Genomic DNA, 65,895 nt, shown 5'->3' with positions numbered 1-65,895 from the left:
AGCCGTAAACTGCCCTCATTTGGTCAAATTTATCTACTGAGTTCATATATTTATTGTAATCAGTCAGCGCTATTGGGCAATGTATGTTTTCTACACTGCCGTCTTTCGCTTTCCTTTTGACCTCAGTTTTGTCATCTGGGTTGTGATCATTTGAAAGAAGGTAAACTGTTCTTTTATCGCGCCATTTAAATGCTGAAAGTCCTGTAGAACTCACGTACCAGTAACAGTCACCTCTGTGCATTGCTTTATCTTCCAGAAATTGGGGCATATTTTTTCTGGTATGTCTAAGAACCAGTACCACAGGCATATAACTTTTCTTGATACAGCTGATTCATTAGGGCTACATTTGTAAAAAAGTTATCAAAGAAAATTTTATGATACCTGTGTTTTAAATTTTGTGTCATCTGAAGCACTACTTTGGTACCCAAACATTTTTCTGCAACAGGACCAGTTTTGCCACAATATATTTTAAAATCCCAGCAATATCCAGTGCTGTCAGCTATCATCCACACTTTGTAGCCTCTCTTTACTGGCTTTTCAGGCATGTATTGTTTGATCGTAGATCGGCCTTTAAACTTTATCATAGCCTCGTCCACTGATAAAAATTCGCGAGGATGTAGACAGGCTTGAAAATTGGATTTCAACATTTCTAAAAATGGTCTTACCTTATATAACTCATCAAAATTATCGGAATTTCGGTTGGGCATGAACTTGTTGTCATTAAGATGTACATTACTTAGGAGCCAACCAAAGCGATGGACAGTTATTAGTCTACTAATATAGGGATCATGTAAAATTGGATCTGTTCTCCAGTAATCCCGATATGACGGCAGCTTTTTGATACCCATTAGTAAGTTTATGCCAATAAATGTACGCATTCCACACTATCGGTGGGCTTATAACTTTTGCCGGAATTGTGACAAGTTTGCTCTGCGTAGAGGTTTGTTTGAAACACCATATGTTCGACAATTTTGTCTGAAATCAGAAGTTTCAAAATATTATATGGTGTCACCCTATCTAGTTCCTTTATGACTTGGGCTAGTCCTGAATATTCCTGAATATTCAGTCCATAAATTGGACAGGTGGAACCGTTTTATTATTCTTACTCCACTGTATTTTGAATAATGTTTTTAATTCGCTCAGTGGAATAAGGTCTTCGGGGTCCCATTCCTCCGGTTCTTCATCAGATGATATTACCATATTATCCGGTTCTGATAAATTATTTGTGATTTCTGGCTCGTCTACATCATTTCCATTACAACTATCATTATCCGAGTCGATATCTGATTGAATGCCTACAAATTCACTGTCCGAATTTTCAATATTCTCAATTTCTTTATAAAGATCCTTTTCGGTCAAATCAATAAGCTTAAAAGGTAATGGTTCTGGAAATCGGTCACTTGCCATAATTTGCTCCTACCTAAAAAAAAACTTTACTTGTATAGTGGGACAAAATTTAACCCATAGTTAAAAATACAGAATATAGAAGTAAGTAACTCAATAATTTCAAGTTATTTAGTATAAAACAGTTATATAGCGATATCTGCACTTTATACGCTTAATCTCTAAGGCTTATATGATTATATAGTCAGACGGTTTAATAAATAAACCGACGTACATTACTGGGAAAAAACAATTGTAGGTAAGTTAAATTTTACTCCAACATACATGTAGAGTTGTATAATAGGTGGGTTAAATGTTGTCCCTATGTACTTCAAAGAGTTAATAGCAAGTATATAGCCACAAAAACATACATGATCCCCACTGGAACATGGTGAACTTTGACTTTTTCATCATAATGATTTTTAAAATGTCATCTTACCACTTAATAATTGGTTCGGGCATACTGTCTATTTCGCACATCAATTGTCATTATTTGCCGAGTGCTACTTTCACATGTAAATTCTTTTGCTTTTTTAATGCATAGTACAGGCCACAATCAACGCAAATTCTTCGCCAATTTTTATTCTGCAAAAAAAATTAAACACCACGTAGTCCAGGCCAAGGCACCTTTCCCCCATACGTAGCTCACCGTGGTTTCTCGGCGACCTCCCCTCCTCCCTATGCACAATGGCTATGTGGTTTATGGACAGCCCCTAAAGTAGGGCTGGGTTCTTTAATAAAAATTGTTACGTTTTTTATTTAAAAAAAAACTACAGTAATATTTAAAAGTTAAAATAAAACACTAATATTCTTCCTGCTGATCTAGTTTTGAAGTTATAGAGTTTATCATTTATATGGCAACTCATTTTGTTATTAATATAATATATAACTAACAAGCATACAAATTTCTGACAGATGGAACGTTCGTTTGAATATTAAAGATATAATGAATTTTTTTTTACATTTTGTGCTAGATACTTTTTTTTAAGAATCTTTATAAGCACTAATCTATACTATTTTATAATATCTAAAATTCGATTCTCTCAGTACGGTGTATAAAAATGTTAATAACTTTTCATTTAAAACCTTACATTTTGTTTAAACAAGCAATCTGTTATTTCCTATCAAGAAAGCATTATTAAAATTCAAAGATTTCTGAGAAAATAATGTAAAATCAGATTGTGAATACTTATGGTTACATTTGACGCTACGGATGGTACAAAAAGATCAGAATTTATGTATAAGAACTGTAGCATTACACGACGTCAATCTGTTTCTCATAAGCTCAAAGATTATCTCGCAATGTATAGTGGCAGAGTGTACTGCTCTTAACCTTCTGTTATACAGGGTGTCCCAAAAGTGATGGATCAAACAGGAGATAGAGGGAGTCATTTACAATCAAAATCACCCCCTATATTGTTATGCAATTGAATGACCTAGATGAAAAAGGGCCCATCTTTGAAAAAGTGGATTTTTCAGGAAATGCAAAAAATTGTATTTCGGATAAAGAAAGTAAAAATGTAATATATGAAATTGACCTATGTATTTGTGACATATTTCAAAATGTTTTTACACCAAATTTTTTTCTGAAAATATATGTCTACAGGATATACAGGGTTACAAAAATTCTAAAAATGGGCCCTTTTTCTTCCAAGTGATAATCTATTGAAGATTACAAAATAACTACTAGAAAATAAAATGAAAAACAGGAAATGAAAAATATTTATTTGAAAATCTAATTACGTTTTTTTATACAGAAATATGTTTTCCATGAGCTAAGGGTCTTCCTGATCATCCTCGTGTGTACATGTAGCACCTGACAAGGTATCATAAAATGCGATAGCATTTTCATCTTTCAAAAACTTGCAAAGCTCCTTGATGTTTTGTAGTTTTAGGGCATTTATTGGTATATCAGCAGAATAAGCAAGCTTTTCGAATATAGGGACACGTTCAACGCCAGGTTTCAGAAGACGAAATACATCGGGACACACACCATTCAAAGAAAACCTGCCAAACATGAAGTACTTTGATTCAGCTTTAAAGTCAAAGAACTTGTATTTGGTTATTTGAAACTTTAACTTATTTGTGGTGAAGGTTTTTTTAAAAAACGGTTCAGACAATCCGGCTACAAAGTCCTTTACCATATTGCTTTTAAGCTCAACAACGGTAAATTTGGTACTTATGATGCTGTTCCAATTTGAAGGCGATTCAACTACTTCCCTTTTTCTTTCTATTTTTTCTATAACAGCAAAATGCCTGTCACAAGGCAGGAAACTGTGACTCGTTGTGGAAAAAAATGCTGAACATTTTTAAACTTTCCATTAAGTACCAATGACTGCCAAAATTTTAGCATGTTTTGGTTATGATTCTGGCCCCTGCAATCGTCAGTAAATATATATAACTTTTTAACAGTGCTAGGTAAGAATGCTTCTATGTAATGGTTAAGTACAGAGAGAACTTCGTTACAGCCCCGCTTTGCAATATTTTTAGGCCAAGTATACATAATGCTCTTTGCTTTTTTGCCAGAGTAAATGGACATACAGTACAACCAAAGTTGTCTTTTATAAAAGACATCACTAGTACACATATGTGGACAGGGAATATTTTGTTTAAAGTCGAAGCAGAGAACTTCTGTATCTTCATTTTCTTTAGCTTTCATCAAACATTCTTGCATCTTTGTATAAAATAGCTTTGCTTTTTTCTTATGTAACTTAAGATCTATTTCATAACCTCTTCTTAATGCGCCATTTTTTTCGCAGGAAATTTTGGCCTCTATTTCTGAACACGTAGTACAAACATCTGAACGAGGGCGACCAAACGTGTAGTTGTAGTTGTGACGAAAATACTGTAGATAAAAAGAATATTTCACTTCACATTTCAATTTTTGGAAATTCAGATCATTTTGTTTGGCGTCGAGTAGGACTTCTGGGTAATGTTTTTCCAGAAACATTTCATACATTTTCAAAACACTCAGCTGTGGTGACAGATACCTTCTTCGCTCACCGCTTGGTCCATAGTGCACAATATAATATGGAAAACTTAGTATATGTGCATCAATATTTTGAACAACAATACCAGATAATTTGTTTTTTCGGTTAGTGTGCTTGCCACGATTATCGGTTGGCACAGCGGCTAAAGTCTTGCATGCTCCAATATTTCGCACCCTCTTGACTCCAATTCCATGCAAACTGGCAAAGCCTTCACGACATACAGATAACACCCTTTCACCGACATGCACTTTTTACGAAAAATTAAACTTCTTCTTGAACACTCCCTTTATTTTTCGGTTTACTGACGATACTGTAATAAGAGGTTGTAAGTGAACATTTTGGGCCCCATGATCTCCAATCTCATTAAAATTTTTCAATATACGAGCCATCTCTTCTTTTGAGAATGATGTAAGACATTTTCGTTTACATCTACACAAAAATAAGATATATTTTAAACTATATACAACATTCTTTACAATCCTAACTTACCTGCATTTTTGACCTGTTTGTCTAGCAGCTTTTCTTCCTGATTTACCAATGTACTCCTCCCCTTTTGCCTTTAACTTTTTATTTTTGACACTTTTCCACTCTTCAATTTTCCTCTTTCTTTTCAATTTTATAACACTTGCTTCCTCATTTTCTAAGACATCCATGATTATATGAATCAAGAAACAAAAATCCAAAAACCACACTGATATTTTATTGTTATTATTATGATTTGAAGGTTATGTTTACAAATATCAACACAAATTATGGGTATTTAACTTGGCGAAAGAAAGGCCCAAATGTAGCAGATGGGCCCTTATTCTTCTCAGCAGAGAAAAACAGCTGATTCAATCCATTTTAGAGTACGTTTAGTGGGCCTTTCTTCTACTCGGTATATGCCAACTTTGACAAGGAATCAGAATTCATAAAAAACGGGTTTTCGACAAACTGCACAGATGGGCCCTTTTTCGTCTAGGCTATTCAATTGTGAATAGGTTAAAAGTTATAGCCATATATGTGTATTTTTTTAATTCCAGCACCTTTGTCAAATAAAAGCTTTTAAAAAAATTATACAGTTGATTAAACAATCTGTTTTTTTTTTTATTGTACCTAGAAATGATGTGCCTCTCCAACAAAAATATGTTTCTTAAACATTACTTTTTAAGAGCACTAGAAAAACAATTTTTTTGGACTTTTTACAACTTTAAAAATAAGTACTTAACTTTGATGCCATTTTTTTGCGAAGAAAATATAAGACATGCGAGTGACCCTGAACCTTAAAAACTTCTTTAAATCATACTGATTCCAGCAAAGTACAACTTGAATAGATTATTAAAATTTCTTATTGTCTAATTAAATTTTTATTTTTTTAAGAAATAAGCAATAAAAATATTCCATGGCTAAATCAATATTTTGCTTTATTATTTTGCGAAAAAATAATAAAATTAAGATAGTAAAGTGTCTCAAAAATGTTTACAAATACATAAGTATGTCGACTCCTAATACTGACCAATTTATCTGCGGTTATTTTGAAGAATGTTGATTTGTCGTGTTTTTTGTCGTAAACAAAATTTAAAAATAATTTAAAATAGGTAGTGTTGTGTTGTCCAGGTACTGGCTAAGTACATACAATTTTGTATTATTTATACAAATGAACACATAATGCCTTATACCGTCCGTGAGTATGAAGAAATGCATTATGTTTATGGTTTTTGTAATGGAAACGCTCGAGCGGCTGAAAGGGAATATCGTGAACGATATCCTGACTGCAGGGTGTTTCAACGAGTGCATAACGCATACGTGGAGGGGCAGATTCCTGGAAATCCTCGCAGAATAGGAAGGAAACCTGATGAAAATGCTGAGGCAGAAGATGACATCATTGAAATGGCATTAGAGGAACCTTCAACTAGTGTTCGCCGCATATCAAGACGGTCTGGTATTCCGAGAACAACAGTACACCGCATTCTACGAAGAAACCAGTTGCATCCCTATCATGAACAACGGGTTCAAGATCTATTACCGGGTGATTATGACAAGAGGGTGGAATTTTGTAGAGAAATGCTTCATCACAATAGGCAGGATCCACAATTTTTTAACAAAATTTTATGGTCAGACGAATCTAGTTTTCAGAGGGCGGGAATATTTAATATTCACAATTTACACCACTGGGCATATTTTAACCCCAGAATTGTTAGAAATGACCGCTTTCAACATCAATTTAGTGTGAACATGTGGAGTGGCATTCTTAACGGTTCATTAATTGGGCCGTTTGAACTACCAGCCAGATTAAATGGTGAAATCTATAGGAGATTTTTGGAAGAAAACTTACCTGTTTTACTTCAGGATATTCCATTAAATATTCGTCAATCAATGTGGCTGCAGCACGATGGAGCGCCCGCCCATTACAGCCTTCAGGTGAGATAGTTTTTAAATGAGACCTACCTTGGTCGTTGGATTGGACGGGGAGGTACAATTCGTTGGCCACCGCGCTCCCCCGACCTCAATGCAATTGATTTTTTTCTATGGGGGTACTTTAAGGAGTTGGTATACGCCAGGGAAAATCGTAATGAGGAAGAGCTACGCCACCAAATAATTACAGCAACTAGATTAATTACCCAAAATGAACGTTCATTCAAAATGATTAAGAGAAATTTTATACGCCGATGGAGGTTATGCATTAGATTTCGCGGCAGACATTTTGAACACTTATTGTAAATGATAGCAAAACTATCATGTAAAACAATAAACCATTTTCTAACGTTTTTTGTACCTTATTGCAATCCACCAACCCAACAAAACACAATTATTTATTTTAAAAAATTGGTAAATATTGATTTAGCCATAAAATTCTTTTTTGCCTCTTTTTTGAAAAACTCAAAAATTAATTAGCCAATAAGAAATAATGTATTTAAGTCATGCCTTGCTGGAATCGGTATGAAACGTAGAAGTTTTTAAGCTACAGGGTCACTCTTATGTCTTACATTTTTGAGAAAAAAATGGCATCAAAGTTAAGGGTACTTATTTTTAAAGTTGTAAAAAGTCCAAAAAGAAATTTTTTTAGCTCTTTCGAAAAGTAAAATTTAAAAAAATATTTTTATTAGAAAGGTACATCACTTCTAGGTAAAAACAAACAAAAAAACGCATTGTTTAATCCACTGTATAATTTTTTTATAAGCTTTTATTTGACAGTGTGCTTGAATTTAAAAAATACATAAAAATGGCTATAACTTTTAAACTATTCCCAATTGCATAACAACATAGGGGGTGATTTTGATTGAACATGACTCCCTCTATCCTCTGTTTGAGTTTGATCCATCACTTTTGGGACACCCTGTATAGTATTATTATATACTAAATTATGTTAATTGTACCAATTTACATAATTTTGTAAAAATACCTAATGCCTTAAAAAAATAGTTTGCCGCACTAATATAAACAGGTTGGCGAATAGAAGACTAAACACATGCTTTATAAATAGCAACTGTTTCCTGAAGACCAGTGACGAAGAATAGAATTTTTTGAAAATATGATGAAAAAGGCAAATGAAAATGAAAATTTCTTAGAAAATACTTTGTTTATAGACGAGTCTTCTTTTCCATTGCATGGTAAACACAATCCTTCCATTGTTCGTTACTGGTTTCAAGAAAACGAACACAGAAGTTTTGTCAATAAATGACTCTTATTTGTAGGGTTATCTTCAGGAGCTATTTATAAACATCATAATAGCAGGCCAACGAATTTAGAGGAGTTGAGAAACAAAATTGTTGAATCTGCCAATGCCATTTTACCTCAAATTCTTTTGGAAGTAAGACACAGCTTTTATGATAAGCTAACCTTTTGTTTAGCTAAAAAAGGAGGCCTTTTGAGCTTTTTATTTAAAGAATTATTTATTAGGTTTAATATATTCTTTGAGTTTGATTTTCTGGTTTTTTATAATGTTAACTTTATATGTGTAGTGATCCATTTGCCAATCTGTATATCTTAAATATACGTATAGAGATTCTTACCATTAACAATGGCAATAAAGAACTTTTTAAAAGAGGTATAAACTCTTTTAATAGTAAGTTACTAATAAATTTCAGTTTACTGATTAGTTGCCTTAAGTGTATTTTAAAACAAAGATTAAGTATCAATTTCTTTATTTAAAAGGTTTTTTTTTTAAATTATAATTTTATGCTTTTTTTGAAACAATAAAAATGCTTTTTTTATATATTTTAAAACTAAAAGCATTATAAGAATTATAAACAGAACAAAAATATCTTAAGTAATTGCGTATTGTTGCTTTATAAAAGAATAAATACATACATTTTAGAGCCATAAAAAAGGTATATAATAAAAAATTAAGGCGTTTTTCTCTACCAAACCTTATATAATTTTAGAATTATTGCTAAAAAAACTAAAACTACCTGGCTTTCATTTTTTGCCAAGTACTAAATTTTTGATAAGCCGCATTTAGGAGCTGATTAAGATGTTTTGTCAGTTGCTGCGAAAGAGGAGTCAATTCTCTAATTAATTTTGCCTAAGAAAAAAAATATGATAAATTAACACACACATTACTCTAAATTGCAACAAGTTTTATAATATTATAGTTTATGACTTACCTCAAAGGGTTTTAGCTTCACAGTTTGAAACCTTTGCAAAGCTTCATTCATTTTTATAAGGTGCTGTTCCCCATTCGGAGTGGTTGGCGGAAATGCTTTCCAAAAATGACTCAAAAGCTCGCACAGAGCTAAATATAGATTCCTCAAGTCTTTTTCTATATGTGGCGGTACTAGTTCTAGATAATAAGAAAATATTTAGTTAAAACTACTCCTTAAGGGCCAAGATTTCCTCTTCAGGTAGCTAAAAAAAGGATGGTTACATTTAAACCTTCCTGGAATTCTTAGTGTGCTTACTTCCAATGGTAACCCGAATGAACTTAATCGTAATTTAGTTACTTATCAATGAGTGATTGGTGCTCAAAATTCTATCATTATTAGGTAGCGAGATAATTATAGCCGAAGACCATTATTAATGGGACACCAAGTACGTCGTTATTAAGAAATAAAGTGTTAAAAAGGAAAATAAATTTTAAAAAAAAAATTAAAAGAAAAATATTCGGTCGAGTTACCTTATACTTGTATGGGTAACTGGGGACTCGAACTGCAATAAATTCGCTAGTTCTCTTGGAAAAAATATTTTCGAAAAACGCAAAAACCAGTCTGTTGCTGCTTTTAAAAGACGACTATAAAAAATAATTAACCCCTACTTTCTTTAGGTTTCTTGACTTAAATTGAAAAGAACTGTTTAGAGTTATGAAAATTACAAGCAAAATATCAAAATTGAGTGCTATTCAGAACACATCTACATGTAAGAAGAATACCCAAACAAAAGCAGCCATCGAGGATACAAAACTGGATATTCTACTGAGTTATGAAGAATCGCGTATTAGTCCCGCAAGATAATAAGGACGATCCTGATCGTAGATTAGAATTTTGTGAAATCATGACGAATTAGGTTGATAATGGTTAACTGGACTGGGTGTTATATTCAGACGAAGCCACTTTTACTATTAATGGAGAGATACGTACAGTTTGACCATCGGATCTGTGTCTACGAAAAGAATGCGGGTGAAATTTTGAAGCGTTGTCACGTCTTAATGTGCAAAAATGAAATAGTATTGAATAAAAAGTAAATATAAAAAATTAATCATAAAAAAGATAATAAATAATGTAATGCAGTTTAAACCATATTTTTTAGTTCTATTTGCTAATGTTTTGCATATTATAAAATCCAATATTGACTAACATTTATCCGAAATTCCTAATAAAACTTACAAAGCCGGCAACGTCGTGCTTTCGCGGAAGCATCTCGCTGTTTGGGGACAGGTGATTGGTTGATGACATCGCGGCCATTAATTTATTATTTTTATGCAGCTCTCTGTCTTTCTCTATCTTATTGGATCGCATCCTACCAGGTTTTGTGTAATTTTTGGGAATAATATCGATTTCTTGCGGATTCAGTGGCGGCGGCGTATGTTAATACTTTTGAGCTATTAAACTGTTTTTATTGTTGTATTTTTAGGTACCTACTTAATTTCTGACCTATGACTTTTGAGTAGTGTAGCATAGTTTAGTTTATTTGCTATTATTGTTGTTGCTGTTTTGTTGTTGTTTTGTGTTATTTGTTTCTTTGTTGTTAAAGTTCATAATTTTTAACAGTTTTTGTGTTATTTACGTTAAAATGAATCACTTTATTCATAGCCAGGCAAGGGAAGTGATTGCGAATGTTTATAGGTAAGTAAAATGATAATAAGAGAATTATAAAGCCTAAGCACAGTTATGAAAAAAAAACATTAAAATAAAATCATAATTTATGCGACACTAAATTTCAAAAATTATGTACCTAATGTAATAAATAAAAATCATATTCAATGAGCCAGAGCCTTCCAAGCTCGATTGCTTTACAAACAAAAAAGATTTAAAGTTAATGTTGGTTATTTTGAATATAAAATGTCTATAAATATAAGTAATATGAATCGGAACGACGACTAAAAAAAATCGAATATCAGGATTATATACTTCTTGTACAAATTTTTAGGGTTTGCGATGAAGAAGCTACTAATAACTTTGTTAATCTACCAGTAAAGCGCAAACTTGAAAGAGTATCTCAATATACTGGCGTAAGCATTTCAATGGTGAAAAAAATTCACAAAGAAGATATAGAAAGAATGCTGACGGACCCCAACAAAATGCTTTCTAGTCCCGGCAAAAGAAGACCGCGAATGACGAAGGTGGAACAAGACGACAACTTTCATTTTCAAATAGTTAAACACCTAATAAATCGATTTTATATGGGTTTAAAGTTGTGCCTACTACCAGAAAGCTGTTGCAAAAATTGCCAGAAGAAGAAAATTTTCAAAAAATAACATCTTTAAGGTATAAATACCTAAGAGAAATAAAAAAACACTGAGCCGAAGGTCGCAATATTGTCTATTTAGATGAAACTTGGATAGATAATGACCTAACGTTTAAAAAATGCTGGCAGAGTGAGACTCTTACTGGAGTGGTTAGCAATATATCTTCAACAGGTACAAATTGATTATACTTATTTAAATAATAATTTAAATTATACATATTATGTAGTAAATTCAATGTTTAAACAGCATAATTCGGATTATCTGCCGTGCTCTTTCCCTCGCGATATCTAGGCATCGAGTACGGCACTCTTATTTTAAGTGAATAAACTAAGTAGGTGTATTACAAATTTTGTGTTTTCTTTACTTTACTTTTATCTCAAACTTCCCTAATCTTGTCTGTCATTTTTTTATTACATATTTACAAATAAAATATTTTAGAAGACCTTAATTTCCAAATCAATATCTTACCTACAAATACCTATTTTAAAATTAAAACCAAACCATATTTTTTAATATTTAATACATTCAAATCTGTGTAATCGGTTTATAAAATTTCGCACGTCACTGGCCATTTCATGAATGAAATGAGGCGGGTCTAGTCTATAACCACGTTCCCCGCACCGATACCGCTTAGCTACAGATTGGTTGGGCAGACTTTAGGTTGATGCTGATGCCGTTTTAAAGTTTCAGACAAGATCTTATGTGGTCTTTGTAAATATCTATCGCATATTCCGACTACTATTTTAAAGCAAATATAAAGTGGGTGGTCAAGCAGCATACATAGCATCAGGCGAAAACTAATGACTGGGCTAGAATCAATGGAGATCGAATTACTGGCCCCACATTTTTTGATAACGATTTAACTGGTGACAGATATCTTAAATTTTTAGAAAATACATTGGTACCAAAATTATCAAGACTATTTCCTACAAAATGAAAATTTTGATGGAAAAATCTACTTTCAGCAGAAGGTGCTGGTAGTAGTGCACGAGCATTTTTTAATATTTTTTTGGCAATATTTGGATTGGGTTTGAAGTTACATTAAAGTTAAAGTCCCAGAAATATTGAATAACTAAAACACAAACGAAATTCAATTAATTACGCTATTAACAGAATTTTATCATCTTTCACAAAGCCAAGCTTTCTTAAAAAGTATATGGTTTTCATTTTGAACAGTTGCCTAAGAAATTAATAATCTTTTAAAAATTAAATAGTAACAGTACCTGATGTACTTTTAATTTAAAAAAGAAATTTTGTTTTCATAAATTAATGACAAAAAAACACAGTCAATGGTCAATTTATTTAAAAAAAAAAGTAAACCGTCAATTGTATTTTTAAAAGCTTGCCATAAGTAGCTTCATTCCAAATAATGAAGTAGGGTTAGATTTCACCCTTCCGAAGAGGATAATTTTTTTAATACATTTTTAAAGACTGAAAAAAGTCTTAGTCTTTTCGTTTTGCTTGCTTGCTTGCTAGGTTATTGGCTCTGCTACTAGGCAATCTGCCAGCACGATTTGGAGATTCGGGAAAACCGTCGGGTATGTACCCTGTTTTCCGAATCGATAACTTTCACAAAATTTAATACTTAAATGCACGTTATAGAAAACGGCAAGAGGTAGGAAAGGGTTTAGAAAAGGAATATGAAGGATAGGAAAGGAAAATGAACGGCCACGTGTTGACTGGGTGAAGGATGACGCGGAAGTGTAGTCCTTTCGTTTTTCTCAAATATTTATAATATAATTTAGGGTTATAACCGAGAAAAATACCTACAAATAAGTTAAGTTGTTATATTTAAGTTAAAATCAAAAATCGTTATTGTGCAGTTTGAATCTTGGCCCTGGAATAAAATTTCCTTTTTACGATCCAATCTAATTTAGATTGTATTTGGTATATTTTTGGGTTTGGCTATACCTGAAGTAAAAGTCTACTGTAGTATATTTAATTTCACAAAATTAATTTGTTTCTTCAGCTGATTTAAAATAAGCTGGTAGAAGAGTTTGAAAAAGAGAATCGCACGATAAGTACGATTAGAAGGTATCATTCTAAAAATTTGTTTTAATTTGAACAGGGGCAATTTTTGCTGATGATTTGTCTTATAGACAACTGATTTTAGGTATCTCCAAAGAAAAAACTCCAACGGTATTAAATCAGTTGATCGGGCCGGCAGGTCTATTGGGCCTAAAGTAATATCTAGAAAATCTCCTACAGGACGAGCGTAGTGAGGAGGTGCTCCATCTTGTTGAAAGACTTGCTGATCTTCGACTAAATCTGGGTCATTTTCTGAAATCTCTGTGATCTGGGGATTAATAGCATTTTCAAGTAAATTTAAATAAATTTCACCACTTAAATTGTCCCGTATGACAAAAGGTCCAACAATGTGATTGCCTAGAATTCCCGCTCTCACTTTTAGTTTTAAAGGAACTGATACTTGTAGGGACGAAGCTTATGTGATGTTAAAATTCGGGAAATGCTGATTTGGGATACACCCGAAACTGTAGTTATTTCTCTGTCGGAGTTAGGCCATAGAAACATAACCAAGAACTGCAACTTCAACGTTTTCATTTCATACAGGTTTTACTCTTTCACTTTTTTTGTGGCCAACTGATCCAGTTTGTGTAAATTTTCTGCACAATTCTAAGACACTGTTATGGGTCAAATAATATACAGGATAAATTTGATGAAATGAATATCTAATGTAAAAAAAAAACAATTTCAATTCTTTATTGTAACGTGAACGTAATTTTGGCTATTGTGTTTACGACTTATTATTGTTTGTAAAGTAAATCCTCAGTAAATTCTACAAAATATTTGCTCAAAAAATGTGCTTAAATTGAATTTATTATTTAAATTTCTATTTTATAAGATTAAATTAAGGTATCAGTTGTTTATATATTTATAATTTTGAAAGGTAACTTTTTTATTTGACAAGCCGGCATTTGACCAGAATGACAGTAGAGGCCTCAAACATAGCAGTTGTACTCAGGGTAAAAAGACCTTCAAAATGGGGTATCAGACGAAAATTGGCACAAAATGTCCTTTTAAAACAGCCAAGCTAGCTACTTACTTTACCGAGCTTTTTTTTTCGAAGGAAAGGCAGTTATTTGGGGTGGATAGTTTTAGTTAGGAGACGATATATGTATTAATTGCAGTAGCAATTTTATTTTTTTAATTTCGCATTACACTTATTACACACTACCAATTGGTACACATAAATAGTATTTTTTAAAGAATTGTAGGTGCATCGATGTTATGACCGGACTACCTAAATGTCCCCTGTTCAGTTTGTTTAACTTGTGACTTAGTCTTTAAATTTAAAATTGTCCTGAAGAAGCAAATAAATTTTGAGAAATGTCGGAAAAACCACACTGGGCTTTTTATTTGATCGTTCCGTTAACCCAACAATATACCAATTATTAATATATTGTAAATAAAATGTAACTTACGTGCAAGAGACTGTTCTTGGAATCCCCTCATAAGGGCACCACCTGGAGACAGATCTCCCAAGGCCATAATGGCAGCTGAAGGCGTCACTAGATTAAAGTTCGGCGCATGCGGTCTAGCTTGCCATTGTCTCGCTTCTTGTAAGACGCTGCGCGTCAAATGCGCAGACTCGTTGGAATTTATATGTTCACCTCCTGCGTCTGGCATTGGACCGTGAAGATATCTCTCAACCTGAATAAAACCTCTATATGATATTGTATTCTTAGTAGTCCCTAGAGTAGTCAAAAACAAAGAATTACCGAAAGCATAGTCAAAATGGTTTTGGCTTTGGCCCAGCATAATTGGGAAAAAATTGGATTTTTAATTAAATAAATATATCGTAATATATGCCTAAAGTTTCGACTTTAGTTTAGCCGTTACTTAACGCATTCCAAATATCAACTAAATTCACGATCCGTTTGCTTTAATAAAAATGAATATGCATAATAACTATAAAAATAAGCAAAAGTTACTTTAGAATACTGTTTATTATCTTAAATATCGTATTAAGCAACGGCTTTTATAATTAAACATTTCCGTCGGTTTTATATCAATAACTCATAATAATGCAAACAATGACAAAAAAGAGGAAAATTTCTAAATAGGATTCAAGTTATAAACATAAAGATGCTAAAGACTAATTTAAATGAGTAATAAATATTTACGGAAAGAGGGATTTTCCACAGACGATGGTAGTTGTTTACTATAGCTTTCAAAAATATTTTTAAAAAATCATATGGTTTTTCTATTCTTACACTTGTGAAGTAGAAAAGAATAATGAAATATGCAAAATTAAAAAAAATCAATAAAAGACAGTTTTACAGTTAACATCCTACAGAGAAACCGCGCTAATCCGATGATCTCTGTAATCCGAACGGCCGACTTCGGTCTCATGATTTCGTTAGTTGATGATGATGATGATGATACCGAGACTCTGGGGAACGATAACTCAAAAAGCTCGTTTTTTCCATGAAAGAATGTTAGCATTTAAATACTTTAATACTGGCTGGGTTGGTCAACCGATTTAAGAAACGTCATGCTTTCAGACAATTGAATATTGTAGGTGAAAACTGTCAAGTGATGAAGCAGCTATAGAACCCCTAGGAAGAGACTACAGTATATAATTGATAATAAAGCCTTGTGCAAACGCTTCTGGATGGCATAAACTTAAAACCAAACGTGAAAAAAGCCAAAGGCAAAGAAGCCACGTGTGTTTGGTTCTACCATGGTTCCAGTTATTTATAGAGGCCAAAAAATGCATGATTGATAAATGTTCCTTTAATTTATTCCTGGTGTAGGACAGTACCTTCCAGTTAACAATTGAGAAGAAAAAGCTTTGTTTTTATTGAACCATGCCCCAAGTCATCCTTTAAAGTGAAGATGGTCAGATTTTTGTTGTTTTTTGCCTCCGCATTGTACTGCATTAATTCAGCCTATCGATCAGAATATCATTCAAAAAAATCTATTATCGCAAAAAATAATTGAACCAGATTGTATATCAAAGTGAAATGAGAAATGATATTACAAATAGGTCAAATACTTAAAAATATTAACTTACCAAATGGAATGTTTGATTTATTATCTTATTCAAACAATATTTCTGAGGATTTAATTAAGAAGTATGAAGATGGAATAAGCAGAGGGAAGTCGATATTGCCCGAAGTTTGCTTACTCAAAACTGAAGATTCTGATACAGATCTGAATAGTTATAGAATATCAGTATTTAGATACTGAAGATGAGATCCCCCTGAGTGCATTATTAAACCAAATTACTAGAGATATTTTTAATGAACCAACTGCCCAAGGTTGGGCAAAATGACGATGAGAAAGAAAATGACGAGGAAGAAAATGCATCGGTAGTTCAAACAATTAACCATACTGAAGCACTACAAGCAGTTAAAAATAGTAAGCATCCCATGAGCGGGTAAAAATAGCATAAATCCCCAAGATAATATGCTGCTGCGAAGACAATAAATAGATAGTACCTGTTAAAAATCCAGCTTAAGTTAAATTGGGTTCTTTGAATCAACTATATTTTTTATATAGCCCGAAATAAAAATGCAAGCTTTCTCTGATTCCGTTTTTATTACTAATTTAACGATGTATCAACTTATATTTTTTTTAGTGTCAAATAAAATTTTAAAAATGCATCTTTCCTATATATTTTTGTAAGTGGATGTTGCAAACAGATACTTTGAAATTGTTTATTGTTAAATAAGTATAGGCTGGATGGCCATTATAGCCGTTAAGCAACGTTTAGTAAGCTGACGTGGTACATTTTATGCCTCAAAAATACCCGTGAAAAGATTTTATTTTTCCTTTTAAAATAATACTCTATAGTCACTATGGTCTTTAATTATAAAGCACTTATTACTGAGCTCAACAAAATCATGTATAGAATTGTAGGAACCAAAATACTGGTACTATTTATTTACATAATTCATTGAAACGCAGAAAAAATACCATAATTATTTGCAAAAATATTTCCGATGATTTAACTCTGGGACAGGTCAATATCTTGTTATCACAAGACAGTGCCTCTGCACATAAGTTCGGGAGTATCTACTGCAGCAATATCCTGGAAATTGACTTCGAGCCTCCAGTGAAGTGTTGTGATCAGCCTGATTACTGGATTTCACTCCTTCTGACTTATTCATGCGATATTTTGTTAAAAAATAATTATACCAACATTTTTTTTTGAATCTGAGCAGCAGTTACGAGAATGAGTAGCGGCTGAATTTAGCAGTATTACACCAGAGATATTAAGTTATGTTCTGAGTTCTACCTTTAGAAGAGCATACATATGTTTAGAAAATAACAAAAAAAGTCTGCTCGACAAGTGACTATCCGTAGTTGGACGAAACCACCGGGCATGAGACAGGCTAAAGCATATATAGAGGGGTCCTCCTCTACACGTGTCATCTCGATACCATAAGTATTGCGGACAACCCAGAATGCCGACATTAGCTATGTTTACATCGCGTGTACCAAATATTTAATACTTGTATCAAATGACGTCATGGGGATTATTTTTTTGGTGCAAATGGCAGCGCACTAAAATTTGATACCTCAGTTTAATGCTTCCCAAAGAGGGTAGATTAATTTTTTTTTCAGTGTAAACACCTAGGACCTATTTTAATGTACGAAAATGACAAGTTTGACATTTTATTGGATATCAATAACACTTTTAAAGATTTAGAGGTTATATCTTATAGTTCTTCATCTAAACTGATAAACTCTCTTTAACTGATATTTTGATCCTAAAGATAATCCTGCGCTAATTTAACCCTCAACGTCAATCCTTGTAAACAGGGCTGTACTAAATAAAAATAGTCTATCATTTGATCAATAGACCTAATAGATCCGCGCGTTGCAAACGTAGCTATTAAGTCTTTCAAGCCAGGTCATTTGATGAGGTCTATTAGGTTTATTAAGAGACCTATGTGTATAATAGCCAACAAAATTTCAACGACATGTACCGGGTGGCCAACTAAGAATGGACGTCGGCGATATCTCAGGCCCTAATAGTCGTAGGCCCTTGAAAAAAAAAATTTTGTAATAAAAGTGGCGAAAAAAAAATGCTGGAAATTATTTTGAAGTTCATTGGTCAACCGCTAGAGGGCGCGACAGCTTCTTTAAATCTTAAAATTGCATTTTTGCCAAAAAACCTCTAATAACGTACACCTGAAAATATTATATTAATATTCTAGGAAGATTTCCTCACAAAAAAGTTTCTACAAAAATTTCTGTCAGTTGTCAAATAAAGTGGTGGGGGGCGTTTTTAGCTTGAATAAAGAAAACAGCTGAAAATCAGCTATGACTGAACCGATTTTTTTTAAACATATTTTTTTTATGTCTATTGTTGCCTTATTTTTTCAACCAAAAAAAAATTTCAAATTACTTTTCCTAAAATCCGCTAGAGGGCGTTGACTTGTGACTAACCCTTTCGGTCGTATTATTTCAAAAAACTCAAATGCAACTATATATTTTTTTTACGTCGTTAAAAGCGGGGAAGAAAACCAAAGAAACTGGTGAAAACGGCACTTCGATATCATTTCTTAAACAAAAGTTATAAAAAAAAAGTGTCCATTCGAAAATTAAAATGACAAAAATGGCGATAAACTCCTATTTGCTTAGATAAACTGAATAAACTCCTTTTATATAAGTATTTTTTTTAAACAAACAAACTTAAGTACTCTTTTAGAAAATCCGACATACAGGATTGATTATATGATCGTTATACGTTTATTTATACAGGGTGTTAACTAAACCAAGTTGACCAAATGGGCCTATTTTGGGAAAACTATGCATAGGAAAGTTGAGTTAGTAGGCTATGGAAACAAAAGTGGCAGGTAACCATAGAAGCAAAATATGTAAATATTTCAGTTAAATGTCATTTTAGCGTCTCTTCTTGCGATTGTTAAAGCGTTTTTAAGTCTCGCTAATAACATCCAATAGTTTTCTTGTTAGTTCGCCGTATTGTGAATTTTGTTTTTCCAGTTTTCCGTGTTGTTCCAGTTTTTCGTGTTGTGCCAGTTGTTCGTATTGTTCCAGTTTTTCCTGTTTTGTTCCAGTTTTTAGTGTTTTGTTCAAGTTTTTTGTTCCTTAACTTTTTATCTCTGTTTTTCGTATTGCTTTGTTTAACAATGCTTTACACAAACGAAGAGGCGTTTGACATAATAGGTACTTATTTTTAATGTATGAGAAATGCCACAGTTGCTGCAAGGGTGTATGCGCATCAGTATCCTGATAGACGCCATCCTACTGCAAAAGTTTTTCTTCGGATCATACATCGTTTGCGAACGACTGGAAACGTTCGGCTGCCCGTGTTTCGGAGACAACGCAGGGGACGCACCAAAGACAACATAATAAATGTTTTAGCCTACGTCGAGTTTAATCCTCACTTAAGTACTAGAACAATAGCGCACGACCTGGGAGTAAATCGAACTACTGTTCAGAATATTCTTGAGGAGTAAGCGATCTTTTGGATATTAATCTTCACTATACGCGATGAGACTTAATTTTCCCAAGGAGAGTTCATTTTTTGATGATGATGCTTTAAATGTAAAATTAATTAATTTTTACACGAAAAGCACAAGATTGGTCTATTTTGTTGAATCAGCAGTCATCATCTTGTTCCAGGTTTCATCCATATCATTTAGTCCTGCATCAAGAATTAAGTGTACAAGATTTTGACCGAAGGCTAGACTATTGTCATTGGCTTTTGGGTATGATTGTAGAGGATCCTCACGTGCTTTCAAACATATTGTGGACAGATGAGGCTACATTTCACAGCAATCGAGGCGTGAATCTCCACAATATTCATTACTGGTCACCAACGAATCCGCACTGTATGCGAGAAGTCCAGCATCAAGGCCGTTGGTCTTTAAATTGTTGGGCAGGAATATTAGGAGGTCGAATTATCGGCCAACAACGCACTAAATGGTGCAAATTATTTGCAGTTTTTAAGGGAGGAATTGCCAATTTTATTAGAGGATGTGCACATTTCGCCCGATCAGCACATTTCGCCCGAAATGTTCGGGAGTTTTTAAATGCTACCTACCCTGGTAGATGGATAGGACGGGGCGGTACCTTTCCATGGCCGGCTAGATCACCAGACCTAACGTGCCTGGATTTTTATTTATGGGGTCGAGTTAAAGAAATTGTTTTTGCAACAAGACCTACGACCCGACAAAATATGATTGGCCGGATTAGGGATTGCATGCAGACTCTCTCATTTGCTGAGGTAGAGACTGCAGCTTTGTCTACCGAACAAAAGATGTTTCAGTGCATAGAAAATGATGGAATGCATTTTGAACATTTGGGGAGGCAGTAAATAAATTATGTGTATAACATATTATTTATTGTACCACCTAAGATTTCTTAAAATTGTATGTAGAATTTAAATATCAAATAACATATTATAGAGTTTTCTATTTAAAATAAGCAAGTTTTCATCTACATCCGGTGTCATCAAAATTGTTAAAAGTGTCAAATTATTTTATTTTTGTATCTTTAATTAACTTTTCTATCGTATGGTATGATGCCAAATTTTTAAAACTTTCCTATAGAACAACTATAAACTGTATGCACAGTTTTCCCAAAATAGGCCAATTTGGTCAACTTTATTTAGTTAACACCCTGTAATAAATAAACGTATAACGATCAATTCTATATCTCGGATTTTCTAAAACACTACTGAGTTTGTTCCTTTTTAAAAATACTTAGTTAATACGAGTTTATTCAGCTTGTGTAAGCAAATAGTAATTTATGGCCATTTTTATCACTTTTATTTTCGAATGGACACTATTTTGTTAATAAGTTTAGTTTAACAAGTGATATCGAAGTGCCGTTTTCACCAGTTTCTTTGGTTTTCTTCCCCGCTTTTAATGACGTAAAAAAATATATATAGTTGCATTTGAGTTTTTTGAAATAATCCGTCAGAAAGGGTTAGTCACAAGTCAACGCCCTCTAGCGGATTTTAGGAAAAGTAATTTGAATTTTTTTTTTGGTTAAAAAAATAAGGCAACAATAGACTTAAAAAAAAATATGTTTAAAAAAAATCGGTCCAGTCACAGCTGATTTTCAGCTGTTTTCTTTATTCAAGCTAAAAACGCCCCCCACCACTTAATTTGACAACTGACAGAAATTTTTGTAGAAACTTTTTTGTGAGGAAATCTTCCTAGAATATTATAATAATATTTTGAGGTGTACGTTATTGGAGGTTTTTTGGCAAAAATTCAATTTTAAGATTTAAAGAAGCTGTCGCGCCCACTAGCGGTTGACCAATGAACTTCAAAATAATTTCCAGCATTTTTTTTTGGCCACTTTTATTACAAAATTTTTTTTTCAAGGCGCTACGACTATTAGGGCCCGAGATATCGCCGACGTCCATTCTTAGTTGGCCACCCGGTACAATACGCTTCAAAAAACGCAATAATTTTTTCTATTTTAATTTAAGATATATATCCAACAGGATGCTTATTTTATGCACTTTGTATATATATACCTCCCAAACAATATCTCAAAAAATTTACCTTTGACAAGTTTAAGTGAACATTTCCATTTTTTTGGTTGTCCTCCCCTTCTAGATCATCATACGTGATTTTTTCCAAAATTTTTTGCTTTTTGTTGATAGGTTCGCCCGCCGCTTCAAAGCTACTACTGTCACTAACTTGTTGAGACCCTTCAGAAGATTGAGTATCATGTGCTTTATTTTTCGTTGCTTTTAATACCTGCAAAGATGTTTTAATTATTAGGGAAACATCCTTAAGTTATTCCTTTTAACAATCCTAGATATTGAACAAATAAATGTACCATAATAGAATGCTGGTTAAACCTCTTAATCATTGCTTGGCTAGCAGTACCAATAGTACTAGAAGGTTTTTCTGCACTTGTTCCATAACCTTCTTCTAGGGTTTTGTCTTCAAACTCAGTTAGATTGACTAGAGGATCTTTTACTCCTGCTTGAATATCTTTTTTCAATTCTTGGTCATCGATTTTACCACATTCGGTGAATAGGTCTTTATTTTCTGCATATTTTCGATCTCTACAAAGTGTTAAAATCTGTTATAACTCAAAAAAGATATGACACCCTAATTCGAACCAATATTTCGGTAGTTAAATCTATTACCGTTATCAAGATAAGTGAAATAAAGTAAAACAAAAAATATAAATTTACTTATTTTTCTTCAAATTTTCCGAAAACACTCAAGCAGAACCTTTTGTTTTAATTTAAGGTTTTGACACTCAATAATATGTAAGTTTTTCATTCTTTTCAGTTACATTAATAGTTAAGTTCAACAAATATTAAGAAAAACTACTATACCTGTGAAAATAGTGACTCTGAAAAAACTTAGTCCAAAATTGAGCCTCAGTTAATTTATTGGGAACATTTTCTAAATATTTCTTCTTCACAGCTGGGTATGTTTTGAAAATGCACTCAATAATATCAGGGGTAATATTGTATTTTAGACCATTACAGCCATCAGTTTGTGGCTTGATATCTGCTAGGAATGCGCCAGAAACTCCTTAAATAAGTTTTCATTGGAAAGTAGTAAAACCAAATGCAATTAATAAATGAAAATAATTTATTTCATTAAAGTGTATACCAATTTCTTGTGGAGCTTGCTTTTTCTTCTGCAAATGTTGCTGAGCATGCTGAGTCCAAAACTCTTCAGAACTTACTACCTCAGTCATAACCAAATCTTTATACAACTGGAACAAAATGGGATTAGTTGACAACAAATTGTTTTTTTCTTCTAGCTCTTTGTCAACTTTTCTCTTAAATTTGGGTAGTAATGTTTGTAGCATATCTTTAATTTTATCTCTGTCGGCCAATTGTGCTTGTAGACCCTTGGTATTCGTGAAATGAAATGTAGAAGAGACTCCATTGTGTAGGACGACTTGAAGTTGTACTTTGGCTTTTCCTTCTGGCGAGATTTTTTGGGCTACAAAAAAACAAGGAGATTATTATACAGTGTGTCCAAAAAGTCTGGAAAAATACCTTTTACAGGTAAACGAATTACCTGGTCGAAAAACGCTCGGACATGTCAATTTCTTTTTTATTTTTTTGCATGTTTTCAGATTTCTGAAAAATATACAGAGTGCGTCAAGAAGACTGGGCATCTGTCAACTTTATTATTTTAAATAGAACAACCCATTTATACGCTTTTTTGGATTCTAGGATAAATTCTAAACACATTTTAAAGTTGACAGCTGCCCAGTCTTCTTAACGCACCCTGTATATTTTTCATAAATCTGAAAACATTCAAAAAAATAAAAAAGAAATTGACATGTCCGGGCGTTGTTGAACCAGATAATTCGTTTACCTGTAAAAGGTATTTTTCTAGACTTTTTGACTTTTTTACTATGTTCTGGGAAACTAGATTCTAGATTTAGATTTAGAATACATATTAATAATATGCCCACATAAAATTATTACTTACACATCTAAAATCACCATATTTCATTTGCAATTTGAAAAGAGAAGGCATATATTTATTAATCTGATAAATAAAAATGATTGCTGAAAATAAAGCTGTAACACACATATTGTATTGTTGTCTTCATAATTATAACAATTATACAAAAACCAGCATTTAAAAATTTCTAATATAATAAAAATCTATTTCTAATGTTAACTTTATCTATCAACTTGTTAAACAAATAGACTGAGCATCGATTCGCGGATTTCGGGATGACATCTGAAGTCATCAAATACTTTTTATTTATGCGACACCCAGTGTGACTTGCATATGCCAAATATGCAAGTCACACTTGGTGTCACTGGGTCTAATACATGTAGACAAAAATTTAAATGCCAAAAAATAAGTCAGATAGCCCTTTTTTTACTTGCGTACTTAAAACATGATGATTTGGGCACAAGGTCCTTAAAAGCTTTTATAAAATTAATTTTTGATATCACTGGTCAAGTGTGCAAAAAACATGGGGTAACATATTTTATATTTGTAGTAAAAATTATGTACAATATAAGATAGGATTAGCTTTCTAACTGAAAATTTAAAACATCCATTTGCCATTCATTTACCTCCCAGTAAAAATTGTACGTAATAAACTTCATGCATTTTGGTTGACTACTGCGATTAATTAATGAAAGAAAAAAAATAGAGGAAACGTTAAAATAAAACATGAAAACAGTTCATCATACTAAAATGGCAATTCGTATAGACAATAATGTAACTCAAACCTTCCCAAAATTAGTATTAACTGAGGGTAGAACAATGCACAAACTACAAATAAACTTTGCATCTTAAAGTTCTATTTGCTGAATTAACCCCTGTATATTATCTATCACTAAATTGCTGGTTGCCACACTACAGTGTTGAAAAACTGAAAAGCTAGAGCTCCAAAAATTATTTGCCCAGGGTAATCAGTTCTGGGGGACAAATGGCTATTTTCATTAAATACATTAGTCACAACTCACTAGGTAACCTGCTAAAATAGCTTGTATTAAAAAAAACTGTGAACGACTTTTCACATGTCAAAATATCATAAATTGGCTTGAAAATTAATCCTGGGAGGAAGTTCTGGAGGAAGAAGACCATAAGTAATGCCTCTGAAATTGTAGAAATAATTATTGAACAACTCTAAATCCTTTAACTACACATGAAAACTTATTATTACTTATATTTGTATACCACTAGGTAGTATTATTAATAAATCATTGTTCACAAGTGTCTTTCCTAGCGGATTTAAAAAGGAAATTTGCGACCTATATCCCTAAATCTCTATTCTCTCGCTTCTCAAAAATATTCAAAAAAGACCTTTGTAATAGAATTCCTCATTTTCTATAAAACATTTCTATTCTATCAGTGAATCGACAATGAAGATCTTACGTGAATTGCAATTTGTGATAATATATTCGTTATATGTCCATGGCGAGTGTGTCGAGAGCCTACCTTGGTACAGTGAGAGAACTGAAAAATTGATACACTGGTAATTTGCTAATCTGGAATGAGTAATGTAAAACATTTATTTTGCTACTGAATAGTAACTGTGTCCTGAAATGCATGCTCAGAGATCATTTGCTGACTGATTCGATAAAACTCTATTACATACCTTGTATAATCTTGAACTATGGAGGCCAGTTTTGGGAATCATCCTAAATAGACAATATTATTCAGAACAGATGTCAATGATTACCAAGGGTCATTGTGGTCAAGTGATTTGATTGTTTCTTGGTATAATTCAGCTTACTTTGAAAGTAGTCCAAAATAGAGAGCAAAAAGACCTTTCTCTCTCTGTCAAAGTATATTACTGGAATACGCAGTGTCACAGTATTCAGACAAGAAACTATAAAGTATCAGATTATTTAATGTTTTTTTTTTAAATTTTAATATGTGATGAAGAATGCTAGAATAATGCATTAATAAGCCACTATGTTTCATGGTAACTAGTTAATTCATGTACCTGTATATAATTTAAAAATAAATATTAAAAAAACCGAGGTGCTTCTTTTTTGTTTAGAAAGTCAATGAAATATAATTACCAATAGACCTAAACTGGTTATAGATAATGATACTTTGACCTTTTTTAACTTTGCAATACATTTACGTCTTATTTGGACGAGAAGTTGAAATTTGACAAATATGTTCAAAGCATGTAACAAAGAAGTTACATAAAAATGAACTTTTTGTAAGTATGTTAATAGATATATTTTGAATTTTAAAATAAGGAAAAATATATGAAATAGTACTATTTTTTTTATTATATACTATCCATTTCTTGACCTTAATACAAAAAAAAGAATCATATCAGAATTTCAATCAGATATCAGTATCATATTTATTTTAGGTACTTTAAATTCTCTAAAAACTTATATTGTCAGAAATCTAAGTATTACCTATCTAAGTATTACTGAAATTAAATTTAAAAGATAGAAATTATTTTTCAAGCATAGCACTTCATTATTTCAGATATGCTTTTCTTAAAACAGTTAAATCTAGGTTTAAGCAATGCGCATACATTAAGAAAAAAAATACGAAAATTTTTTTATTATATGTAATTTACCAGTCATTATATAAATTACACTTAATTTAGACTAATATTTGTATCAGTGCCTAGTTTATAAAATAATCTATTTTTTTTAATTTTCTTTACAAAATTTAATTAGCAAGAACATTTTGTTATTTTATACTTTATCACCCTATTGAGTAGTTGGTTAAGTGGAAGAATGTGTGTGCAAATCATTGTACACATACTTGTATACAGGATTTCTTAAAGGATGGCAACCAAATTTCATACTTAATTGGTAATGCAACGCAAGTAATAATTGATATCTAAATTTGAAAGCTTATTTTGTTTTGTATGTTTATTTAATCAAATATCATGAAATTTAAGCATCTGTGGTAACAAAAAGAAAAATAGATGAAATGTTGAAATAGAGTACTTTGATGCTTAAATAAAATTGATTTCATCGTTCAAACTTTTGTAAAACTATGCCTAGGTCTGGCGAATCGTCATAGTTAGAGCCTCTATTGTGGGACATTATTGACAGATAAACAGCATTGCTACAGACTTATTAGGATTCATCTGCAAACAATGTTTCATATAGATTTGACAAGTCATCATTTAAGTAGTTGTTGCTAGCACCATAAGGATTAGAGGATTTAAACCAGTAGATTAACTGAGTTTCATCAGCAAAATTAAGAGGTTTCGAAACATGTTAGATTTTAAAAAATTTGAAGGGTAAGTTGTATAAAGAAGAAAGTGTGGCGTTAACTTTACAGTATTACTATTTTGCCAAGAGTTTGCAGATGGTAGCTCAGAATTATTGGAGGCTTGGGATTGTTCGAAGGTTCACTTATGACTGGCTATTAAAGAATCTAAACTTGATTATAACTATTAAATAAGAGGGCGCCACTTAGTGTTTTTTTTATAAATGAAAGAAAACTAAGAAAAAGACTTGGTATATAGGTTTCAATTAACAATTAAATGACCCTGGATAAGGTAAATTTAAAGAGGCAAAAAAATCTGAACAATACAACCAAATTATATTATCTAATCTGATAAATGTTAATAATTTGCTATGAATTAAAATATGAATAATGTTGATATGATTAAAATAAATTTGACAAAAGTAACATTTAAATTATGATTTCACTACTAGGTAGATTTCAGCACTTGAAAAATAAATTGCAATTATTGTTTTTAGTACCTATTTGTATTACACAGGGAAAAGAATCAATTCATGAACCTTTTTACCTAAGGCGCATATCAGCCTTAACCGTGTTATATCTACTTAATTACCAAAAAGGGCACTGAAAAATACTGAACAAAAAATAATTAATATTATAGATAAGAAATTGACGTAATAAATTATGACATTGATTAAATATTTATAACGTTAAATTGAAATAAAAGGTATATTAATAAAAATTTAAATAAGTATGAGACAAATCTGTGGTTAGTAATATTTAAATAAATGGAATAAACTGGCCTGTATATTCGTCCAAGAAATGAACTAGTCTTCAAAACCGAGGTCGTGAATGTATGCCATTTGTAGCTCAGCCATCCGGACTGGGAATCTCTAATACTAGCTCTAGCTCTGGCTCCAGCTCCACCGCTTTCAGCAATTTCCCAGGGAAATCAAAAGCCTACAGCCATCAACAATTGAAGAAGAATAAAGAGGAAAACGGAAAAGTAAAACCCTTGCTTCGTTTCGAAGTTTCATTCTCTATCCATCAAAATCTTGGGCATCCTGCACCAGAATTATGAATTAAACGGTTCTCTAAAGGAACAAGGTTAAGGACTATAAATTACAAACCATATTGGCCACTTCGGAAATAAAAAACTGGCCTTTTACGTGCGCTCCTACCTACAACACGGGAACAAGTCCTCGAAAAATGGACGCATCTCGCCTGAGCTGCCAATATCAGCCAATAATAGAAAACATTAATTAAGACCAACCAGAAAAGTGACGGACCGTCAACAGAATTCATGGATAATTAAACCAGGAGAGTGATGCGTTACAGTAGTAATGTGTCATTGAAAGTGTGAATTTAAAGAAATATGAATAAAAGAAGTTGACTGAAATTATTAATGTAATTATTGCAATTAATGAAATATCAATGGAGCGTTAGTGAACATAAGGAGTAGAAAAATAAAACGCTACATTTACCCCCTTCCTTGAAGAAAAAAGTTAGCTATGAAATAGTTGATTTTTTTTTAATATCAAAAGTTTTAACAAAAAAGTTTAAACTATACTAGTTACCAAGATCTAATAATACTAAAGAAAAACTCCCGGATAATTATTATCCCTTACTAAATAACAAACAAATCTGTTAATTATCTGTTCCACAATTTAAATATACAAATTATTTCTAAAAATAGCATCTTCTCATATTAATTCAATTCAGGATAACTACGTGTATCACATTCCTGGAGGAAGACACAATCGGTATGGACATAAATTAGGAAACTCTTAATATCGAGGAAGGATACAAGCTGATAAGACAATAGAGATCTTGAGAATACAGAAGTACTATAAAACTAACTTAAATTAAACTTAAATCAAAAATTAAGCTAAAATTATGTACACTTACGACATTAAATTCTACCATAGAAATTAGTTATCATAGAAATCCAACCTAGAGGAACACTCATGGAAGTTGCAATCAAAGGAACAACTTCTCTCCAAGAGATGGTGTTGTGAGTAACAAAAAAAAATCTACCCTTTTTAGATGACGGATTCCAGCAACTAGAAAGAAATTGGCTGAGATAACTCAAGCACCAGATAAGAAACACATGGGCAAAGTTTGTAACAGCAATATCGACTGCCACATTAGTTACCCACTACAAAATTCTGTGTGCCCCTAAATCCATTTCTGAACGGCACTGGAATATATCTTACAGCATATACAGCCATAATCTAAAGTTTTGATAGGATTTGTTTTTCATTTGACTCACCCACATAAATATCCAAATTAATTTGAGGTGAGGAAGGATACCTTCGTATGGTCCTCTAATAATCCGACCATGGTCGAGACCACATCAACAAAAAAACAAATCTACTATTGGTTTTTCATCATAGGCATTCTGTGATAAAAAAAATTTGGACAAAATCCAATAATGAACAGACTGAACAGTAATGTTCATCCTCTGTCATGTTCACTGACCCTGACAAGGAAAATAGGCCAAAAATATAACCTCAAACAGTCAAAGTTGACAATGGGTTTATAACCACCACAAGGTTATAACAACCCACAAAATATGGCCAAGAAAAAATAGTCAAAACTGACATAAAGTGTATACTCATTTATGGAGTATGACAACCATCAATTGGTGGTCTTCTAAATAACGTATGGTGTATAACCATATACAGTTTACAAGAACCATCAAAACATGGCCCTTGGCTATAAAAATTAAAATGTCAAGTCTATGACATACTGTGCATAACCACTAACAGGTTATACCCAAAAAATAAAATATGGTCCAAATGACCAGTTTATAACTTAAAAAAAAAGAACAAATGGTAGGAATTCCAGAATGATGTCAATACTAGAAGCAGGAATCTAAGTGAAGATAACAATATTCTATATATAATTTCCAAATACAACAACTCCAAAGAATCGGAATCATCATCAAGACCATTATTAGAAGGCTTTAAGTCTTTAATATGCCATTTACCGGCATTAGAACCATCTTCATTAGACAAGATATAAACCAGATTTGACAACTTTTTGCGGATAATACTGTGTACATACTTGGGAACTAGTTTAGAAGTAAGCTTATCAACAGCGCTAGATAAAACTTTATTTTTACGCCAAACATGATCAACTACATTAAATGAGACATCTCTCTTACGCAGGTTGTAAGCTTTAGAGTTTTTCTCATAGGCAGTATGAAGTTTATCTTTTACCTCTTTTAATATCTCTTTGAAACCTTTCACGTTTTCAGCATAAGTATTCCTATTTCCTGGGCAAATTTCCTGATCAATCTGAATATCCAAATTAACGTTCTTATAATAATTTCCTGATAAAGGAATATGTCTCCCATAAACTAAAAATGAAGGGGTTACTTCATTTAGCCAGTTACTTCAAGCTTTGAAGTATTTATTGCTTGTTGAATTCTTGGTATATGTTTGTCCCAATTATCATGTGAATATATATAACTACGTATAGCAGTTCCAATTGTACGATTAGTTCTTTCAACAAAGTTACATTGTGGTGAATAAAAAGGATTAAATCTGATATTGAAATTATACATTCTACTAAGGTTTGCAAAAGTTTTAGATGTAAACTGACTGCCATTATCGCAAATTAGTAAAGATGGAGGACCATGCACTGAAAATACTCCATCTTCCAATATCTGTACAATATATTGTGATTTAGAACTTCGCAAAGGAAAAATCATAGTACATTTTAAAAACCAACAGGAAACCACAAAAATCCACTTATTCCCTTTCTTAGATCTGGGAAAAGGTCCCATAAGATCTACAGCAATAACCTGAAACGGATATGAAACATTTTTCTCCTTACCCATCAAACCCATGGTAGCAGTATTACTAGTCTTTTGAGCACCACAAACCAAACAATTTTTAACGAATTTCAAAACATCCTGGCGAATTTTTGGCCAATAATAGTATTCCTGGATTCGATTTAGGGTTTTTAGAAAACCAAAGTGTCCACATTCAGAGGGACTCTGATAAGAATTTATTAACTCAGCCCTTTGTGGTTTTGGTACAAACATTTTCCATTCAGGAAGATTTACCTTCATAGGGAGTCGATTTGGAATAAACTTAAAAACATAGTCTTTTTCAACCTTCCATTAGGGATAATTTTCTGGCTGAGCTAAAATCTTTTGATGCAAGTTATCAAAATAAATATCTATTCTGTCTATATCAATGCCTCCAATCACCATTTCATTACTTAAAGAGTTATGATCATCCTCTATTTCTTGAGAGTTACGTAATCGAGACAATGCATCTGGGATAACATTCTGAGAACCTTTCCTATGAACCAAATCAAAGGTATGTTGTCTCATACGGATAGACCAACGGGCTAATTTACCACTGGGATTCTTTAACGAACTTCGCTAGCACTCCCCAAGCACTCTCGCTGAACAACAGAAAAATTTCTCTCAGTTTTAGTGAGAAACCTGCTTGCATAAGCAATAACTTTTTCTTCCCCATCTATCATCTGAGTCAATACTCCTCCTAAGCCTGTATCACTGGCATCACTCTGAATAACAAATCTTTTTGAAAAATCTGGTTGTGAAAGGATTGGTGACAAAACTAACAACTGCTTTATTTTGATAAATGAAGCCTCTGCGGCATCAGTCCATATAATTGATTGTCCTTTTTTTTGTCCTTTAAGTAGATCATTAATAGGAGACATCAAAGTAGAAAAATCTTTGATAAAATGACGATACCAGGAGCAAAGTCCTACAAAACGCTTAATTTCCGTAGTCGCCTTTGGACGAGGATAATTGACCATAGCGGAGACCTTATCTGGATCAGTCCTAAGAGAATTCGAACCCACGATATAATCTAGGAATTTTAAAGAGGTTTTAAAGAAATCACATTTTTCTAAATTGACTGTAAGTCCAGCCTCTTGCAATTTTTGCTTAATTTCACATAAGAGATTAATATGAGACTCAAAGTCACTGCTAATGGCAAGAATATTATCAAGATAGGTAAAAATACTCCCATTTTTGTTTCCTCCACCTGGTTCATATTGAGGACCAAAAATAGCATCCACAAGATGCTGTTGAGTTTAAGCAGCATTCTGAAGTCCTAAGGGCATAGTAACAAACGGGAAAGGACCCCTACCAATCACCGCAAATGCTGTTTTTTCCTTAGAGGACTCATCAAGAGGAATCTGCCAGAATGCTTTCCTGGGATCTATTGATGTAATATATTTGGCATTTCGAAGCAAGATTAAAATTCTATCTATATTAGGCAATGGATAACTATCAGATTTTGTAATTTCATTAAGAGGACGACCATCAAAACAAAACTGCATTTCTCCATTTGGTTTTTTGACCAGAAGCACTAGTGAACACCAAGAACTTTTAGAAGGTTCCACAACACCCAGTTTTAACATTTCATCCAGCTCTACATTTAAAATCTTGGACATATATGGGTACATAACATATGGTCTTCTCTTAAATGGAAGTGAATCACCAGTGTCAATCATACGGGTAATGAGATTAGTTCGGCCGAGCTTATCCTGGCTACTAATTTCACAAAAAGATGAGACAACTTGATCAGCAACTTGATCAGCTCGCTGTTCCTCAGAAAGCTCTTCCAATGAAAACAAATCAGGACAACCACCTGTAAAATCCAAAGAGAAATTCTCCAAGACACCAAGCTGATGACCACAAAAATCACTTCTAATATGCCACAAGCTATCATGAAAGTTTACTAAAATTCCAAACTTGTTGGGCAAAATCACAACCAAAAATAAATGCTTGGGACAGAGAAGGTACAACTAAAGCATTCACAATCTCTCAACGATTATTAATATAGACAGGTAAATCAACAGTTCCTTTTACCACCTGCCTTTTACCATCAGCAGTACAAAAATTTTTAAGCTCTGTCTTGTTAATTTCTAGTCCCAATTTATTTAAAATACCTAAACCCTTAGAGCCTACAACTGAAGAGGTAGCTCCAGAATCAAGCAAAACTGTAATGGGCACATCAAACTACTTTACAAGTATATATGGTCTATTATCTAAAGGTTTATTGATGAATAGTGGTGAAATTTGTTCTTGAGGGCAAACTTTATTTTTTATAATAGTAGTTTTCATGAAATAAGAAACCTTAACAAGCCAATGTTCCCAGCTCAATTTGTTAAAATAGTTAGGTTTAGAATTTAGGTTTTTAAGAGATGTGTTTAATTTATGTTGATTATTAGAAAATGTGAAACAAGCTATAGAGGCTTGAGGGATAGTAGTGGTGACATTGCCTCTATGAAACACCCCCTTTAGTCATTTCTTGTCTGACATTTTTTACAATCTATTACTTTGACATTTAGTTCTCCACATTTAAAACAAAAAACAGTTCTTGGACCCTTACAGTCATAATAAGAATGGTTAGGCAAATGACAATTCCAACAACTAACTCTTTCTTTATTTTATTAGTTGATTTATGTTCATGATTTTTGGAGCCTTGCTGTATATCATGAGAAGTACTAGGTTTATTTGCAAATTCTTCCACTGAGTTTTTATTTTTACTATTATTTTAAAAGAAAGGTTTTCTATTAGAACAATTTTTTGAAAATTTGGTTTTAGAAAATTTATTAGTAGATACTTCTGAAACATTATTAATTTTATTTTTATTCTTCAAATAATCAGATTCTTCAAGTCTCCTACAAAGCTCAGAAAGTTGAGAAATGAAATTAATTTCTATTAAAGTCAATCTATCAATGAAGTCAGGTAACAAATTATTATTAACTTAATCTTAGTACATTCTGCTGGCACACGAGAAAGCCTAGCAAAAAGAACCTCCAAATGAGCAATGAAAACTAGAGTATTTTCCCCCTTCTTTTGCTTTCTTTTCTTAATTTGATCCCAAATTTCATCTTCTATATCATCATGTAAAAAAATCTCTTTTTAATTTATTTACTAGGGAACACCAATCACCAACAGTTGACTTGACACTACTATACCACACAAATGCATCACCAACAAAAAATTCTTCTGCAGACTGAAATAATGTATCCTCAGATACATCTCGAGCCTGAGCCATTTCAGTTAAGGTTTCCAAAAAATTATAAAGTTTACGAGAATCTCTATTAAACTTAACTTGCCATTCACTAATAGGAACATTTCGAGTAGCACAATGAAATTTTAATGTTCTATAAAGAGACAAAAATAAAAGATTCCATTGACATACATTTAATGTGAAAAAATATTGTTACCAAATACTATGTTAGTCCAGATAATAATTTTGATTAAATAACTGTTTTAGGTATATACTGAATGGTTTTAAATTTGTGATTTCTGTTCTAGAGATAGCTAACTCTTTCTGATACTCAACACATTGATACACATGATTTTGCACTGAATCATTAAAATTCCAAAAAAAGGATAACTTATATGATTGATAAGCCTTTCAGAGAACTTTTGTGATTGGATTTTAAACAAGCAGAATACATATATACTTTATTCATTTTGACATATACCTAAATACCTCCTTACACTTAATATCAGCATATGAGTGTGAAACTACAACAGTGTCCCTGTGTTCCACCATCCAAATAAGCCTTTGATCCATTAGAAAAAGGCTTCCATCACCTTTTTTATATCTGACACTTGGCACTTGCAATAATACATCTTCACTTGAGGTTGACATTTTTTTACGTAACTATTATTATAAAATATATGTATTTTTTACAATATAAAATGGGAAAACAAAAAAAAGCCCAATAAAATTATGGTTCAGCACACCAAATGACATAACCTTACTTTTAATTTTTGTAAACAAATCTGACTTGACACATGTCACGCGATTAAAGTTTTCTACGGACGACATCTCACGATGATCTCAATGGACCCGACCTTACCTGCAACTCCTGCAAGGTACAATTTGTACGGACACGGGATTTCTCGCAACATTCATCAGACAATTTATTTTTCACACAATTAAAAAATTGGCACAATTTATAATTGGTATCGGGTGCTTCATAGATTTTGGAGTAATTGGCTAAATTTAATCCCAAGTTACAGTTACTGTACCTGATTTCTTGTGCGATTTTCCAGTATTTTGAAGTGAACTTTTCTTAAAATGAATTTTTCAGATTTTACATGAGTTCTAATTTTTCTTCCAATTTGAATTGCATAAAAAAATTGACTTGCTGGCGGAAAAGGAATTAAATTTAGTTTTCATTTATAGGGTATAAGTATCACCTATGATTTAAAACATTCCATCTAATACTGTGACTAATTTTTTCTTATAATTTTTTTTCCACCTAAATTAAAAAGGGAACCAGATTTCGACAGCTCATAATCTGCAAATTTTCAAAAACTGAGTTTACACCATACATAAAGTAAAATCTTTTATTACTTTCTCTATAGTGGATGCCGGACATACACATAAATGCGAACTAGAGCAAAAAACAAGTGCTAATACAAGAGTCATATAGCAAAATCTATTGGGAAAAAAATATAGTGCAGAACCAGGTCAAAATGTACAAACCATTGGTGTAATTAGTCCAGGTTTATATAATCCATTCCAGCTCTAGTTTCTATTCCGTAGGTAGAAAACATGGCGGTTATTATTTCGGGAATTTGATAAATATTTATATATAAGCAAAACTAAATTTTAAGAGAAGGTAACGTAAAACATAAGCTTAACTAACAACAGCGAAGTCTTAAACTTTCCCCTTAAGGCTTAATTTTTGGATTTAAAAACCATTGGCAATGCAAGCGCGGTTTTTTACCTGAACCGAACCAGTATCGGTGCGCCCTAGTACCACAATTTTTTTCCAACGGATTTCGCTAAAAGATTAATACTTCTTAGATAGAAAACTCCCGTAAGAGCCAATAGAACCATGAACGTCGTTTGACTATTGCGCCCTCTAAATGTCGCGGAGTAGTACTAACCGGAAATAAAAATGGTTTTGTGGCGTCATAAAAGTGGGTAATTCAAAAATTGATTATGGCGCCATATTTGAATTTTTTTACTATACCATGCGATTAAAATTGCTGGGAAATGTGGGTTTTTTTCGAAAATTATAGTAGACAAATTTAAAAAATGTTAAACTAGGACTTTGTTGTCGCAATATTAAATAAGGTACTCGATTTGTCAGTTTTTCTATTTGCATACTATAATTTCTAAAAGACCCATACTTTTCCTACTAGATACATAGGATCTCGTTTTTAGAAATAAACAAGAAATATTCACAAAATTAAGTTACTATATTATAAGAGATTATAGCAAAAAATTCACAAGTTATACAATAAAAATTAACAGTTGCACATGCTTGTTAAAACATTAAATAAAATATAAAAATTCTTTGAAATTCCACCCTGTAAAAAGACCAATGAAAATTTAATAAAATCATCAAGAAAATTGCCGCATATTCAATTCACCAGTAATTTTTCTTAGTATATTTTATAAATGAAATAACTATCAACAAATTAGTAATGAAAGAGCCAATAAGTAAATATGTTAAGAGTAACATTTATTTAATTTTTAATTTTAGACTCCAAGATTTATATAGAATCCAAAATTCCTCATGCATTGAAACTGGCGAAATTTCTCTTCTCTTAAGGCTTGGTGTCAGATTCAGAGTAAGTTTTGACATTGAGGCTGTCAAAATTTCTATACTGAAACAAAATGAATCCTGCTTATTGAGCTTCGCTGTGTAATTTATTTTGGACAATATCAGAAATAGAAAACATATTACATAGAAGTATTAATTTTTAAAATCATTCAAAAAAATTAAATCTTTCCCCATTTTGCCATATTATCCTTCCAGGATTCTATGGTATTACTAAAGACTTGAGTGCAGATTTTAAATTTATTAGCAACACGTTACTAAGTTAGCTTGAGAGCAGTTTATCATTAAGTTAAGCTTGCACCTCTGGGGGCATCATTTGTTACGAAAACCAGTCTTACCTTGTATGAAGCCTGGAAGGTTAGCCAAACAAATGGCATCTGGTTTATAGCCGCTCCTTGAATTAGGCATGAAATAATGAGAAGTAAAATAGCTTTCATATACATCGAATTACAAATAGAATTGTTTATTACTGAGATTTTCATGGTTCAAAGACGTAATAATCAGAATTATATATATTGGGCCTGTTAAACAACCAGGAAATCTGTGTATTTTACTATCCAGATATTTAATCCAATAGCTTCTTCTTCTCCATCCATGTGGAATCCATTTCCACGTTTGTTGTTCACATTGGCATTTTCATAAAAAGAAAGCTTATTGCAATAACTATTTATGCAAATGCAATCTCGCCAGAGTTTATATTTGATTCAATGTTTTTACTATACATATGTATATTTCTCAGTTCTTTTACAACTCCCTGAATTATAATTCACTGCTTCTTGAGAAATTTGCCTTTATCCCACGTACATCCATCTAAATGAAAACGAATCACAGCTGATCCACAACACACTGAACTAAACACATGGACCAGATCAATTTTGTTAAGATTCTTCCCAAAATTTGATTAATGAACGTTAATTTTTTAGTAGAAGTTAAAAGAAATTCTTTGCAAGCTAAAGAACTGAGAAAAATGACGCATTTTATATGGCATATCAGATGCTTGATAGTTTCTGTAGTCTTGAGGACGTAATTTCACACCGCCATCTATATGTCAAGCAGTAGAAGCTTTTTCAGTGTTCCGTAAATGGCCCACACTTTCAAGGTTTCTAGGTTTTTAACACTGACGTTATTCAGCTATTTTTTATTGCCAACCTAAATATTTTATTGATAATTTGTTTAGGTTTGAGAGATTGAGTAATAATATCTCTAGAATCTAAAGAATTTAATTCTATAAATATTTCCAAAATATTTCCAAACATTTTTAATCACACCACAATAAAATTAGAGTGGACATTTTTTCTCACTGTTTCGGTTTTCAAATGTTTTATTACATGCAACCGTTATGCGCATTAATGAAATGCGAATTAAAATCATATTCTTAAAAAGTCATATAATAATAACATGCCAGGCCTACCAGAACGACCAAAAAAAGTAGATACATAACATTTCTAATAATATTCTTTTTAATATTATGCAATATTCTCTGTTGTAAAAATATATAAATTTTACTGGTGGCTCAGTAGAATTGACATCATTCTTTTACAAAAAACATCACTAGATAACATTACCTAGGACCTAGAAAATTAATTTAAGCAACATTATATAGAAAAGGCTACTTAATAATTTAAGTTCTATGTCTAGGTACATAAACATAGTACATAGGTAGGTAATACATAGGTACATAATCATTCTCCTGAGATTTAAATGGTGTATGTCCATTCGGATGTTATTTTCTCGTAAATATAGTGTGAACAACGGTGCATTAGAATTTTATGGTTGAAAATACGTGAGTGGAGTATTCTCCGATTCTGCATATACGCCATCTAAGCGCTAAGAGGTTATATGTCACGTGATCTCCTCTGCGAATCCCAAAGATAAGACGTATACAAGAGTTCTGTAGTTTTTGCATTCTGCTTTTATCATGGCAATCCAAACACCAGCAAACTGTATCAAATAATTACACTGTGAAAGCAATAATGCCTCGCACAATAGTTTTTTAACCTTACAAGTGGTATTTTGTGGGTGTATTGGTCAATTAATTATTGTTAAAGAAAACTATTTGATTCTTACCATTACCAACGCTTCAAATTATATTTAATTTATCTTCAGGGCTCTGCAATAGATAGAAAGAAACATAACATTTTTTTTTCTTCATTTTCTATTAATATTTGTTAAAAAATAATAAAAAATATAAGTTAGCATAAAATTACAGTATGCGTTTAAGAAATGGGTGAAAAAGAAAACTTTCAAAAACACTTTCCGAAGTCGTAGTTCTCTCTCGTAAAATTAAAAAAGTATATACTCGTTTCATGGGGATAAAAAATAACTTGATAATAGATACGGTGTAATATTTTATTACTAGAGTGTTGTTGCTTGATTGCGATATTGAGGTAGGTAATTTATAATTTAGATTTAAGACGCATTTCAGTGTCGCATCTAAAGTTGACATTGACACAACTGCTTCAAAGTATTTTTGGAAAAAGAATTCGATGAAGATCTAAAAGTGAACCTTTCTTTGAAGCAACATTCTTCCTATTTCTTAAAAGTAAATTTAATGATAGTTAAGTTGTAGCCAGGTGCAGTCAATAAAAAAGCTGAGCGAAACGTTTCAGGGTCAGTAATTATTGTAGAGCCGTTATGTGCGTTCATTAAATTTAGTCCATATTTATTATAAATTTATATTTATACATACATTTTAATTTAAATATTTTTAAGTATCAAGTTTAAATTTTTTTTTTATATTTCTGTAAGCGATTTCATATTTTTTTGATGCTTGCTAGCGAACTATTACAGAGATTGGATTTTTTTCAAACAATACGTGGAAGTGTATTCTTAAATTCCAAATCTTTGCAATATTTCCATATAAGCAATATTTAACAAATAATTTAAACTATTTTTAAAATAAAAATCAACACATAAACTATTCCTGTTTGGGAAGTTGAGAGCAATAATTTTTGGTTGTGTTTTGATTTGTTTGTTTGGATTGTCAATTTATTTATTTATATATTCATTCTAACTTTTTTGAGTTAGAAATTCATCGTAAGTATAGTAGTAGCAGTACATCGTAAGTGTTGAGAAAAGCATAAGTAGCAAAAAATAATTTCTGCCGAATAGGCCTGGCATCTGAAGGTCGTAAAGCCAAAGAACAAAAAAGAAAATTTATAATTATTATCAAGAAAAGTATGAGGTCAAACATAACCCTTACCCTTGATGTCCCAATATATCTCCAAATTATTGGCGCGTTATCAGATTCGTTGTTTGGTGTCTAGAATAAGGTGTTATGCTTTGCCTTAATTCTGACATGGCCAACCTGACATTAATTCGTTCTCGAATTGACGGTTATCTGAACCAATAGAAAGAAACGGCGACAGAGATGTATTTTTTTCCTATTATTACTTATTAATAGTTTTGAAGCTGTGCGTTGTGAACTTTCTTGTGTGTAATTATTATTAAGCATAATCTTATAAAAATTAAAATATTATATTTTATTTATTAACATAAATAATCGTAAAGTTTAAAAATATTATTATTTTATATTTTTTGAATTTTAAATCTGAACCCAAAAATGTAAAAATACTTAAATAATTAATAACGTCGCTTATAATTTGCTTACATTTGCACGAAATATTATTATTGAACATTCACCTAAAAATGTTATTCTAAGGAATCGGAGAATTCTCCAGACCACACACGAAGCTTGTCTTTATTAACGGATTTATTTCGAATCGATCAAACAGTTTACTGTAACATTTTGAATCATAAAGTTAGCACAAAAATCTGAATTTAAAAATGATTGACCTATGACGAAGATGATGGTCAGTCGCGGCGCTTTGAAAAACATATTAGGTGTAAAAACTACAGATAAGATATTATATTTGTTTATGTATGTAAATATAAATATATATAATTGATAATAGATATGGTTTAATATTTTAAGAATAGAGTGTTGTTGCTTGATTGCGGTATTTAAGTAGGTAATTTATAATTTAGGTTTGAGTACGTAGAACTTAGCTTTTCAGTGTCGCATGTAAAGACCACGTCTTTTACAACAAACGCAAATAACGTGAACTGAACCCTTAGAACATTAAAAAACTAGAATTAGTAAACAACAACCTTGTTTGAGTTCAACATGTGCACAGGAGCAAGGGGGGTGTTTTACAAATGTATTCATCGATGTTGTCAAGTTTACACACATTTTCAAAAGAGATATTTTGTATATTTAGAAAAAATAAATAAATGAAAAACAAAATTTATAAAATATTGTAGTATTGTACTTTAATTTTAATCTTAAATATATAAATGTTATTAATCTTTTTGAAATAAGTACCTATAAGTATTTTTTTAAATAACTTTTATACCTAGGTAGAGACGTAATTTTGGAAAGTGAAAACACAATGGATTTAATTAGTTATATAAACGTACTATATATTAAAAGTTTTATTTTATAAATGCTGCAAAGACATGTATATGACTGATTTGAAAAGAAACTTAATTATTTTATGCTAAAATATTAATTTACAATCCGCAGTTTCGATTAATACTCATAAGAAGAAACTGCAAAAAACTTATGAGATAGGTAATGTTTTTTCAAATATTTGCCTAAAACTTACATAAAAAATTATAATACACATATACTTAAACTTATAAAAATATACCTACTATTATATTAAAAAAAATACTGATAAATAGCAAAAAAATATACAATTTATTATTTTTATTTACTGCTCCTTTTTCTTCTTTTTCTTTGATGGAAAATAAACTTGTTTATCCATTTTTCGTTTATTCAAATGAATTAATTTGTCTTATTTACCTGTTCCATCATTGATGTCAGTTGTCTCATGCACCTAGACATTTACAGGTATATGTTAATCTTATATAATTTTTTAAAAAGATAGCGATCATAAATTTCATCATTTAAAGATCTTAAAAAGTTGCTCTCAATTTCAATTTCTCTTGTTGATTGCTTGTTCAATGGTTGTACTGCTACTTGTTGATTTTCAGTCGACTTCTCATTAACAAATGTTTCAATTTCTACACTATGGCTAGCTTCAATATTATTGGAAGAATATTCCCCAAGGAGGTCAGCGATCACCTAAAAAAGAATTGCTTCCCTTTCTTTGCTCGTATAAACATATTAAATGTATGTGTTTGCATATTGTTGTTTTAATGCAATATTGTGGACACTCACATGTGTAGCGATGAAAACAGATCTTACATAATTTACAATACAATTTTTTGCAACCAACCTCGCAGACTTCATTTAGGGAAACATTATAAAATTCTTCTTTTGCATTTATTACCTGAAACCGTCCAAATCCAATTTCAGTTACCATATTTGCCATATCCATTTTTTCGGCCATTTTGTGAGCTTTTACTTTATCTTGGTAGTTATCTGGTCTTTTTAACTTTAAAACTCTCTGCCATATCTTTGCGTTCACCAAATCTTCAATTACATCCATCAACCTATAATTTATATTAATATCAACTTTAAAGCCCTTAGATTTGTGCATAATCAAATTTCGATTCAAATTTAGGAAACAGATCAAACAGAGAATGTGTAACGTTTCAGCGTGAAAGCTGAAAATTATTCAATGACAAATAAAATATGTAAGAATTTGTAATTTATAAAATACATATATACAAATCCTAGGCTCAACCCGACCCAACTACAGTACCTACTAGTACTTATTATTAGCATTCACTAATTTCCAGCTCTCACTGTAACATAAGCCGATTCCAAGCGATCTATCGGTTTTAACCGCGGTTAAGCCCTTGGTTCACCTTGAACAGTCCCTTTATAACATAACCAATCGTGTCCGCTTGCACGTGTTTGGTTGAAGTACCTTCGTAATTTGTCAGCTGTCACTATCATAATTTTGTTTGTTTTTAAATAATACCCCAGACGCCAGTAATATTATATGTAATTAGTTCTTAAACATAAATATCAAAAAAGAAAACTTATTAGCCATAATAAATTTTGTCATTTTGTCATTTTTAAAAAGGAAATAATTTGTTGTTTGTTTTTTTTCCCGCACTTATTTTAATATGTTTGACATTTGACGTTTAGAAAACAGCTCCGGACGTGGGTAATTACTGTTCCAAATTGATGACGTATAAAGGGCTAATTGGTGACGTCACGTATCTCAAGCGGTTATAACTATAACCGCTTGGACGTGTTTGGTTAATACCATTTAGGAACGGTAATTACCGATAGACCGCTTGGAATCGGTTATAGTACTTGTCTATGGTAATATAGTGTTTAAAAATAAACTTTTCAGGTATTATTTTAAAACACAATAAACAACAATATGGTCAATATTTCACAAAGAAACAAAGGAAAGTTTAGCATAATCGCGATAATCGCAATAATCGATCAAATTAGTTGGAGCTTTTTTACGAAAGTAAACCAGCCAACAAGCGCAAAAAAAGCGGGAAAATTCGTGTCGTTATTCTTGTCAATCACGTCAAACGAATGGAATCGGGTGCTTTTTAGTGGCGTCTACTTGTGTCAGTCGAATCAACAATGCGTTCAAGCGGCGTTGCAATATTGTTGCCTTTTTCTCTAATACACGTTATTTGCATTCATTTAAGTTTGATTATTGATTTCTTTATAGAATATGTTTTCATAGGTTATTAAAGAGAATGCTTCATAGTAATTCAACAGTAGTACTTTAGTTTTGTATCTATCAAAATAAGTGACAAATTTTAATGATATTATTTTAGCATTTGACATCATTGCATCAGAAATGTTGCAAGCAAACAAACTGCCTATAGTTCCATGACAATGCTAATTCTAGCCCTTCGATGTTCTTAGCCTGAACCAAACATAGAAGATTTGCGTCTTTTAGGGTAATGTCAGGTTACAGCATACTTTTTTTAAATCAGAACTAACACAACTTTGAATTAATCTTTAGATCTTCTTGTGTACGCCTAAAAGAAGATGTTCTTTTACAACCGATGGTCATTACACGAGTAACAAAAGCGTGAATTATTCTTTACATCTTCTTGTGTACGCGTTTAAATACAAATTCTATTTTCTTACTTTAAAAATTTATGGTAGCCGCGATGAATAAAGGCAAATTCAATAATTATTTAGTAATTCTCGAGGGTTATGTGTTGCTGACTCAATGCTACTTGGAAACTTCCTGCCCTTTTCTTCTTGGGATCCAAGTTTGCTCGTTGTGAGTACCATTTCGTCAAGAACCCTTAAAACGTTTAAATTGAAACATTATTTTTTAGCAAATAAATAAACTTAATACTTGTAACAAAATCGCGAGAAAAGTGAAGTCAACATAAAAACATAGCGATATTAGAGGACTATGTTTTAAGGAATTAGTCTAAGTGGATCAGGTGGAAAAGTCTACCTCAATAACTGAAGATGTGCTTAAAAAAAATCTATCGTTGGTTGGCCAAAGCTTAAATAATCGTTAATTATATGGAAAGGCTTATAAACTAGAAAGAAGTTGAACCATACAACAGTAAAACAGAGTAATTTAACAGTAATAAGATTTAGGAAAATTTTATTAAAATGAAAAAGAAAACTATAATTTATGAAACTAAAATAACGTCGACGGAACGGCATTGTGAATATGAAATATACCAAAAAATTTAATGCCAATTGCCAACTAACTTTTTGGCGTAAGTAAAGTTTTAAAATTGTAAACAATGGTCGCGCGTAAGAATATCGCGTGTCCGTGATATAACCGGTAAGGACTCGCCTTGAAACCACGGACGTATTGATTTATTTTCAATTCCTGTTTAGCCTAGATTGGCAAAATAAGAAACAGCTGATCTACTGATCCTACCTGTTCTACTTTTTAATGGTGTAGTGGAGTGAAATGTTATAGTTATAGTGTATATAATTTGTTGAAAATAACGTCACTACTTCCAGAAAATAAGCATTAATTCTACGTTTGTCAGGGATAGACGAAAACTAGTATTGGATTTCAATAATAGGTACTATTTATAGTTATTTTCTAATTTTACAGTTTTTTACCACTGACATAAGAGAATTGGACCGGCAGTTCCACGACCATATCGGTTACGGCTCAGTGTGAGAGAGCGCATGTAAAGAAAGGATGGAGCTAATTTGGGCAAATTTTTATTCCTTCTTGTTATTGCGCCCTATAGACATTTAAAAAATAGAAGGAATTTAGAAAGTGATATTAGAGGACGACCAATAATGATTTAAAATGTAATAAGAAAAAAGTGTGTTAAGAAGAAAGAGAGTGTTAGATTTCATTTATTCATAATAATTATTTTAACCAATATTTTATGAAGAATTAATAACAGAAATTCTTCAGTTCTTGTAAATGTTGCCTTATAATTCTATATTGGATAATTTGAAAAATACTTGCATTAAAAATTATTTAAAAAAAATTAATATCACATACATATGTAGGTCTATACCTACATATGTTGTTTAAGTATAGCCAATAACAACATGTTTCTCTACAAAGCATTTTTTTAATTTTTTACCGTTTCTTTCTCAGTTGTCCGTCACAACCATCATAAAAACTTAAATAAGAATAATGTTGTATTAATAAATAAAGTGAAGCTTTGATTTTTTTTATAGGTTCTATAATCTTTTGGTTTTATTGAATTATTATATAAAGTGTAATGATGGTATGTGAGACCTTTTTCCCACAAATATTATTACTTAAGTATATTTAAAGGTATAACTAAAGTATCGTAAAGTAAAACACATTATTTAATTAATGACACGTTTTTATTATATAATGTGTAGGTATAATGGTATGGTATGGTATTTTATGTTTATTGTATTTTATTATTAAGGTTAGCAAAACTTAAGTGCTAAAAGTTTCATCAGCGTATTTTAGCACATTTAAAATTACGTAATTAAAAAACTGTACATACATACAATACTACCTGAAAATTTTTATTCGTAAATAAAATCTTTTTATTATTATAATATAAATTATGTTCTTTGTTATTGGGATACCATATTGCTTTTTTTACGAAGCTTTTTTCGCTATAATACTATTATAAAATAATATAAAGCTTTTTAAAAGTTTTAATTACACTGGTGAAATTTGGCTTTTAAAATTTTTGTCACTCTATATATTGATACCATTATTGATGGCTAAAAGGTAAACACTTCTAACTTGACCAAAACTCTAATCTATTTACACAATGATAGATCAGATAAAAGTTTTTTAACCATAGAAACATTAAAGTACTCATACTTAATAACTATATAAAACAACTTTCCAAAAATATTAACATGAAATAAATAAGAAAAATACAAAAAGTATAGGAAACACTATTTAAAATAACAACTTTCAACCTGTTTTTACCAAAATTAGCTCCTACTCTTCCTCGGCCCCCTCTCTCATATGTCGGAGCCAAACGATAACAGGGCGCGTAATGAGTGGTGGCCCGTCCTTTCTACTCGCCCGCACAAAATTCCGCCACCCTGAAATATTGGCGAAGTTTGATGTTTTATAAATTTTTTATTTTTTATCAGATTCTCACGATTTTGCCATCAGTTTTTAGATACATTTGTTGTGATTTTTTAAAATCATTTTGTAAAGTAGCATTTTTCGATTAGGCTATATTATACAGGAGTAAAACAAACTGTTGTTTTTTCTCGTAATTTCAAAAGACCCTGTAGGAAAATTAAGGTGGATAATTCTGTTTACATACTGTTCTTTGTAATCTTTGATGTATTCTAACTAAACAAACTAATAAATCTAACTAAACATTTCGATTTTTGATTCATTCCATTATCTCATTTCTGCTGCGAGCTGCAAATTTTTGATTAAAACGCTGATTTGAAGCGTATTTTTATTAGGAGAAACAAACACTAGGTATATCATAAAGTTAATTAAAAAAAAATAATTTTAATAGCGTGTATTTTCTCCTCTCGCAGCAGTAACAGCTTGCAGTCTTCGCGGCATCGAATGAATAAGGTTCTTTATTCTTGCCTGAGGAATAGCCTCATATTCTTTAGTCTTGCAAGGTTTGTGGTTGTACAGGACGACGACAGACGGCCCTTTTAAGTTGATCCCAAAGATGTTCTATTGGGTTGAGATCCGGGCTACATGCGGGCCATTCCAATCTTGAGAGTCCAACTTCATCCAGATATTCGCTCGCTACATGCACAACGTGAGGTCTAGCATTATCATGCATTAATGTAAATTGGTTCCCAATGAATGGAGCAAATGGGACAACAACTTCTTGAAGGATTTCCTCAATGTAACGGTGGGCGGTTAGAGCTCCATTTTCAATAAATAAAAGATTGGTGCGTGCTTCGGTAAAAATATACCCGCCCAAATCATGACTGAACCGCCACGATATAAGATTTGTTCTGAAATGGTGCAGTCAGCATATCTTTCATTTCTACGTCTGTATACCCGCTCACGACCATCCGGCGTCCTTAAACAAACCCTGGATTCATCTGTGAATAGTACGTTTACTTAAAATGCGATCTTGCAAATCTCAGTCGGTGTTATCGATGCCGAGGAAGTAATTGTGGACATCTTGCTGGCCTTCGTGAATAAAGTCCAGCTTCTGCTAATCTTCTACGTATCGTTCTTTCACTTACACTTACTCCATGAACTATTCGCAAGTCATTTTTTAGACACACAGCAGTAGATCTTCGATCTCTTAAAGAACTAATGGTGAAAAAGTAATCATCAGCTGTAGTGGTCATTCTCCTTTTGCCAGAGCCTTGTCGTCTAGTAAAAATTTCCGTCTGTAAATACGTATTCCAGGCATCTCGAACTGTAGACTGCGGAAATCTCAGAGTACGGGCGACATAACTTTTGCTACGGCCATCCTCTATAAACGCAACAATTCTACCCACGTCTGCTATAGTTAATACCATATTGACACACAACAAATTATAATAGTGACACTGTCAAACTTTATGTCACATTAATTGCGTCCTTAGCCAACACCGATAATTTTTAACCGAAAACTTGACATTAATTATCTAAAAATAAGCTTCAAATCAGCGTTTTAATAAAAAATTTGCAGCTCGTAGCAGAAATGAGATAATGGAATAAATCAAAAATCGAAATGTTTAGAATACATCAAAAATTACAAGGAACAGTATGTGAGAGTATACAACAGAATTATCCACCTTAATTTTCCTACAGGGTCTTTTAAAATTACGAGAAAAAACAACAGTTTGTTTTAATCCTGTATAATATAGCCTAATCGAAAAATGCTACTTTGCAAAATGATTTTAAAAAATCACAACAAATGGATCTAAAAACTGATGACAAAATCGTGAGAATCTGATAAAAAATAAAAAAATTATAAAACATCAAACTTGGCCAATATTTCAGGGTGGCGGAATTTTATGCCGGCGAGTATATTATATCCTATTTAGAATTGACTAACCGTAACAAACCATCACAGGAAAACCGGATTTGTTGAAGCAGGTCTTAAAGATTTGATTAAGAGTTCGTTTTGCAAGCATATATTACGGAATTTGCTAGATTTCCGCATTAAACGGTCCCGTGAATTTTGAAACTACCAGAGGCATCTGCATGTGCAGCACCCGACCAAAGGGGACGAAGGTATAGTACCCCAAGCCGTCGAGAACCGCTTATCGCTCAGAGGTGGATTATGGATATTTATAATTTTTAAACAGTTCGCACTGTTATATTCTTAAAGCATGTTTATGTGTGTGGCTTTTTGATTTTTCGATATTTGTTTTCCGAGTGGTTGTTCCTTTCTATTTTTATTGTTGTACCTTGTGTTACTTATTGTTACTTACCTATTGTTATTAATTCATTTTAGTCTTGCGTTCGATTAATTATATTTAAAAACTAGTGATGTTGGTGTTGGTCAAGACTTTCCATACATTAAGGACATACCTGAGCAGAGCAAACAAATTATTTAAAATATTTTTCAATGTATAAAACGAGAAGATTATCAGTCGGAGCATATTATTATTGAATTTAATTTCGTATTCAATTATTTATTGAATTGGGATATCCAAGATCATTCTGTAAAACGAAAAAGGTGAGCCATAAGCCCCGGAAAATTGATATTACTGATAAGGATGTTAATCGGCAAACAGTTAATGGCTTTTTTAAAGAAAAAAAATTAGGATAAATTTAATAATGTTTACCCAAATTATAAATATACATCTCTAGAAACTCTTTATCGAATTTTAATTGAGTGGGTTTTAAACACATTAAAAGTTCGATAATAGGATGGTCATCATAGAATCAAGAAGAATTGTTAAAGTACGGGAAGAATATCTTCGTCAAATTAAAATACATCGTAAGTCCAACAGAAACATTGTATACTTGGATGATCAATGTTCTCCCTAATATATCAGTAAACTCGGTAATTATTACAGTAATTCGTATAATTTCCGTATTTTAGGTAAGATTCATAATACTGCATCTAAAATGAAGATATATTATTCATCATAAAAAAATAGAAATCGCGAACAAAGTGCCCACAAAAAAAGAATTGCTACAGACAACTTCAAAATTACAATTTTAAAAAGGACTATGTGATTAATCATATTTGCAAAACTCATGGACATACGTACCTTGCTGAGGTTGCTGCCACCGTATGTATGTCCATATGTCCGTATCTCCAAATATCCGTCCAACTGTGAAAAATACGTGATTAAAAAAAAGGATTGTTACCTAATATTATCACTCGTAACACCATTAATAATTAGTCCTACAGATCACTGCAGTTCTTACGAGTCCTGACATTCGGACTATTAAATATTGGTTAGTCTTTTAGCATTTTGCTTGAATAAGATTACTTTTATAATCCTATAATGCAGTGAGAAAATTTGATTTAAAAAGTATTTCTCCTACTACTTCTTAGGGTTTATAAAGTGTAATTTTTTATGACTAATGCCTAAAAAAGTCCTTTTACACACATTTCATTTATAATTTGTCAAAAAAATTATTGACATTTTTTTACGCACTAGTGCGTATAGTAATTGTCGTCTCGTGACTTATGAAACCATGTTAATATCTAATGTCAGTGCATATATAATAGTTTAGGTATGTGACAATTGAACGATTTTATACATACATGGATAACTTTATATAATATCAAAGTTCTTTTCTTTTTTTTAAGCGAAAGATTACTTACTATGTCGAAAAAATATTTTAAAAGGTAAGTAAGTCGTATTTTTAAAACGAAATGTAGAAAAAATATCACTCAATAAATAAAGATGCTTCTATTAAAATTAAAGCTTGGAGATAAAACATTAAGAAACATTATGTTGGACATATATTGAGAATTAAGCCGAATCTAAAATTAAGCATTAAAAACAGTTGAGACATTTCACCAAAAATGCTATATTAAGAGAAAAAGCAGTACATTTTAAATAGCTTTTATAAAAAAGATTTAAAAACTAGGCAATTTGTTACAAACAGTTAGAAATAACAACTGAAAATTGTAACCAAGTTTCTATAACCAAGGCTTCTTAATTTAGCTATCCTGAAGAAACCAACAAACAGTTTTTATTCAATAGGCTGTTTTTATTCCATAGGCTTGAAAAGCCAACTACATACATTGAGAAGAAAATTCTATTTTTCTCGTTTATTTGAGAATATAGAAACAACTTTTAATTTTAGACGTTTGATCAAGGTCTATTGGCCAGAATGGTATATCTGGAAAGGAGGTTTAATTGTGAATTTCTTATATAATAGATCAATTCTACGTTGTTGTAACGAATTAGTAATTATTTACTTATTGATTAAGTTAGTTTTTGTTGCAAGTTTATTGATTATTCACTTTTTATTATACTTTTGGTTAAGCGTTTTAGGAAGAATCAAGGAGATACAAGAAAGATAAGTAATTTTATATATTTGATTTTACTGACCTTCATAATGGTAGTAGATTTAACTACCGACACATTGGTATAAATTAGGTTCTTATATTTAAGAATAATTTTTTTCATTGTTTTCAATCCAATGAAAAATATAGTTAGGTAGGATATCGAAAAGAAAAAACGATCTCAGAGATCGATAAATAAAACCTCAGCTCCTTGGTATATAAAGAATCTATTATACCTCAAGTAAATTATTGTATTTGAGGATTATTGGACTTAAATTGAATTAAATAAAACGAAAGGTTAACGTTAAAAGTTCATATTTCTTCAAAATAGGCGAATAGGTCTATTTTCTGTTCTGTAGGTCTATGTCTGTTTAATAATTGAGCATATGAGATAGTATTTTATAAATAGAATTTTATTAAATAGATTTTTTTTTAAATAGTGACATACTACCCAATAAAATAGGTAAAAAATAAAACCTATTTCTAAAAATGCAAAAATACTTAAATGCTCGTCGATGAGTTATTAGAGTATCTTCCAAGCAATTTCAAAGGTAATTAAAAAATGTATATTTCAATAATTTAGTAGCTTTCTGTGAGGAATTTTTAAATAATTCCTAGTTGCCACAAAACAATTTAGTATCTATTTCATAATTTTTGGTGAAAGTAATTAACGAGATTAATTTAGGATAGCTTTTGACACTTGATATCATAAAATGATGTTAGGAAATCTATACTACTATGGCTTTTCACAGTCGACTTTTTTAACTAATTTGCTTTGTAATTGGGCTTGCTGCGTTTCGGTTACTGGTGACATTGGAATTAATAAATTGGATTATAAATTAATGAAAAAGGGTGTCCCAACTGGGGTTCATTCTTTCACCTGTTATATTTTCAAGATATGCACTAGATATACATAGTTGTTTATCTTTATACATAGCACTTTACAACAGTATCCTGATAATTCATAATTTTACCATCCAAAATGCAATTGAGGTTTACTCAATATATTATATTAAACCAAAATAAATAAAGCAGCTTATTTAGACTTACTTGTCATAACAAATAAATAACGAAATTAATCCCTATAAAATAGAGGCTAAAACTCTGACCATATATGAAAGAACAAAATTAAAATTTGACTTAAGGCTTTAAAAAAGTATTGTCTAAAATAAGTTTACCTTTAAAAAGAAAATATTATCTATTTTATTGCTGTCGTTGTTCGACTATGGAGATGTAGTTTATGAGTTCATCACTAGCTATTACAATCAAAAAATTAAAAGAATACAAACTAACTATATGAAATTTTCTTTCAATATTTCATGTAGACATGACATAACATTAGATTTAAATAAAAATAAAACTTATTAAAAATAAAAGAATCTTTCACATATAGTGCTTTATTTTTAAAATACATAGCAACCTAATACCTTTCTAAGATAGATACCTTTATAGATACTACCAGAACACGGAATATTAATAGGTATAGACTCCTCTTCGTTCTGCGACCCTTTTATAGATTTCAACAAATTCATAAATATAATGACTATATTGAAACTTTAAGACAAGGAATTTTTTTTTTCAGATTAGCTCTTTTTCCTTGTTTAAGATCGGCACCTTGTTCACTTATCTATATCGCTTAGCCCTTCTTCAATATTGTAGCTTCTCTATTTTTGAATTTTAATTTATTTTATTATAACAATACTATTTAAGATTAGGTGCACTTTATATTACATAGGTTAGCTATTAATATAACTTATCTGAATTTTTGTTTTATTTTGGAAACACATTTTTGTATTTTGACGCATGTTTCATTAGCTGCTAAATGAATTTAGAATACCTACATAGAGCTAAATCTAACAATATATTAAAAAATCATGTAAAAATCAATTTATATATATTCGTATACTTCTCTTTAATTCTTTACAGGCTTATTTAGTAAATATTATGCTGAGCCGTATATCTAACAACTTAACTTTTACGTAATCTATTTACCCAGACCTATACGTTAATAAGTAATTACAGTAATATATCTGCCAAAAAGAGACCTACAGTGTTTCATCAATCATGAATATAAAAAAACCCTGATCTTGAGAACTTTTTCGCGTCATATAGATAATGAGACCATGACCACGTTTAAAACTCAAAATAAATCGAATAAGAGTCAACTGTACTGCGTTGTACTGTGGTGAATTAAATGTTTACAATTTGTTTAAACGTTTTATTGCTTAATAGGGGATCAATTAAAAATAATAATGTAGTGATTATCTAACATGCACGCTTCTGTAATTAGTAATTTCCAGAATTATTCGAATGTTTTTAATTTATATTTATACTTTATAGAAAAAAGACGGTACAACGGCACAAAATAAAGTGAAGATGCAAGTTCTCCAACCGAGTTTAAAAATATGGGATTATATAATTGTTATTTTGGTATTAGTGATTTCATCAAGCATTGGAGTTTATTATAGATTTACCGGTGGGAAGCAGAAAACTGTAAAGGTAAGTTTCCTGTTTGAAGGTTAAGTTTGGTCAGTTAAAAAACTACAAATAAATCTAATACATCACGTTTTATCTAATAAATATCCAAGGGTTTATTGTATTAAATTTTATATACCAATGGACATACGACACGTCTTTGGATCTACTTATTCATGAGAAATCATTTTCTTAATCGCCAATCTTGGTACAATGATGTTATGATAACTTAATCCAAAACCAATAAAAATAAACAATGTCAACTGACTTAAAATTAAAAAGAAGACTTAAAATTTAAAAGTCCTGACATTTTGGTCTCACGAGCAACTCAAAAGTTGTGATGATTTCTATAGAAAAAAATATTTTTTAGATGAAGCTAATTTTTAGTTTTAGAAATGGATTAGTGGTAAAAGAAGTCGATTGGCTTATTAAAAAAAATATATTCCTTTAAAAAATGCAAAGCATCTAAGATGTATTGAATAACTTTGACCTGATTATTGATCTCGAAGAAATTATTTACCACCTACAATAATTATTATTTTATACTACTGGTCTATGTGAACTAACCATTAACATCAGATAAAAAAGGCAAAAGAAACGGCAACAATATTTCTACCGCAATATCTATAAAAATCATTTGTTTCCTTATAAATTAGTCTAAGGCTTTTTTAGGAATATCTCCATGCCGACAAAAATATGTCCATCTACCCAGTAGCAATATCTCTTATGGCCTCATTTCTATCCTCCATAACTATAATCGGAGTTTCCAGCGAAAACTATGCCTACGGATTTCAGTTTATCCTCATTTATTTGGGTCATCTGATCTTCACTCCTATAGCAGCATATCTTTACTTACCAGTATTTTTTAAACTACAAGCAACCAGTGCTTATGAGGTAAGATAGTACCTAATAGGTCATTTAAAGTAATAAGTTATCGTATTAAATTTATTGGTTTTTCAAGTACTTAGAGCTCCGCTTCGGAAAAATTGCAAGATTGGCAACATCACTCTCTTACACTTTACAAATGACATTATATACCGGAGTTGTAATATATGCTCCCGCATTAGCTTTAGAAGCTTTAACTGGTATTAATAGGGTTACGGCAGTATTATCTGTAGGTAAATATTGGATCATTCGCCGATATTTTTTAAAATTTCAAACTACCTCTAAGATTTAAAATTTTAGGTTTAGTTTGTACATTTTACTCAACACTAGGTGGTATGAAGGCTGTGCTAATGACTGATGTCTTCCAAGCAATACTCATGTTTTTAGGAGTATTTAGTATAATTGGATCAGCTGTAGTAACGCAAGGAGGATTTGCAAATATTTGGCGAATCGCCCAAGAAGGAAATAGGACTAATATCTGGAAGTAAGAATAGGTTGCGGAAAAAACATACTAAATGTCATAATATACATATGATTTTGCATCTAAAATCAGACTCATGCACAGCCAGTATTTATCGCCTCCAGATTTTTATCTGCTAAGAAACCATAGAGGTTATTATCTGGTTATGATGGTCGGTCTTCATAAATGCAAATACATTATATTTTAGATATTCAATTTTGTAAATTTATTATACTTCTAAGTTTCTTGCAGTTTTGATCCTGATCCAACAATTCGCCACTCATGGCTCTCTTTAATATTAGGAGGTGGAATCCTTTACCTTTCCCTCTATGGTGTAAACCAAACCCAAATTCAACGATATCTAACGGTTAGGGATCTGGATAGAGCCCAAAAAGCTCTCTGGTTAAACTGGCCAATATTTTGTTCTCTTGGAGTCGCTACTTCCTTTACTGGTCTTGCAATATATTCAAAATATCATGCTTGCGATCCTGTTAAGGCTGGTTTTATTACAAGTATGGACCAAGTAAGTGAGTAACTTAAAAGTTTCAATTTGTTTTATTGCTTATGATATATTTTCTTGTAGCTTATGCCATACTATGTGGTTGATACTATGGGTCATATTCCAGGATTGTCTGGCCTATTTGTAGCAGGAATCTTTAGTGCTTCTTTATCTACTATATCGGCATCTTTGAACAGTGTTGCAGCTGTAACTATGGAAGATTATTATAAAGTGTTAAATAATAGTTTGATTATCTATTCCTCAACTAATAAATATTGTTTTTAGCCATTAAACAAGTATCTAGGTAAAGCGGAATTAACTCAGCAAAGCGCAGCGACTCTAACGAAGTTTATAGCTCTAGTATATGGAATTGTCTGTCTAGGGGTGGCATTTTTAGTACAATATTTAGGTGCTATTTTAAGAGCCTCTTTGACGATATTTGGAGCAGTAGGTGGCCCGATTTTAGGACTGTTTTCCTTAGGAATGTTTACTTTTGTTGCTAATGAACAGGTTATTATTTATTTTCATTTAGTTCAGTAATTTTATAACTATTTCAAGTAAACCTAATTTAAACATTTTAATTTTTTAGATGTGCAATTGTAAGTTTCAATATAACATAAAATATGCTAACCCAGTTACGCTTCTAAGTTCTCCTTCAGAAAAGCTTATCAACTACTCAGTTCTTTAAGCCTCCGCTAATATTAAAAAAGTGATAAAATATAAATAAATCGTATTGGTACGTGTATAATGCTACAAATGTTATATATCTCATAAATAAACCCATAATGGGCTCATTTAATTACCAACTTTCTATCTGTTTTGGAAGACACATTTAGAATATTAGGTCACTCTTTCGGATTTAAATTTTAATTGAAACATGATTTGCATTGCGATTTATGGTTAGGTTTCTCGACCCCATTGCCAAATGGTATTCGTTATATTAACTATTTTTTCAATAAGGACCTATCATTATAATAAGATATATCAGTTAATAAAACTTTACTGGTTGATTTTTTTGGCTTTGAGCTAGCCAGAAAGTCGAGCTAGCCGAGAACTCCTAGCCTTCTTTTATAATTATTATAATATCCCTACCGGTTAATACAAATTGTTACGGCCATGCTACATGACCTTTACCAGTTTCACTGAACTGTCATAACATTATTTTTTCGAAGTTTCATATTTATGTTTAATTGAGATATATGGCTTTCTGTTCTATCTCAAAGACAAACAGTTTTTTTAAGTATTTATTTCAGCTACCCTTGCGGCACTAACGAAGATATGAGATATCCAATTAATACTTAATTTTTGATTATGATCTAATAATTATCGCTTTCTAGAATATTTTTTAAAGTAAGGGAGAAATTGTTTTGATCTGTGAACACAAGAAAGTTACTTAGAATTTAACACAGATAAGAAAAGTAAAAAAATGTATTATCGCAAATTAACTATTAATTGCAATCTGAACTGTGTAAAAGTTTCTCTATTTAAATATTTCTTTCATTACTTTAGAGAATTTAGTACAAGAATCACATAATTTGTAAAATAAGCTGTCTAGTTACATTACCAAATACATCATTTTATTTCTGCCTAATTTCTACAATATTACATTTTCAGGGTTCTCTAGCAGGTCTCTTAGCAGGAATGTTCGTCTCGATGTGGTTAGCATTTGCGCCAAAACCACCCCTAAAACCCTTACCTACCACAGTAGATGAATGCTATGGGAAAAATATTAGTACATTTAGTACAAGAAACTCGATAGGCTTAGCTGGAACCAATGTACTTAATGAAAGGTATATATATTATTCCACTCAATATAATAAGTATAATTAGATTAGATTTTGGACGGATGTTCATAATCTAAATATTCGACGATAATACATTTTAACAGTGCCAAATCATAAAAAACAACTTTTTAACAGAAGTCCTTTTCATATTTGATCGCATCAACCATAGACATATTTAAAATACATGATTTTACTGTAATGCTGTTTGCATGGTGTTTTAAAAACTATATGAAGCAAAACCTTCACTTTTTGTCTTTTGTTGCAAGCTTTACTAACTAAAACAAAGCAATAAAATCACATCATTATGTTGTATAATAGTAGATAACAATTATACATTTAAAAAGATTTTTTTTTACAAATCTGTCATTTAAAAAGTATGACGCTCTGTGACACTGTGAAATATAATTGTGCAATTTATATGTAAAATATTACTTTGTCCTTATACATTGTTATAATACGTTATATATTTTAGCGATTTTCCATGGCTCTACAGAGTATCGTATCTCTACAATGGCGTTATAGGCCTTGCTGTTACATTTACGATAGGCTACATTACCAGTTTCATAATAAGAAAAATTTCAGGACGGAAAATTGAAGATGAAGATTATAATCCGAATCTTTTTGTACCTTGCTTATCAAGAAAATTGTTAGAAAATAAAAGGGAAAATAAAGTATTTAAATTAATTAAAAGAAGTGATTCGCATGAAGATATGAGAATTGTTTAGAAAAATATATAGTAACTGATTAGATAAGAAGAAAAAATCGTTAAAAAGGTTCCTTTAAAAATATTATATGAAAAGTTGTAAGTACTTAATTAGAAATCTCATATTTTTAATAGTCAAGTTCTTTTTCTAATCTGCCTTAAACTCGTTTGATGTAATTATGCATATCTGACAATAATTTTTGTAGCAAATTGAAGTCTAATTGTATGATTATTTTTTTAATATATACCGTCAATATTAAACAGCTCTCTTCTGTCTTTTTAAAAATACAAGCTAAATTTTTTCGAGACCCCCATTTTAAAGATGTATGAAACTAGTATCGTCCACTACGAGATAGCGAAACGACGACCGAACCCTAAGAACATCCCAATTCTATTGATTTGAATGACATGACTCATTTACGCTTACAAGTCGACCTTAAATAGACCATAGTACTGAAATTTTTTAATTAAACAATCGAAGGCTTTTGAAAAATTACAAAAAAATTTTGCTGTGGAGTATTATTTATTGATGCTGGAGTAAATGATTAAAAGAGAAAACATAACATTATTTTTGCATTTGTAGTTAGAATTTTATGTTCAATCAAAAATTAAAAATCGATAGAAATTATTAACATTTTAAGCAAGAAAATCATGATCATAATACATTAATTAAAAATTTCCTTACATATGAGAATATGCATATACGAGTACAGGGTGGCTCACCAAAAAAGACAGCAACCCCATTTGTGACTTTTTGGTATGTTTTTGGTAAAACAGTAATGTTTTGGGACGTCTTTTCATCTAGAGCCGTACAATACAGAGTGATCCAAAAATATAATTCTGCGTTACATTTTATTTTAAAGAGAACATTTCTTTTTTAAATTTTAAGAACATTCATGAAGTTTTTAGTAAAATAATAATTTTATACAGGGTGCCTCCGAGTAAGTCGGTATCTTTGCTAATGTTTCAGATACAGGGTCAATTAAATTAAATTGGTAATTAGATTAAAATGGTGAAAACAATAAAAAAATTGAACAGCGCGTTTTCGCAAATATCAAAAACGTACTCTGGTTAAATAGAATCCCCTGTAGGATGTGATATTTTTGTGTGCAGTGCGTAATGAAATTTTGTTCTCTTCTCTCTAATATCTTGCAAGGCAGCCTGCAAGTCTTCCTCTCTAAATTGTTTTGGCTTTAGCTTATAGATTTTTCTCATTTTATCTGAAAACAAGAATTTTCTGAAGAATATCACATAAAATGTCTCATATTTACCCCAACAACATTTTGTCTCATATTAACCCCAAATCATGTCTCATTATTACACCTATCTGTAGTTTCTGTTTATCTGATTAATTTAATGTTACCCAGCACTTATATGCACAGGAAATCACTGTACAGTTACTAAACAAAGCAGAGAAAACGTAAACAGTTCATACACTTCACGATTGCTATTTGTTTACTTCAATATGAAACACGTCTGTACAAAAGTTTTTCGCGCCTAATTTTGACACATTTTTCAGCTGATGGTAAAAACCCCTAGAGAAGATTTCTTTCTTACAAATTAGAGATTATTTTAAAGTTAAGGTTTGTATCTTTGCTAGAAATATGGTGCTGCTTTAATAATTGCTTAATAGATATCAGGACGAGCTGTCTCATTTTTACCTGAAAGATTTTGGTGTCTCATTTTTACCCCCTTTGACGGGTTAAGGGGGGTAAAAATGAGACGGATTTTACAACTTTTGAATTTCTGAAGCTATTTTTCTTCTTTTCAACATATAAATTTCGTAAAATAAATCATCTAGGTATCACTTTAATACAACAATAATAAGTTGTACGTTAATATGCATATATCTATTTTATTTTTATTTAAATAATTGTCTCATTTTTACCTTTGAATTCGGGTAAATACAAGACACCTCAGGTTAAATATAAGACACGGTTTATTTCGCGTTATTAACCACGAACGTTCCGTGTAGTGATAATTTTGAGACAGTATGGGGTAAAAAAAACACAATAGGTATAATTTTTTTTTTAATGACGAGTCAAACTTTAATTTTTTTATATTTTAAAGCAAAATAACGAAACATTCTAATAAATATTAAAAACAAATGAATAATGTGTAATTCTTACATTAAATAACACATTAGGTACCTAACGAAAAAAAAAAAGTTCTTTGGTAAAAAAAAATAAATTAGCTAGTTTTTTTAGCACTTAATTGGCTTTCTTAATTTTTATACACATCAACTTGGTTGGGAAAAATATAATGCACCCTAGTTCCTGTAAGAACTAGCTGTGGAAGAGGCAGTTTCATAACAATATCTTCTTCATTTATCACATTAACGTCATTTTCAACTGTCTTAAATCTTTTTTTATTATTATCCACCGACTTTAAAGTCATTACTTCAAACTCATTTTGGTCAGTAATCTTTTGTATGATTGAAACATATTTATAAATATGTTGTTTAGTTTTTCCACCCAAATATTTGACAAGAACAAATTCTCCAGCTGAATAGAGGTTCTCTTTTTTTTCTCGTGTGTCACTATTAACTTCTAACTCGTCATCACTAAAAGGGTCATAAACATCATTACTATCCCTTAAACTGAATGTACTGCTTACTTCTGATTCACTTGAACTGGACTCGTATTTTTTTCTATTATTAATCTTTAATTTTGCCACATTTTTACCTTTTGTTCCACTCCTTTTTCTAACTACGTTTTTATTCTTGTTTTTTACTTCATTTTTTTCTATAATTTGTCTACTGAATTCCCCCTCTGTTATGACACAGCCAGTCATATCTATTTTTCTACGTTTCTTTGTTTCCAATCCCTTTGTAACTGAAAAGCGACCGAGCAATATTTCTTGAAGAAACTTCTCTTTTAGAATCTGTTGTCTTTTCATTTGAAACTTTTAATTCAACATTCATTGAACTGCAACCTGCTTGAGGTTCTTGAATTGCACTTTCTCTGTTTTTCATTTGGATTTCTTTATTTGTTTCGTCAGCTTGTTCATCACTGCTACCTTCTCTTTCTAAAATATCTTTCTCAACTACAATGTTTTCTTGATTACCAGGTTGCTTTTCTCTTGCTTCCTCTAATACGTTTTGTTCAGTTGGTAAGTGTTCTACAATACTATAAGGGTTCTCTCTTGGATTTAGGTTCTGCTATCTATCTAGTTTATCTTTATCTAGTCGTGCCACGGGATATTTAGCTCTGTTGCAAGGAAAAATTCCACTTGAATTAAAACCCGATATAACATTGTTTTTTGTTATACCCTCTTCCCATACTGAACAAAGCAAGTTACAGAATTCAGACTTACTTAATTTATTTCTATTAGTTCTTTGCCAAACAATTAGAGCTTCATTCCATTTAAGCTTTAAGGGCCCAAAACAGTCTCAAATCTGTCATATGAGGAGGTAGTTTTAATAAAACTATATTCTCCCTAATAGCACGCTGAATTGTTGCAGCATCCAAATGACTTATATGTCCATCTAGCACTATAAGTAACGGTCTTTGCGTAACTATTTCGCAGAATTTAATGAACCATCATTAAATATTTCGGTGGTCATCCATCCTTTTTTGGAATATGCATACATTGTGTCTGAAAAAGACATGGCATTTAAATAGATAAATGATATCTTAATTTAGAAAAAATAAGTAAGTACCTTTTAAATCCTTATCACCCTTCCAGGATGACCATAAATGCGCCCCTTGGAAAATAATCAGTGGTGGTAAAACTGAACCTGCTGCTGAAACGCAAGCCATCACTGTCGTATTTTCTTTCCCGCTACCAGCAATACATCTGTAAACTTTCTGTCCTCTTCCGGCAACTCCTTTAATTCTTGAAGGGTTACTTGAAAAATACGTCTCGTCTAAATTCCAAATTGAGTCAGGTTCATTTTCAAGATGGTATTTCTTTATTGTTTCTTCCAAGATGTCGTAAAAATGATATATAATAAAGGGATCAGATGTTACTTTATACCAACAAGCCTCCAGTTGCTCTAGTTTTTTCAAACTGAGCCGATTTCGCTGGCAGAAAGATACAAACCAATCCTTTCCAGGTCTACAATCCCGAAAGGAAGTTTTTAAATCATTTTGTTGTACAAATGCCTGTACAACATCTAATATCTCTTTTCGAGATAAAGCGAAACCCCAGTTAGCCAATACTTTTAACTTACTAGTTAAGTCATCCATTATTTCTTTCGATAGTGCTGTTTTTCTGCCCGCTATCTTCTTTTCAATTCCCCTTAGCCTTCGACTTAATAAGCTTTTGTCTACCTATATTTTTAAATAGATCAAGGGATAATAATTTCCTTAATAAAAAAAAGTTTATTCACAATAATAGCCTAAAGGGTCTTATTTGTTACTTTATCTATGTCTACTTACAGCACTCTTATGTAAATAGAATGAAAAAATATCCGAGAAACAAATATTAAACAACATATTTGCGTTGTCGATTAAATCTAGGTCCCAAGATTAGTTCTCAAACTCCAACCTTCTATCGTATTTATGAAGCTCACCAACAACTGTTACTTGCTGTTATTTACCCAATATAATGCCGGTATCACCTAAAATTCTCAAGGGATTTTACTAATTTTTAGTTCAGATATTAACAATGAATAACTTAATTAAAGTGGTAACAATTTATAACTTTTTGTTGCGAAAAAAACTTTCGTATGTAGAGATTTGCAGCCATCTAAAATCGGTTTAGATATTTTTTATCTATTCTATAAAAAAGTTTCATAGGAATTTTTTTGAATTTTCGGGAGTTATAGCCAATACATTTTTTTGTACATATGTTTTATTTAAGTCATTTAGGAATTTTTGGAAGTTATGGCCGTTTATATTTTTTAACATCTAACAGTTCAATAATTAAAAAAAAACTTTCGTTTGTAAAGATTTGCAACCATCTAAAAACAGAAAAAACTTTTATTTTATTTAAGTCCTTTGTAAATTTTTGGAAGTTATGGCTGTTTATATTTTTTAACATCTAACAATTCAATAATTTGTTTATCAAAAAACTTTCGTATGTAGAGGTTTGGGACCACCATAATTCGATTGAAATATTCATTGTTAATATCTGGACAAAAAATTATTAAAATTCCTGGGGCATGTCAGGAGATACGGGGTATTATATTGATTAAATAACAGCAAGCGCGGACTATAAAAAGGTCGCTGGCAACCGACATATGCTGCGTTCTTCATTTGGTTGCTGGATAACGAACGGACGCTATTTTCAATTGTTGGATTTTCTCGATGAGTCGATGGCGATTAAGGCGAATATTAGACACAGATCCAGTTTCTTCAAATTTTATTATCCAACTTAGACATAGTATAAATAGTATTATATTTTAGTATTGTTATTTTCTTAGTATTAGTATTGTTTTTTCAACAACAATTTTCAGTTTTTGTTTTTCAACTGTTGGACGGGTTTGTGAATACACTCAAATTTCATGCCGTTTTTTTATATAAACAAAAAATAATAACAAAAATTTTTTTTTGCTTTAGGAACATAACTTACAGTTTTTTTATGATGTTTTTTAAATGTCATTAGTATACTTTTCTTTGGTATTTTTTTAAATGATGTATACTGGTTACGAATAGTTTTGTAAATCTTTCTAAATAATTTTTCTTTACCACACGGCTTAGAAAAAATATTAATTTGATTGATATGGATGAAAATAGATGAACTAATGATACGTGATCTTTCATTATTGAGTACTTTTACTCAAAAACATACTAGTCTACGCGAGGTCATACAATTAGAACGTGATGAACGTATGCCACCACCGACTACTTCCTGTTACGAGTTAGACAGCGAGTTGTCAATTTGTGAAACAAAATTAATCACCCTTTCTTGCGATTTAACAAACTTTTATTTCCATCATTAATTGATCATACTACCCATGAAGACCCAGCCATCGTTCAAGATTTAATGGGCTTAAATGATAACTAAATAATGTTTTAGCTGTATCCCACAATAGGCTAGAGCCAGTAACTAATAATCATCAAGTGATTAATCCACTATATGACTTAGTAAGACAAAACTATCTGGAGTCATCTGATCCTAATAGTCATACCAATATTTTACATTCTAGGCATGTTGATACTCCACCCCCGTCTTCTTTACACTTGTTTTCTCCCCAAGGTTTTTCACCTTCCTATACCCAGAGACGTCGTGACTCAATCAATGATCGAAGAGGCAATTTTGGAACCAATTTCATCCTCTGCAACTTTCAATCCTACATATGGAATACCAGATTTTTTTACCCATCAGTTTTTAGGACACTAAAATTCTCCACTTATCATCTAACGGATGTGTAAACAATCCGATAGGTAAACAATCACAACATGCTATGCTCAGTATGATCCAAGTTCTTTCCGTCATGGGGTATCTAATGTAAGACGTTATCGAATAGTGTTTATGGATTCGGAATTAGATGCATCGCGACAAGTGCATACTGATGAGTCTCATATCAGGGAGGAAACCTTAAATCACCCTAATTCAATCGTAGACTTTGACAATCGACTTGACAATCTTGGGTTTTCTCTTATGCGACGACAACCAAGTTGATATTATACAGGGTGTCCTGAAAAATGTGAAAAATCTCATGGATTCAGCTAGACAATAAAAAATTATTTTGGAACTTTCCTTAAAAACATTTCCTATAGGCCCTCCTTACAAAGATACGGCACCTTAAAGAAGCCGCTGAACATAGGTTTTCCTTGAATAACTTTTGAAGTACCTGGTACAATTTAATAAAAATGTTACCTTATCAACACTACTAAGGACCTCTTAGGACCAATCCCTTAAAACATATTTATCTTGTTTATTTTACCAGTGGCGGACTAGGTTCTACATTATAATGCTTAAATTTTTAACACCCTGTGCGATAAAGCCTCTGAAATAATAAATATTGATAGCTTGAATCTTAAACTAAAGAAAAGGCACTCTTGTTTGTTATCGATAAAATAAACCATATTGAAACAAAAAAATAATTAATTATTTACTGTTTTATTTTAATTAAAAAGAACCATGATTTAGTGTAAGCCTGGTTTTAAGACGCTCTCACACTAAAGCTTGTAATTTAATAACCAATGTAAGGGTAAATATTTATTTAATGTTATTAAATAAATATTTACTAAATATAATATATAAAATATAAAACTGACAAGTGTGTTTTATTTGAAAACGTTGCCAAAAAAAAGAAAAAGATCAGGAAAGATCCCATAACTAAACCTAGATATCAATCTCGAAGGGCTGCAAGTAAAGAAGCATTAAAGCAAATGCAGATATTACTAGAGGATGAAGATGATGCCGTTCATAAAGGGGATATAAAATAAGAGGTAAGTAAATTAATTTAAGATTCTTATCCTTATATTCAACCAGCCTTCGAGACTAGTTTTATATACTCTTTAAAGTAGTTCCTGATTATGAAAATAATCTTTTTCTTACGTTAGCCAGTCACAGTTCCAGTTGTACCACCACTTACTCGAAAGAAAAATACAAATTAACCAACAGAAAGTCTTCCGACGGAAATGGTAAAGTATAAGCTTTAAAAACTGACAAAACACTAAATGTATCCCTTATTGACAGAGAAGTTTTGACGCTAAAAATTATTAAATGTCCAAACATTACAAACCATTCTGTGGAAAATAATTTGTGTATAATTAATTACACCATAGACACATGTTACATATTATTCGTTCGAGTTAATACAATTTATTGTATTTATTAACACTGCATGTACTGGAGGCCGATACAGAAGGAGAAGTTTTGAATACATAAATCTAGAAAAATTATTAGTGTCCTATATACAGGGTACAGACTTTGGGTAAAACTGGAATATAATATTGGGAAATTGGAATAAATTCGTAGGCTCTTGAAAAAGTATTTCAGATCGACGTAAAAACAACTCTATTAAGATTTCTTCCGCTTTTAAACATCTATTTTTATATCTTATTTTTTTTTTCTACCCCTTTGAAAGGGTCCCCATCCTTTAGGATTGGGCTAACCCTTTACGACCGATCTAACTCTATTTTTCATATTTTTTGGCAAATATTAATTCATATCTTTGGTTGTATGGAAGCCAAAACATTTAAATTTGGCCTATCAACGTTCAAAATATATATATCAAAATGATAAATTCGTAAACAATTTCTTTTTATAGCACCGCCCTAAAGCCAAAAATCCAAGACACTGAGTCAAGTTCCTAGTTCCGATCTGAACTCAAATTTAAGCCTTTAAACGACTTGAAAATTTGAGGACAAAACAGTTAATGGGGGATTAAAAGCTGTATATTTTTGCATTAGATCAGTATACAGTGTGAGTAATTAGCAAATAAATGTGTGGAAAAACAATTAAAACTGCTTTAGAGGCTAAACTATTATTTCTATAAAAAAGTATTTTAGCTAACAGGCTTAGTTTTATGGGAGAACTGGCATATCTAGAGCTTTTTTAATTTTTATTTTTTTATTTTTTGAGTTCTAACAATTTCAGTTTTTTGGAACTTTCCGGTAAGCAGGTACGGAAAAAATGTTTTTATAAAAAAAAAAGGGTTATTATCACGTTAACTGCCATGTGTACCATATATGGACACAGTCAATTTTTATTCAGCGCCATGTGTACCACCAGTGGACACAGAACTTCTTACCTTCCAAGCCATGTGTACATGGGGCGGCCACATTAAGCGTTGATTGAAATGTATGTATGGATTGGTCTGGCATAGGAAATAGTTTGTTTGAGAATGGCTCGGGAATATTTTTGTTTTTCAAAATAATATGACACAAAATATTGACGTTTTTAAATGATACGTTTAT

General features: G+C 31.4%; 2 protein-coding genes across 6 annotated transcripts; one reads left to right on the top strand and one right to left on the bottom strand.

The window, feature by feature from the left end:
- Window positions 1–7,499: 7,499 nt before the first annotated feature.
- LOC126738698 (general transcription factor IIH subunit 1) lies at window positions 7,500–34,673 on the bottom strand. 2 transcript variants are annotated; one of them, XM_050444137.1, is made up of 8 exons: window positions 34,402–34,673; window positions 22,848–23,186; window positions 22,565–22,766; window positions 22,054–22,285; window positions 21,774–21,971; window positions 14,700–14,928; window positions 8,960–9,135; window positions 7,500–8,877 (listed from the first exon to the last, which is right to left on the bottom strand). In XM_050444137.1, the coding sequence occupies exons 1-8, from the start codon at window positions 34,553–34,555 to the stop codon at window positions 8,761–8,763; spliced, it is 1,647 nt and encodes a 548-aa protein (XP_050300094.1). In that variant the 5' UTR covers window positions 34,556–34,673; the 3' UTR covers window positions 7,500–8,760. The 2 variants fall into 2 exon arrangements, with proteins under 2 accessions (XP_050300094.1, XP_050300095.1); XM_050444138.1 differs by having other exon boundaries at window positions 34,386–34,566.
- Window positions 34,674–44,252: 9,579 nt separating this feature from the next.
- Window positions 44,253–57,336, top strand: LOC126738604 (putative sodium-dependent multivitamin transporter). 4 transcript variants are annotated; one of them, XM_050444015.1, is made up of 10 exons: window positions 44,253–44,438; window positions 52,614–52,772; window positions 53,421–53,642; window positions 53,710–53,866; window positions 53,934–54,117; window positions 54,346–54,616; window positions 54,677–54,823; window positions 54,878–55,102; window positions 56,207–56,382; window positions 56,849–57,336. In XM_050444015.1, exons 2-10 carry the CDS (start codon window positions 52,650–52,652, stop codon window positions 57,099–57,101), a joined length of 1,758 nt encoding a protein of 585 aa, XP_050299972.1. In that variant the 5' UTR covers window positions 44,253–44,438; window positions 52,614–52,649; the 3' UTR covers window positions 57,102–57,336. The 4 variants fall into 4 exon arrangements, with proteins under 4 accessions (XP_050299972.1, XP_050299973.1, XP_050299969.1 ...); XM_050444012.1 differs by lacking the exon at window positions 44,253–44,438 and adding an exon at window positions 47,987–48,031; XM_050444013.1 differs by lacking the exon at window positions 44,253–44,438 and adding an exon at window positions 52,325–52,555.
- Window positions 57,337–65,895: the final 8,559 nt, after the last annotated feature.

This window comes from Anthonomus grandis, chromosome 7, assembly GCF_022605725.1.
Source record: "Anthonomus grandis grandis chromosome 7, icAntGran1.3, whole genome shotgun sequence".
Taxonomy (NCBI): domain Eukaryota; kingdom Metazoa; phylum Arthropoda; class Insecta; order Coleoptera; family Curculionidae; genus Anthonomus; species Anthonomus grandis.
The sequence above is the reverse complement of the archived record's forward strand: the minus strand, read 5'-3'. Positions and strand labels throughout refer to the sequence as shown.

What these genes read in the sequence shown, in the direction of transcription:
- LOC126738604 (XM_050444012.1), top strand. Translation starts at nt 48,002, where the DNA reads ATGTGCAGCACCCGACCAAAGGGGACGAAG. An exon ending in AATAGGACTAATATCTGGAA is followed by an intron (nt 54,118 to 54,345) that starts GTAAGAATAGGT and finishes AGTTTCTTGCAG; the next exon opens with TTTTGATCCTGATCCAACAA. An exon ending in CTTTTGTTGCTAATGAACAG is followed by an intron (nt 55,103 to 56,206) that starts GTTATTATTTAT and finishes TTACATTTTCAG; the next exon opens with GGTTCTCTAGCAGGTCTCTT.
- LOC126738698 (XM_050444137.1), bottom strand. Translation starts at nt 34,555, where the DNA reads ATGTCAACCTCAAGTGAAGATGTATTATTGCAAGTGCCAAGTGTCAGA. An exon ending in CTCATATGCTGATATTAAGT is followed by an intron (nt 23,187 to 34,401) that starts GTAAGGAGGTAT and finishes GTTTTTTTGTAG; the next exon opens with CCCAAAAAATCTCGCCAGAA. An exon ending in TTCACTTAAACTTGTCAAAG is followed by an intron (nt 14,929 to 21,773) that starts GTAAATTTTTTG and finishes GGTTTTATTCAG; the next exon opens with GTTGAGAGATATCTTCACGG.